We start from the raw sequence: 72,089 nt of genomic DNA on the forward strand, positions 1-72,089 counted from the left end.
GCAGTGATTTTTTTTTTTATGCTTTCTTCCAGTGTAAGAATTTTCTTTCTAAAGATGGTGTGTAAAATTGATAAATTATATTAGACTGTGTACAAGTAAAAATATACAGACACGGTACAAAATGATGCTTATTTCCCTACCCTGGCACATCTCGCTGGACCCAGCCATGGCAAATTATCTTCCTAAGACCCTATAAACACTGACTTCTGCAGCAGTATCCCCCTTTTACATACTTTGTAAAGGTGAGCATAGACAGAGATGGCACAGTGGAGTGCCATATTGATTTATTCCAGCTGGGTCAGCAATGCGGGCTTACAGGATAGGCACAAAAGCTTGCTACACAGGTTTCATTGCACAGCTGTAAGCCAGGCAGGTATCTTCATTAGCACCGCGCTGGGCAAGGCAGGTGCCAGCTTGTGGCATGGCTCACAGCCATGTCCTGCTGTTGTTCCCAACCTCTGGCTTAAGTTTTCCTCTTGTCCCTGAGGAAAACTTCAGGAAGAAGCAAGTTAGAGATTTCACAAGGAAGAGAAAACAGCCGGTAAGAATGAAAGCAATGATAGCAGCAGATAGTGCTTTCCAAAGAGTGTTGTGGTTCCTATTCAGTGCTGTCAGATCTCATTTTCATGAAAACTTGACTATAGGTATAGAAGAAAAGAAAACATGTCTGTGTCTTGGACCAATGTGGGACTGGGGATACAAATGGAACTTTTCAGAGCATGCTGTTCGTTCAACTGGGCTTGCACATTGGCTGGTTGTTACAGTCCTTCCTTCTGCTCAATGTCATTTAACATCTCCCTTTATCTTAATTTCCCTTTCCCCCCATGTCTTCTCACCCTCATATGACTAATTTAATTTTCTTTCCAGTAGCCTAATTTCCTCCTAACTCTGCTCACAAGTTCAAATGAATCATGTCATTTGTACAAACCCAGCTTTCACTCTGCTGTGGCTGCTGTTCCCCACAGTGTCAATCCTTTCTCTTTAGATTGCAAATACTTTAGGTACAAATTATCTATACAATCACAGTGGCTACTATTTCAGCAGCACCATAATCAACGTGTTGAATAATCATCCAATAAAATGGTTTAATCATGCCTCACAGCCATGCCAAATATATTTTGCTTATAAGTTATACCTATTTATTTGTTTTTTCTAATATAAATGACTCGGTGTGTGATTGTGGTCGTGTGTGCATTCACATTTCGGTGTTAAAATACGTCTCTGTAATGTACATACACACGTGTACAGATTGATAAAGGCAGCATATTCCCATTACATATTAGTTTGCTTTTGAAGGAAAAGTTGATCATACTGTGATTCACAATCAAAACACTGTACTCATAAGTCTCTTCTGAAAATATTTTCCTTGGTAGGTTCACAGTTTAAGTAATTAAAACAAGGGTGCTGAATTTTTGGTTTTGTCTGAAGCACACAGATTTGCCTTTCTGAAAAGCGGAGAAAAATAGAGAAGGAATTTATATGCAGTGCAGATATATATATATATATGGATATCAGCTTAAGAATACAGAGCTGTTTTAACCAGGTCCAGGAACCTAAATCTTTTTTTTCTGGGGAGAAAAAAGCATATACAAAAAACATGTGAGCCATAAGCTTTAGGTTCCTGCATGTGTCAAAATAAATTCCCCGTTCCCTGCCATTTTTGAAGCTGATATCCCACTATATCAGAAAGCTTTGTGTTTGGTTACTCTTTGTTTAAACTAATACACTGTAGGTATATAGCCTGAGACTGAAGAGCCATCCTGGATGGCACTGTAACCTCTTGAGGGAGAAATGTGTGCCTTTTACTGGTTTTGTTGAGAAGCTTTAACTCCTCTCATGACTTTTAATATTCAGTGTTGGTTTTTTGAAATACAGCAGTTTACTTAAAATCAAATCGTGTTTGTGATAAAAGAAAAAAAATACAAGCCTCGCTAAAATCCTGTTATTTCCATAATTACTTTCCTCTGATTTTACTATAATGATCTCACTCATTTTTACAAGATATGCAGAGCTCAGAGAACATATACCACTCTATATTTTTAATGCTGTCATCATGAAAAATTCTATTTACTGGGAGAAGTGACAATTTTTGCCTTTTGACAAATTCATGGAAATCTCTTTTTTACTTGCAAATATTTGCAAAGTAAGAATTGATACCTTTGCACAGATCTGCCTTGTGAGGTGCTATGACACTTTGAAGTTCTTTGATCATTTTATTTAGTTTGTCACACTCCAGGCTGTTTAAATATACTCAGGCATGTTGATAGACTTATAAAACTGGCTAGCAGGGCTGTCTGTGGAGTATAATTCATTATTCTGGGATTGCATGTAATGGTTAGAACAAAAGATTGGAAGTTAATAACAAGTACTTGCAAGTTTTACAACAAAATTTAAAACCAGGTGACACTCCAGTCAAACCTGAACGCATAGCTGTCTTTAATGTCCTTAAACAAACTGCAATGCAAATCAACTGTAAACTGAAGTTAGATGATGCCTTATACTGTCAGCGCTACATTATTCATTTCGTAATGCACATAAAATTCTTCGTGCTGATGAAAAGATTTCTGCAGCGATTTCTGTGGAGCTCTCAGAATAAACCGTAAGGTCAGGACAGAATAAAGAACCAGTTAACAGTATCATCATCACCAGTTGCTAGAGTAAAGCTAGAGTCTTTTTAGAAGATTTCTGTGTGGCAGGTGAGACTTGAAGAAAGACAGCCTTTGGGAAAAGGGACCCTGCTGGAATCCACTGTGGAATATGAATAAAACACCTCTGCATTACTGATAAATGTGACTGTTTTGTGTGGCAGACCGTATCAGTTAAACAGTGAAAATTGTGCATTGACCTTCACAAATCCAAAGTCCTCAGATGTGTGACTGTGTAATTTTTAAATGTTTTCAGATTGTAGGTATTATATTTTCTCCACAGAGGTGCTATAACTAATATAATATGGTGTTCTGTGGTAACTTGCAATTTCTGTCAGATTGGGTGTATAAATATATAAGTATGGAAAGTATTTGCTTAAAGAGGTGTCAGCAGTGCTTTCTTAAACTTGTACTTATCAGTGTTTAAAGGACGAATAATTAACCAGACAGATTACTTAGCTGTAGTTACATACTTCACTGAAGAGCTCCAGGTCTTCAGCTCAAAACTATAAAATTAACTACCAGGCAGTTAAAAATATGTACCTAGTGCAGTATTTCATATTTAATGGAAATTCATCAGAAATCCATCAGTCAAAACAGACTTGCACAGAAGGGGAAGTATTATTCTGTCACTTTCTAGTTCTTTCTCAGGCTCAGTGATACCAACTGCATATCTGAAATAGCTGCTGTGGCTCTTGTGTTTAATGTAACTAAGCTGGTTTATGCCCTCTGAGAATCTGGGCTGGACACATTAGTGGAATTTGTTTTGCTTTGCTTTACTTCTGGTTATACTATGTTATATAGAACTTGAACAGTTAGCTCAAAGTAAGTGTTAGGCTATGTGAAATGTCTCTTCACTTTAAGAAAATAATGTTTTTCTTGTTTCCACCATAAATTTGAAACACATTTCATTTTCCTCTTGGTGCGTACAAAAGGCACCTTTCTCTTTTCCATAACAGAAATTGCTTTCTATTGTTGTAAATGCCTGAGTTTTGATGCTTCCTGCAAAGCTGAAGGATTCCTTCTTCAGGGAAAATGTCTCATCTGAAAAGGATTGCTAGGTCTAATTTATAAAAATGTGTCAACATGACTAATTGTAAGATGAGTGGTGAAGCTTATTATATGCAGCATAATGCTGAATATCTTTGCTGAATACGGGAACATATTTCAACTGTGGCAGTAACATCTCAAACCCTTTCTCACAGCAGGTCAGGAAAATAAATGTGATGCTGCTTCAGAATAAATGGCATAAATGTTCTAAAACACATGACAACTGGCAAATTGATGTTTATTCTGTTTAAGAACAGAGTCAAATTTTAAAGATGTGTTTCACAGTGGTCATAGTTTTTGTTAGAAATCTTTTCCATTTGCTTGCAATTTTGCTAGCACCTTTCTATAACACTTCCTACTTGTTTTTCTATGTATTTTCTCAGCCTCTTAGGACAAAAGACAACACAATTCTTAAGGGAGAACTGAGTTGCAGCTGTTTCTACTGTGCTGGCATTGCAGTTAAACTACTAATGAATACGTATTCCCCAAGAGATATATTTCCCAGGGAAATTTTCCTAATTCAGCATGAGTTAAGAAGACAACAGGGAAAATGAGAAAAGAAAAATCCACCCCCACCCCCCCCAAAAAAGTTTTGGCTTCCTGTTACTTTAGAAATAAACCTAAACATAAATAATTACGTAGTGTAACAGTGGGAAGACTGTCAGCAGGTATCAAAGAGTTGATAGAACTTAATCCAATCTTGCTCCGCTCTTTGCCTTTAACGCTCTCAGTTTTATAAAGTGCCTCGGTACCTTCACCACTCATCAACTTCAGTAGAATTTGAAGTTTTGACGAAATGTCTAAGAATTACACTGTTCTTTTGGTTTTTGCATAGTTTTTCCATAGGTGGTGAGTTAAGAATCTGATGATAAAAGTATGACAAGTCATTTTTTCAAATCCTTTTTTTTTCTTTAGTTTCTATAATACTTTTTTCTTTTAATCATGTCTAAAATATTTTAAATCAAGTTAATGATTTAAGATGCTTTTCCTTATGCGCGATTTTTCCTAACTATTCCCTTTTGTTTATAGCTTTTCAAATGAGACCTGTCACTCATTTCTCCCTTGTTGCTGTATGAACGAGATGATCTTGCATGCATAGAGATTGATGCTCTTTGCATAGTCAATTTTATTGCACACTTAGGAGTCGCTAAACCTGTGTGACCTTACCAGTAGCTGTGAAGATAAAAGTGTATTGTAAAATTATGGAAAAAAGAAAGTCCAAGCAACTATTCTTGTGATCTGTATCTGCAGGCAGGTTATAGTCTGTCAGATATAAAGGCATGGGAGGGCAAATGCAAATAAGGGAAGTTGAGGTAGATCAGGGAAAGTGGTTAAGCATTGACAAATTATTGTATGTGGAAGTTCAGAGAGAGATTTTTTTGCAACAGCACCATTTTGAACAAATATTGTTCTCTCTAAAGATGACAGTTCTTAGAATCCAAAATATTTCACAGTAATACCTTCTCTTTTCAGATAAAAGGGTCCCCAACATCTTTATTTTCTATCCATCATCTAAGACACTCTAGGACCTTTATCAAAGCTATAGTCTTATAAATTATTTTCACTTCTGGAATGGAGCTAGCATGATATTTACACACCAGGACTATTAAAATATAGCTTAGATTAACTTTCTCAATGTGTCAAAACCGAGCCTTCTTTCTATGGATTTTTCAAAAGCTATCACCAAAGGTACTTTAAAAGAAATTCAGCTTCTCAAAAAATTCTTGTATTTTATTTCTTCTAACAAGCTTTTGATAAAGAGCAGTGTACAAATTAATTGCCTGCTGTAATATTTCATCTGCAGGGACAATAGGGGAACATAAAATCTCACAAATTTCTCAGTATCTTGCAGAATTAAGCTCTTAATACTTTGCTTTGCCACCTGGATGGCTTGATAAAGTCCCAGGTTGGCGTTTCTTTGCCTCATCAGCTTTCCATCTGCTTCTTTCTCTCATCTGAAAAACATCTCTTCATTCCATACCCATGTTTTCTCCTTGTATTAGTGGTCGCTTTTTGTTTTAACCTTTTAAATTCTATTTGACTAGAGGGACAAAATTTTAATACCTGTTTTTTGACTACAGAGTCCAGCGTGACTCATTCAGTAGTGGCTTTCTGTAATTCCTTCCAGGTGGAATAGTTTGTTACAGAATAGAAGTAATGTATAAAACTCAAAACATTTGCTGTGGCTAAGCTTTCAAAACTGACTGCTTAGCTGAACGGCATTAGGTTGGAAATCAGGCTGGTAATCTCTCAAGAATAGAGTTTCTCCTTAATTTTTATAGAATCTTAGAATGTTTTGGGTTGGAAGGGACCCCTGGAAGTCATCTAGTCCAACCCCCTGCAGTGAGCAGGGACACCTTTAACCAGATCAGGTTGCTCAGAGCCCTGTCCAATCTGGCCTTGAATGTTTCCAGGGATGGGGCCTCTACCACCTCTCTGGGCAACCTATTCCAGTGTTTCACCACCCTCATTGTAAAAAATTTCTTCTTTATATCCAGTCTAAATCTACCCTGTTTTAGTTTAAAACCATTATCCCTTGTCCTTGCTAAAAAGATTGTCCCCATCTTTCCTGTAGGCCTCCTTTAAGTACTGAAAGGCCGCAGTCAGGTCTCCCCGCAGCCTTCTCTTCTCCAGGCTGAACAACCCCAACTCCCTCAGCCTGACCTCATAGCAGAGGTGCTCCAGCCCTTGGATCATTTTTGTGGCCCTCCTCTGGACCCGCTCTAACAGTTCCATGCCCTTCTTGTGCTGAGGGCTCCAGAGCTGGATGCAGTACTCCAGGTGAGGCTTCACCAGAGCAGAGTAAAGGGGCAGAATCCCCTCCCTCACCCTGCTGGCCACGCTTCTCTTGATGCAGCCCAGGGTACGGTTGGCCTTCTGGGCTCCAAGCACATATTGTTGGCTCATGTCCAGCCAGTACCCCCAAGTCCTTCTCCACAGGGATGCTCTCAATCCCTTCATCCCCCAGCCTGCACTGATATTGGTGATTGCCCCAGTCCAGGTGCAGGACCTTGCACTTGGCCTTGTTAAACCTCATGAGGTTCATACAGGCCCACCTCTCCAGCTTGTCCAGGTCCCTCTGGATGGCATCCTGTCCTTCTGGCATGTCAAGTCAGCTTGGTGTCATCTGCAAGCTTGCTGTGGGTGTACTCGATCTCTCTGTGTCATTGATGAAAATAGTAAACAGCACTGGTCCCAGTACGGACCCCTGAGGGACACCAATTGTCACCAGTCCCATTTGGACATTGAGCCATTGAGCACTTCCCTCTGGATGTGACCATCTAACCAGTTCCTTATCCACCGAACAGTCCTCCCATCAAGTCCATATATCCCAAATTTAGAGAGAAGGATGTTGTAGGGGACTGTGTCGAAGGCTTTACAGAAGTCCGGATAGATGACATCCATTGCTTTCCCCTTCTCCACTGATGCAGTCACTCCATCATAGAAAGCCATTAAGTTGATCAGGGAGGACTTGCCCTTGGTGAAACCATGCTGGCACTTTTGTACAGGTTCCACTTGCACAGAATGCAGTCTTCTGTTTGATACATCTTTAGCTCCAATCTGTATTTCTTGAAACATCTCTGCTAGAAGATTGGACCGAAATCTCACTTAGGTGTGGGTTTATATCACAGGGTCAGTGTTGTACCTAGAAAAATTCCTGCAAAATCAGCTTTCATTCTGGGGAAGTAATAACTTGAATCTGTCTTTTTTACAGTGATCTGTGAATTTTTAGATAGGAAAATATGATCCAAATAGAGCTAATGTTATACTTCCTTAAAAATCAAAATTTAAAGTACAGAACCACTCATCTAGAATCCTGTGTGAATTGTTTCTTTTTTATTAAAAAAATGCATCTGCGTGTTAGGAATGCATAGCTACATCTAAGGAAATATTCCTCTGTGTCACTTAACAAACAATTATAGGTATATTCATGCTGGACATCATCTTATAATCACAGCAAGACTAAAAGGTTTAAATTAGTCCTGTCATCCCTGGTCCTTTAGGACCCAAAGACCATGGTGTAATATTAAAAGAAAGATGTTCTTTAGCAGGTGCATGATTTTCCTTAGTCAGTGGACCATTGACTTTCTCTCCATAAGTTCCATTTTTCTTCAGAGATCTCTAAGGCCCCAAACACATTAAAGGTCTCAGTAGAGAACACCCCAATGTCTATTAAATTTAACAATAACAAGTCCCCAGATGACAGCAATTAAGCTGCAAGGATTTGCAGACAGTTCACGTGGATGCCTTTTCCTTGTTTCAGAGAGAAAGCACTCAGGCAGCAAAGTAAAAATGAAAGGAAAATAAAAAGTGGAAGGTTTGCTCTAAACATACCACACCATATAAAGCTACTGAGACTATACCCAGCAGAAACATTATAAATCTGCATGGTGCAATCCAGTCCTCTTAACTCTTACCTGACAAAATATTTGCCAGCTGAGAGTTAGATGATGCATTTCTTGCTTATTCAGGTCTTTTGGAAGTTGTACTTGTGTGTGCATTGAGATATGTGTGGCACATGTAGAAATTTGTAGATCATCTACGCTTCATGTTTGCTAGAATCTGTACGCTCAGAAGAAAGCAAGAAAGCAGAGGTGCTGCCAAAAATGTGCTTTTAGTCTGCGATTTAAAAAAAAAAACACAACAGTTTTTCAAAGTTTTTGGTAACATAACTAGCTCACTGTGCAGAGTATTTTTACAGTTTGGTTCTGCTTGCTTGCTCAAGATCTCTTTTAAAAATAAAAATCCACTTCATGAAAAAATAATTTTCATAATTATTATTTTATATGAGCTAACATAGTTTTATCGTTATGCATATGTAATGGAAAGTGGTTATTCTTGACTCTTGTTAGAGAGCTAGAATTAATTTCCCACTCTCACAGTTACTATAGTAACTGCACTGGAAAGCGCCTATTTGGATATTTTTATTCTGAAATAACTAGAATTTTCAATGTAACTTCAGCTGCTTCCACAGTGATACGTGTTAGAAGATGGAATACGCATCAGAGAATAACATCTCGCCTGAGTTGTATATTGATACACCACAGCATTTTACATTCATATCCTGCCTTTGGCATAATTTACTGAGATAGTCAAAGTTCTGTAGGTACAGCCTACAGTGCAGCTGGAGAGAGGACATATGAGGGCAAGTCATTCAGATCTTTTCTTCACTTTGAAAAAAAAATCTCAGATTTGTATTTGAATGAGCCAACTGAATTTAGCTAATCATAGAATTTGGTTGGAAAAGAGCTTTAAGATCATCGAGTCCAACCGTACCTGTCCAACCGTACCTGTCCACTAAACCATGTCTTTAAGCACCACATCTACCTGTCTTTTAAATACCTCCAGGGATGGGGACTCGGCCACTTCCCTGGGCAGCCCATTCCAGTGCTTGACAACCCTTTCGGTGAAGAAATTTTTCCTAATATCCAATCTAACCCTCCCCTGGTGTTGTTTGAGGCCATTTCCTCTCATCCTATCACTTGTTACTTGGGAGATCAGACCAGCACCCACCTCACAACAGCCTCCTGTCAGGCAGTTGTAGGGAGCAATAAGGTCTCCCCTCAACCTCCTCTTCTCCAGGCTGAACAACCCCAGCTAACTTGAGGTGGCTAAGAAAGACAACAAAGTGTCGAGGAACCTTGTCTTTATCTCATCTTGCTGATTTATATGAATATGATGCATGATACACAATGTTTAGAATTTTCATTCAAGGTAGACAAAGCTGAGACAAAAACATGTCTCCAACCCACACCTGGTTTACTCAGAAAAAATTTATTATGTTGGAAATTATTTTGATTTTTTAATCTATCGGCATACAAACTGGATGGGATTTATCTCACCAGACCTGTTTAATAACCATCTAGTCTTCCTGGTAAAGAGAGGAGAAGGAATTTGTACAGCTATACATTTCACATGAAAGTAGATGTTTGAGAGAATATGAAGTGTGGAAACCAGCTTAACTTAAATGCCTAATTTACAAATGAGATAAAACTGCCCTTTGTATACATAAAAATAATCAGATTTGCTTATGAAATTAGTTATAGCTGTTGTGGAGAAGAGGCATCCCTTCCTACTTCTCAAGCACCGTGTTTTGCCTGCCTTTCACTTCAGAAGCTGAGAAGTGTCTATTACAGTGCTATCTACAATAAGTATTCACTATTTTCTGTAAAGAGTCTCAATACTAGGGAGGCAGATTCAGTCTCTTAATCCTTTGATGGCATCAATTCTCTATTGGAGTGTAATGTTAAATTTTGATTTGAAACACTTTTTCTAGTTAGGTGAAGAACTTTTTTTCACCCATTCCATTAATTTACCAATTTAATTATACACTCTGGTTTCAGGTTTGCAGCTATAGGTAATTCTCCCTACGATAATATCAAGTAACTTCCCAAAGTCAGGTTTTGGTAAGTCAGTGCTCAAAAATCTGGATTGTATTTTCCTCAGATCTTGGTGGAGGAATCTTTTCTGACTGTGTTCATTAGATTGTCTAGTTGAAATGCTATTCAAGCATCAAAATCCCATAGATAAACTGATGATGTTTTTAGTAATAAGGAGGATGGAAAGGAATTCAAAAAAGCAGCTGTGCTCATACATTACAAAGAATCAATATTTAAATCAAAGCACATTATATGAGTTTATTCAATTCACAACCAAACATTAGCGGGAGACATTTTGGGGATCAGTGCTGCAAAGTAAAAATGATTCTTGAAACTAAAAAAAGAAAAAAAATCCATATATGTGCTTCATGATTTTAATCTTTTTGAGACTTTCTGGTTGTGTGGTTCTAGAAGTTAAAGTTATTGTTTAAGAACCATGTCCTTTAAAACTTAACTTCTGTCTTTCTTACTCTTGAAACGAAGCTTAATTCTGTCACTTCCGATGCTTTTAAAAACATGCCCTGGATTTAAAACTGAGTAGTTAGGAGAAGAGAGTCTTTACTTTGCAGTACTTGGAGTCTGGTTTTGGCTTCATATATACATTAAAAAACTCGTTTTAGCTCCTCCCCACTTCTCTCTCTGTCTTCAAGACACACTTTGCCCTTGATCCCGCTCAATCAATACAAAACAGCAATTCACTATGGAACAGGGATTTAGAGATCAGTCACTTGCTGATAGTGTGTTCAGCTAGATTGAAACCCAAAAAGCAAAATGATCTTTTTCTGTTCTAAAAAAGAAGTTGTTAATATACTTCACAAGTCCTCCTGCATTGGTCACGTGTTTCTGGTTTGCTTTTTTTCTTTTTTGAGGTGAAAGTAGTCTTTGAGAAGAGACACATACAGCGTTTTTCGTTATCTAGAACTAGTTAATTATTTATTCTAATTTTTTGGTACATGAATACAGAAATTGATAGAAAAATTGGGTCAAACTGAAATTATTTTTCCAGTATGTTTTTGCTTCCTGAATTTTTTAATACCTTTTTTTTTTATTAACAAATGTTTCATTATCCATGTAATGGATTGTTATATTTTTGAGCTCTTGTAAGAAAATCAAAGGAGATAAAAGGCTATATTCAGAAAGCTGCCAGGCAGAAAGAGATATTTCTCTCATCAAATAGTTCAGTAGTTAGGGTACTCAGTTAGAAAATAAGAGAATTGGTTTTGGTTCTTACAATATAATAAGATTAGCCACTTGTGTTCCCCCTTTTCAGTGAGTTTTTTAATCAGTAAGGTTTATGTTATTCAGTGATAGGCATCTGGTGGATCTGGTTTGCTTTGTATAAAATAAAGAATGAGGCAATGAGAATCATGGGGGTTTGAGTATTCATGTGGGAAGGTTCTTTCGGTAGCCCACTTAACCTTTCTGTAACTTATTAATAGGAGACATTCTCACAACGCACAAGGCTCTTACATCACATAGTCTGGTGCCTGGGATGTGGAAAGGGTATGGGTGTTGGACTGAGTTCCCTCAAGCTATTTAAAATTCTCTAACTACAGCAAAACAAAGCAATGTTGTACACGAGTTTCTTCAGGACATTGTGCTCTAATAGATATTTTTAGTGTGGAGGGGTATTATTTGTTTATTTTTCCAGTGTAAAAATCTAAAGCATCACAAGAAGTGGAACTATAATTGGCACACTGCTGTTTTAATACCATTTAACAATTTTTATGATGTTTAATACTCTTAAAATCTCATCTTTCAACTAACACTTCATTTGGAAGAGGAAATATAGTAGACCTGATTGACAGTACTAACCAAATTACCCTTTAACCAAAACCGAAAACTTCATAGAAAGAAAATAAAAGGACAAAATGTTATGTCTTCATTTTTTAAATAGATAATATTAAGCTAATATTATAACACATTATTAAGTGTTCTTTTCACTTTCCCAAAAGTTGGGATGTCGAAATACTTTTTCTTTTTTTCCCCCACCCAGCTTTTTTCTTGCCACTGAAGTACAAGATTGCATAAAATGGCCAAATTGTTTAATTAATTCCTGGTCTATCAGGCTATTGACACTAGTAAATTAAACATGCTTGGCAAGATTCCCAGACACTGAGGCCAATTGACACAGATCAACCCCGTGCTAATAAAGTCTCTTACCTGCCAAAACAGGGTGGCTGCATGTGAATGGCCTTTTGGGAGCCATCACTGGGAAGCTCCGGCTCCCAGTTTAGGCCTGGGGTTTATTTGGGAGAGTGCAAATTGGCCTAGGCCAGAAACATTCCCTGGTTTATTTTAACAATATACAGGACCACATTTTATTGCATGGGAATGGTATAATTAACTAGTATAGATGTAGCCACAAATACTGTGTGGAAGAAATTTCACTGCCAAAGCATTACATAAACCTAATAGTCACTACTAATGAACAATTAGGTTTGTGTTTTTGACGGTCGATGACAGTAGACATTGGAAAGTGCTTTGAAATCTAATGATAATAAGCTATGTAGAAAAGCTGTGTGATGTTAATTGTGGAAGTAAAAATATATTAGAGATGTGCATTGCTGTGCCATCATTGCAAATGACACAAGTTCTTCTTTAGATGGTTTCTTTGTTAACTGCTTTTGCTCAGATCCCTCAGGATACTTTATCATTCAGCTTACAAACATTGTTCCAAATGTTCTTTTTTTCTAACAAATGGAATAGCTTCGAAATGAAAGCTTTGAACTGACAGTTGAATCTTCACATCACTGAGAACCTCATTATTGGTTTGCAGTAGCTTGTATGAAATTGCATCTTGATTGCACCAGTCGCACATGTACATTTCAAACCCTGTAAATATGAAGCTAATTCTCAATATCGACCTCAGATTTTAGAAGAACCATGGGACAAATAAGGTTTCCGAAGCAAGTTGTTCAGATATTGAGACTTCACACATGGTGATTCTAAAATAAAGTGGAAATAATTTAGCTGGAGTAAAGGGAAGGATTTATCAATGCTTGTTGAGCTGTTCTTCCCCAGCATCTGCATTATTATAGAAAGGATATATAAAGAAAGAAAGAAAAAAAAAAAAAAAAAAAAAAAAAAACCAAAACCTAATATTAACTACATTTTGCCTCCTTTAGCCCCATAGCCTTAATTAGAACAGATTTGCTCTTACATCAGAACTGTGTCTGTCCACCAAACTCATTGGTATGGCAATTATTTTAAAAGATCTCTGAACTCCACTGATTAAGGAAATGTTTCTGTGAGCAAACATCGAGCATTTCTGACTCGGACTTATGCATTAATGCATAACTGACTGATACATAATACATGTATTATCCCTGACCATTCAGATCCAAATGCCTTTGATCAGAACACAGATAACTCACTTGTTTGTTCAGTATGCAAATGGTCAGTCTTCTTGAAGCTGCTAATTAAACAGTTCCTTTTTGTACCCAGCATATTCTTTGACGTGTGTTTTGCCAGTTGAACCCATGTGTCATACTTGCGCTATGTATTCCTTTCCCTTTGTTACGAAGCTCTTTTGAGTCAGCTTTGAATAGCAATAAGCCAGCTGGCTGTTCATCTCTGGTTGTTCATCGTTAGGCATTATTTGTCATTTATAGAAGTTCGCATATTTCTAAAGGGAATGACCTTTGAAAAATTAAAAACACGAGAGTGTTATTTTTGTAACATCTTCAAAGATATGTTACAGTCATTCACAGTGCTCTGGCTAGAAATAAAGCAGTTCATCATGCTGAGCCATCTTTGATACGGGAGGAGAATATGCAGCTTAGTATCTTCTCTGTTTTCATGTATCCCTTCCACTTGCATATGGTCTGCACACATGCTTTGGTGTGCATAATCCCACAGGAATAAGAGACATGATTTATTTGTCTGAATAAAATGAACCAATACAAATGCATACTAAATAATAAGTTAATTTAGTCCCAATTTAGGTAAACAGAACTACTTCCAAATCCATTTGGTTTCTCATGTTAAACGAGACAAATACTGCAGTTCACATAAATAGGCTTTTTGGGCTTTAATCTTGCATTGAAAGAAAGATTGAGATCAAATAATAGAAGATTCACTTGGGCAAAACACAGTGACAGAGAAGATAATTGACAGGACTTCTACATATGTAAGGATCTGCTCCTTCTCAAGTCACTGGTAGGGGTTGAAGCCCATAATATTCATCCTGTGGTCATTTAAAGAGACTCCATTTAAGTGATAAGGGGCTTTCCGATGATCCTCTGGAAAATTAAAAATAACAGATCTAATATATTAAATTTTATTAGTGCTTTTCAATTACCTTTCATTTTCTTTTCATTAATCATGCATCTCCATGAACAAGATGATAAATTATAAGTGAATACTCAAATGTCATAATTTAAAAAGTGAATTTTAGTAAGAACTAATGGCTGACATGAACTACCCTTCAGGAAAATATAAAAAGCAGTTTTGATAATTCTTCAGGTTTGTTTTGTCTAAAGTCATCATTGTTTGATATCAGTAACACAAGAGTCTGATTTTTACTTATGATTATGTTCTTGACTTTTTGCAAGGGAATGCATATTACTTTTTCTTGAGGAATTGCATCTGATATATAGATAATGCTTATAGTTTCTGCATGACTATTTACTTACAGTTAAGCTTGGTGAGTGGATCAATATTTGAAATAAGAGATACTAGCTCCATATGTTCCCCTCCTACTTAAAGCATTCTGCAGGGAATTAATTACTCTTGTATATTGCTGGGCTTGATAGATAATGAATGATTTAGCCAATAGACTCTCCCTACCAATTCTGGAGTTATGGCAGTAGCATGAGTTAAAGTTAAGGGTATGTCAAGAAAAGAAGCAATATAAAGGAAAGGCCTGCCCGCATATGATTTTTCTAGTCCACTCTGATCAGAAAGGATGGAGCTTGATTACAGTTTTTTAGTGCTTTAGACCTGGAATCATAAAGGAGTCATTATAATTGTCTGGGTTTTTTTCTTTTCTAATGTTTTTTGTTGTGATACGTGGACATTCTTGGAATCATGTTGTGCAGATCGGTTACCCCTATTTTGTAGTGAGAATGCCTGGTTGGTTCATCGTAACCTGGTGGATAGGTTATCCTTATTGCAGACATACCTAGGCAGAGATTCTTTTATATTCCCTCAGACATACACATCACTTGCACTATGTTTTGTTCAGACGAGGGACTTTCATATTCTTTTACAGAGAAAATGTTAATAAATCTGTATTTTCCCTGTGTGATTTTAAGGCATTAACTTCAGAAAATTTCCAGTAATTAGTTTCCTTATCATAAGTGTATGTCCTGTGATCATTAAAATAGTTTTAGTGACTGAGAATCTACCAGACTTAACTGATTTTGGTAGTATGGTGTAAAAAGCAAATCTTGAGTAGAAAAACAAAGAAATAGAAGTTCAAACTGGGAGGTAAAATTGCAGCTTAGGAGATCTATGAAGAAAGTTCTTTTCTAAAACATACAAAGTATTTTATGAATTACAAAGATGTTAATTTGGCACTGAGGAATTTTTAAATGTGATTAACATCTCAAATCTGATCACATTTATTAGTCTTCAGAATGACATTTTCCTTTAAAAAGAAAAACCAAACCAAAAAAAACCCCAAACCACAGCTCAGACAATTCGGTCAATACATCATGCATACCTAATGTGAAGTAACATGCCAATTTTTCTAACTACATTAAAAATCAGATATGTCACATACTAGAAAAGAACATTATAATTAGGAAATAAAATATCAATTAGCCAGATGATACACAGGTAAATTGAACTCTAAATTTCAGAGAATAAGGGACAAGAGTAAGAAACTGTTGCTGATTAATATCATACTCAGAAATACATGTCAGACTTTATCCTTTTCATAGTTTCTGTGTGTTTTGATAACCATTTTACTGATATCGAAAGTAGTAGTTTCATTAAAGATAGAAACGTTGAGAAGTGAAAGGTAAATAAAATTCCATGTCAATTGTCTCAAAAACAAATAATAAAAAAAAAACTGGCTAAGTTGTTCTTCAGACATGCTATACTTGACAAAATTTTATCTTTTTCACGATAGCGAATAAAATAAATATTTTATTAGTAAGTATAATGTAGTTTAATTAGCATATTAATCTTCTCCCTTCCTTATAGATAGGAGCTATAACTCCCTTCAATGTAAAGCACAAAAACAACTGGCAAAGCTTTAAGATGATTCTAGGTAGGAGAGAACACAGCTGTTGTTGTCTGCAAAGGGAATTTTTTGAAGGATATATATTATGAGTTCGTCATTTGCATGAGTATGGGGAAACAGTCTGGAAAAAATTATTGTGATAAAAAGAAAGTATTAGGCTTCATATACTAAAAATTATTTCACATAGTTGATAAAATACACTTTACACACTGTATACATGTAATCCAGTTATAACAAAAGCTTTGGTTGGAGCTACTCTATTTTGTTGATTGCATTCGTTTATCTTTTTCTGTTAGTGTTGGCATTGCTCCTTCATGAACCTGACGCTTTGCTTGTATATTCATCTGTTTACATTTGCTAGGTGATTTGTCCTCGATAGATGCAAATGCTTATTTACCAAAATAAAAATCTAAGTTCAGCAGCCTTTTAAATAAGCCAAGATAAGCAGGAAGATAGAAAGGGAAAAAAAAGAATCCATTGAAAGCTGATCTGATGCCTTGGTTTTCAAAGTAGAATCAATTGGTAGTAGGTCCTTAAAGGGCTTGGAATGGTGATGCTAAAATTACAACACTGTAGAATTAAATGGCATACCTACTCAAAAGGAATTTTCAACCCCAAATCCTCTTACATGTGAGTGTTTGATTTGGAAAATGTTTTAGGAATAGCCTTACCTGGATAACATATCATTGGAAGTTGTGGTAATAGTTGTTGTGCAGTAACGAAAGAAGCGTGAAACAGACTTGGTTAGAAAAATATTTAATGAAGTCTGTTTCCCTGGTTTTGCCAAAATTGCATTTTGATAAAATGTTAGGGAAGGCATTTTGAGTGGTGAAAGGAAGTATTTCAGTGAGTGTTGCATTTAGTGCATAAGAATGGGTGTAAAGCCTTGAACCCCAAACCTGATCTTGAGAACAACTGAGAAACCAAAATTACCTTTTTTTTTTTTTTTTTTAATATGATTCAATGAATTGAAAACTGTCAGAATAATACAAAATTAAGTTAGGTTGCCTAGATCTGCGCCAAAACCTCCTTTGCATTTCAACATTTTTAAAAAGCAAGTCACTTAGGTAATGCCTAAATGTAGACCTCTGGACAACAAGGGTTTAATGCTCAGTCTTAACTTTTTTTTTGTATGCAGTAGAAAATTGAATGTAATTGGGGATATTATAAGACAAAACTAATGTTCTTAAAGCATTCTGAGAACTCTTAGTAAGTAGAAGTTACAGAATAGCAAAGTAATAGCTTTCATTTCATTTTTATCATATGAAGGTCATTCTTGCTGTGCTTTCCCAAAGCATATATATGTAGACACTGCATTCCACAGTTGCAGTAGAGGCACATCAGTGTATTCACACATTTTCTTTGTTGTTCTCTATGGTTTCTTAAGAACATGTTTCTTGTTCTTATGTATCCATGTATCATGGAAATATGAAGAAAATAGAATCTGCAGGGTGGCACCTGCCTGAAATTGCAGAGAACCTGAAGCAATGGTTCTGAGGGGAATTTTTACCATTTGATGGAAATTATTTCACACATTTATCCAGACATATTAATGAGTAGTGTTGCATTATTTAGCACTCTGAGATCTTGATACTTTTTTAGGCAGAGCGCATTGCACACATACAAGCACTTTATAGATTTACCTTTTTCATCTACGCTTAAATCAATATGCAAGGAATTCCTGTTTCTTGAGTCTGTGAAATACCCAGATAATTTACAATGGGAATCTATGGATGGACTGTTACTTCAAACTGGTTGATGTAACATCTCTAGGCTGTGTTTTACATATCTTAGTAGAACTCTGCCTAGTGACACCAAGAATCTGCAGGGAAATTATTAGCTGTGATGCCTTCCAATTCAATACAGGGTCTTGCTGAGCTTAAGCAGTGAGGGTTTTTTACAATATTTCTTCAAGAGAATATAGAGGAAGATTCTATGGAATACATTGGATTCATATACCCAGTATGCAGATGTCAACAGTCAAGGAAAATAGTGTAAATATTTGGAGTGGGCAAAAAGTGGTTCAACTTTTTTTTTTTTTTTTTTCTGAAAGATGTATCAATTTTGAATAATTGGCAAGCTCTGCTTTTTGGGAATGTCGGGAGAGGAGCAGGGGAAGCAATGTCCAGGAGCATTTAAACACACTGTATATCTTCATTAAGCGCACTATATAAATCTAACTGCCAGCTACCACAATGCCTTTTGCAGGTTGTATTAATCTCAGTGACAGTTAACACAATGCCCTCAGTATGAATCTAAATGCCAGTTGCATTTCTCCTGCTTAACTTTTGAGTAGAGCTGTACAAAGGACAAGAATTCTGTCTGGGGAAGGATTGAGTTATCAGTGTATGCCTTCATGCCAGGTAGGACAAACTCACTAATTCAGAAATTCTCTGACTGAAAAAAAAAAAAAGGGGGAACCAATTCCAGGTTAGTAAGTGGAAATCTTTGATTAAAAGATGGCAGCAATAGTAATTTAGATAATGCTTTTATCTTTTATTTCATTGTACTATATAATCTAAGTAAATCAACTAAAGCAAGAATATAATAAAGCAAAATAGGAATTTTTTTCATTCCAAAAACATCAAGGAGTTCCTTGACCTTTTCTACTACTTTTCCCTTAATTTTTCCCCTAATTAAAACTGATAACCGTATCATTAAATGTTTCAACCTTAGCAGTTACTAAGTCCTTCTATAAAGAAGATTCACATGAAGATCCACACTTTATCAAGGCGTGAAGGTTCAGAGCTTTGTAAGTTTTCTGAGACTCTTTAAGGGAAATGGGAATCACAAAATTAGTGCTTATTGAGCAATAGAAATTACAGGCAACTAAAACTAACTTCCCTATCTAAACAAGATCACTCTTTACCTTTTACTCCATTATCTTTTGTTTTGCGTGCATGGGTACTACTTTAGTAAATAGATGGCAATCTGATGCTACTTAAAAGAATATGGGACAAAGTCAATGACACACACCCCCCCCATCTGGCTGAACTACTCAGTGTCAAAAGACAGAACTTTTTTTCAGGGACTGGCCAACTTTGCACAAGTTTGAGAGCAGGCCAAGCAACGTATATTATGGGTATATGAAATTCATTTTAATCAATGATTGCTAAAGCTTTTCATACACACGTATGTGTGAATAGCTCAGAAGGAATGGCTATATAACTTAATGCTTCCACTTTTGTAATACTCATTTAAGAAAAAAACAAACATTCCTCTGAACAGTTTTTAAGCGCTGTTTCTCAGAGAACAATTAATTTGTGCATGGCTTTTAGAAAAGGCACATGGCTGTACACTCCCTGTGCTGGTGTTAAAAAGGTTTATACTAGCTACTCAATGTCTTTATTTAATCACTTTGAGTAGTTTGGGAAGATAAAAGTAGTGACGAGAAGTGTTTTAATTAATCTCTAAGAAGCCTTATAAAATAAGACATCCAACTGTTCTTGAGCCAAATAGGAAGCCCTTTAATATGAAGTGCACAAAACAGTTTGATATCCTGTGTTTTTAGACTACATTGTTCTATTCATTTCCTTAAAGGACTAAACAAATGTAACTAAATATATTGAAGTAGTTTAAGTAAACAGGCATTCGTTTTGGCTTCAGTTTGATCAAGATTTCTACTGAGAAAACTTGTACTTTTCTTTAGATAAGATCCACAGTGTAAATGCAGAACGTTATATTCTGAAGGTCAGCTTTGAATCTCATGAACTTTAGTTTAAAAATGCAATCCTAGTTCTAACACAGTAATTAGTATTAAATTCTCCATTTTAGAATGTATGAATCCCATGAGTTAGAAGCAGAAGATCAAACAAGGGAATGCTTTTGTTTTCCATAGCTGTTTCTTTCAATTTTTATGGTGTCTAGACCAATAGGTCAATCTCCTTGGAAGCAAGTATGAGAGGGAAAGGACAAAATGTCATCTCTTGGAGTGTTTACTTAATTCTCTCCTTTTATTTCTGTTTCACAGTATGGAATGTTGTTCTTGTCTGAAAGTGTCTCTATATCTATCTCTATATATGGGGTGTGTGTATATAGATAGGTTTGTATTTATATAGGTATACATATAGGGGTATATATATGGGTGTATGTATAAAAATACATATATATTTAATATTTTTTGAAGGCATTGCGGTGCATTGTGCTTTGGTCAGTGGATAGGAGTTTTCTGCCCGGTTATTCACAGTGTCTTTTGAATATTCCTGGCCTCATTGTGTTCTTGCTGTATAGCATGGGGGGAAAATGCTGCCATAAGTGAATGTGCTTTTTTTTCTCTTGTCTACAGTTTTCATTATAACTCACTCAACATGAAAGCATTTAATTTGGAGAGTATCCCCTGTGCAATAGTTGTATAGTAAAGGTATGCTTATAAAATAGGAGTGCTGTTTGGTCACTGATTGATGTTATGTTTGAAGAATAGAAGAACGGTGGGTGCCATGTTGACTCTTTCATCCTCAGAAGCACTCTGGACTATGGCCAGAGCTGCTCTGAACTATAAACCATGAAAGCATTTCCACAAATACTTAAGAACTGCTGTTTCTCTTTTATATCTCTTAGATTTTACATCATGCTCCATGCCTTTATTATCTAAGCATCTTCCAGCATTCAATGCAAGATATTAATTCTGACTTTTCTTCAAAAATTAGCCATTTGAAATGTTTCTTGATGATGGATGGAAATTTTTTTCTTGAAATATGTGTTTATTTCAATTATCTTTCCTCACATAAATGTCTGTAATTCCTGGTATAAGCCTCTTCTGTAGCATACTAAGGGTTGATGGATCTTGTTTTACATTAGGTCCTGAAAGTGATGAACTTTGTCAGCTCAGAGATGTGGTGGTAATCCGGTTTGTGGTTGCTGGGCAGCTGTCAAGGAAGCTGGGAGAAAGCAGGCAGCTCTCTTCTCCTCAGGGAGCAGACCAGTCCAGGACAGATAAGACACTTGGTACCAGCTGCAGCTTCTTTTAAGGCTGATGGATAAAAACCCATATATGTTGTTTTTTGACTGAAGAAATCTAAGGATAATTAAGTTCTAAGTGATGAAGAAGTTATAAATTACATTTAATAAAAATATCAGGAGTTGGGACAATCTGTATTGTGTAACAAGACAGATAGTTAAAACATATTTGAACACACACACACGGCGTCTCTGTGTTCATACGTGTATATATATACATAGTAGTCCAAGCTACATGGCTACTGTCAGCATCAACAAGAAATTCTGAATTTTTTCGTGGTAGTTTGGTGGTTTGCAAACAGATGTTCTCCACTGAAGGAAGCACGCGGTGCTGTCAAGTGTTTCTTTCTGACTACTAACATTACCCATGTCTTGCTTAGATTTACCAGCAAGATACTGGACTAGCTGGTGGTACTTCATATGGTGTGAAAGATAAATAGAACTGACTGCTACCTCCATATGGTTGGGATTTGACTTCAAGAAATCTCTCAAGTGCAAATAGAATTTCTGTAGGACAGAGAAGCAACATAAACTTGAGTGAAAAAGTAAATTTATAAAATTAAATACTTTTTCCTCTGAAATATTTTCTGTGAATAAATCACTTATTTTTTAGACAGGTGGTAGCATTCAGATGACTTCCGTGAAAGCCTGATAGCGTATGTAAGTTGTATGACCTCCAGCTGAAGTTGATTCATTAGTACCATTATCTGTTCATATCCAGGCCTAATCTGTGACTGGAAGAGGTGTAGAAGGTTGGCAGGAGAGTATATTCTTCCATGTGATTCTTACCATGGTCATGGAAAGGAGATTTAATTCTGTTTAATAACTGGCAAGTCCAAGTCCAGTTGCATCAGAAAACAGTTTATTAAAAACTATGTTCTGGTGTATTTCCCCTAATATTTGCTGTTCCATAGTGTTTTGTATAATACTAGCATTGCATAAAATGCCACGTACACGACTGCCCAGCTGCAGGAAAACTGGAGTTAACTAAGCACTATAAAAGTGAAATATGAACAAAAATCTTACTGATATTCCAGTGTATGCTTTAATTGTACGGAATCATTTACCAAATCAAAGACTGCTGAGTATTAATCATTTGACTAGAAGTTCAATATTAAAGGAAAATGCCACTTAAAAGAAAAATGGAACAGTTCAAACATAAAGATACCTTTGGCGTCAGTAAACTAGGACTGATCAGATCACCAACAAAGAGAATTTAAAATCCTCTTACAATTTGTGAATGTACTACTTTGTTTTGTTAATGATTCCAAAGCTATAGAGGATTGGGGAAATAAAAATTTCACTTTCGTTGCAAGAAGTCTTTTCAAAAACAGGATTCTTCAGCTATCATGATGATTTCTTTTCTATGGACTTATTTATTTATTATTATAATGTAGCTTTGGAAATGTTTATGTCAGCTGTAGAATGGAAAAATTTTGCATAAGAAATTTTCACCAACTTTTATATATGTTAATTTTATTCTCTGATGTTTTACTGTGTTAAATGAAGCAAATGTTTTTCTCACCTTTATTCATTTTATTTTCTTCTAGAGGGGAATAGTTGTAGATTATTAATGAAGCTAAAGGGAAACAGACCCTTTAAACCTTTGTTTAGTATTTGATCTTCTAACATATATAGCAACACTTTTCAATCACCCACTGATTGTAATTCTTCTGAAAGTTTCAGTGTAACCCAAAAATCAATATTAACAGATGTTGTTTGCTTAAGTCTGAAAGTGTTCCAGAAAAATGCTCGTCAAATGCATCCCATCTATGGTTTCATAAAGTTTCAGATTCGCAGAATCAATATCAGCAGATGTTCACTACTTTTATTTTATTTTTTCCCAAGGCATTGCAGAAGTGCTTCTTCCAGCATAATTTTGAAAGAAAATTGAAACCACCAAGTGTATGACAGCTTTCACTGTTGCCAAAGAATATGCACTTGTCAACTCCTTGAGAAATACATTGTCTTCATCTAGTATCATGAGAGACAAATCATTAAACAGAAAAAGATGGTTTTAATTAGTGCATGATGAATGATTGTCTAAATCAATCCATTGTGTAGTCCATACATGTTAAATCCTGTATTAGGGCTAGATTGGCATTTCTTTATCTAGTGAGAATGTTAATGCAGAAAGGAAGTATTACAGAGATAGTTAGGGGTGAGAAAGAACTCACATTAGCGTGCATTGGTTTGTAACAGTGGGTTTCAGACATTTTACAGTTTAGCATTTGTTTTAAAGGGCTGACATGAAATCTATAGTTTCTGCATAGACTATTATAAGGCCTCTGTTTTAAGGAGTGTGTCAGAAGATTCCTGCCTGTATAAAACAAAATAATAATAAAAAACCAAAATAACACCCCAAACCTTTTTATTGGGCAGTCTGGAGGAAAGAGTTCTTAGCTGTTTCATCCCTCTTTTCATACATTAAAAAATGTAGTGGTTGAAACTTTGAAGCTTCACTATGTAGTGAAGAAAGTGTAATCTAGTGAGGTTTGGGATTTGCTGAGTGGGGTTGTTTTTCTGGTTAAAACAAAGTACGTATACCTCAAATCAGTTCTATAAATGTGTATGTGCTTGTCTATGTATATGTATACTAATTTCTAATAATTTCTGATTGCAATTAGGCAAATTCCTAGAAACAATAACATGCATTTACTGCAAGTTCTGATAAAGTGATCTAATGCACTAATTGTAAAATATGTTTAATATTAATAAATATTTTTGTTGCCTATTGTAATCCTTACATGTGTATTAAATATGCCTCATTCTCAGTACTAAATTAAAATGACAATGACTTTTCATAAGTAGGAATATAATAACACACTGATAAATTGCAGCAAGATAAAGCCTGCAGACAGATCTGCTTTAATATGATTATGTATCTCATGTCAGTAAGTTTTCTACAAACAGCATCATTTCAGTAGGAATAGCAGTTGGTTGGTGGAATTATACATGTAACATCTCCAAGCTGATTACAGGTTCTAGTATATCATGGTTATAAAAACGCGGAGATTTTTTTTTTCATGAATTTAAACCATTGGTATGTTTATACCGTACATCTGGGATTATTCTGTGTGAGCTCTGAGCTAAAAGAAAACTGTGCAACTGTATTAGCACAGCAGCAAGTCTACACAAATAAAACTGCCTCTCAGCAGGGTTTATTAATGTAGGCATCACATCATGCTACTGCAGTTATATAGCTTTTTTTTTTTTTCAGGCTCAGAGGGTAGGCAGAGTTTGCTTACATCTGCCTGCAATACGTAGCATAAACATATGCCAGGAGACTTGGCCCTGAGTTGAATTTATTTTAGCAGAATTGTGGCAGTTATGATGCCTGTTTATTATATTCAGATTTAGCACTTATCAAGAAGGAGGCAACATTCATAAATTAACCAGGGGTTTTTTTTGGTTGGGTGGAGTGTAATAACAATTGAATAGTTTTACAGTAGCAAGTTTTTCTTTAGACCTTTTTATATATTTGTATCTGTGGCAGCTCCAGTGTGCTTGTGGGTTCTAGTACATAATGCGTTTTATTTTCATTGTTTCTTGCAGGATAGAATAAAAAGAGAAAAAACATAAAAACCTTTTACATTTCCTTGGTATACCTCAACTTGAGTAGTGGAATATCAATTATAAAGTTCCAGTATTTCTGGGACATTAATCAATGATTAATTTTTTCCCCTCATAGTTATAGTTCATTTCCATAATGAAAAGTGTAATTTTTAGTATGTACACACTTGTAAATAGTAAGAACAGGAGAGTAGGATGTGGAGGAGCGTAAGAGTCTTGCTACCCTTTGGACACATTTTGTTTTTCTAATTTAAAACAAATCAAAAGATAATTTCCCCTCATTTCATTTCTTACCATCAGAGGTAGAAGTGAGGGGTTTTTTGCTAAAAAAGAAAAATGTGCGAAGAAAAAGAAATACCTGATCATAGAATCATAGAATCACTTTGGTTGGAAAAGACCTTTGAGATCATCGAGTCCAACCTTTAACCTAACCCTGCCATCCCACCACTAAACCATGGCCCTAAGCACCTCATCTATCCTTCTTCAGCCCATTCCAGAGCCTGACAACCCCTTCGGTGAAGAAGTTTTTCCTAATGTCTAGCCTAAACCTGCCCTGGCGCAGCTTCAAACCATTCCCCCTCGTCCTATCATCTGTTACCAGGGAGAAGAGGCCGACCCCCCACCTGATCTAGGCTGTAACCACAAATCAGTGCCCTTCATCAGACAGCTTAGCATCTCCACACCGTGACTTTTCTGACTGTGCTTAGCCCCACGCCAGCGTAACCTTAGTAAAACCATATGGGCATTTCCTTCCAGTAAAATAGGATTTTCTGAAACAAAAGGGAGCCACAAAACCTTGTGCTGTTGTTCTTAGTCTAATTGTCACTGGTTTGGAGAATAATAATGTATAAATGAAGAACTTCTCTCCATCCTTTCACCTAATATGAGGAAAGCTCTCTCTCCATCCATACAAGGAAAGCTTCATGCCCTTTTTCCATCATAACTGTCTGTCATGTTAGTAAAAGAAATTAATTTGGAATCTTTAATACTTCAGTGGACTTTCGCAGGTGCATCTGTGGCCAAGTGGAGGAATTTTCATTATATCCTTACTCAAATATTAAAATAGGGATTTTTTTAAACATTAAAATATGTAAAAGCAAATGATTTCACAAGACAGCACCTTTGAGCAGCCAGTCCATATTAAACATTTAGGAAACAAGAAATGTTCCGTATCTATTATTAAAATAAGTGTCAGCACACGAAAAAATTTTAACAGACTGTAATCTATGACAGCGACAATGCCATCCTGTTTTCAGCCATGAACCTAAAAAATAATGTTCATTAGTTTCAGCTGGCGGGTGACTGCACTGCATGTGATTATAAGAAATAGGGTAGAAGGTTATTGAGAAGAGTATATAAAGTATATACCTAGCTGTTAAAAAGTAGGCACATTAGGATTAGCTATGTAGAGAATTTTTGAACTGAATTTTATTTTTCCAAGCTTAGAAAAATGTGTTTATTAAGATTCTACTGACTAACAGTAACATAAATTGATTCATTGTCTAGAAACTCAAGCACTTATTACAGCTCTTCTCACAGTCACCTCTGTCATCTCCGTCTGTTTTTCAACCAGTCTTAAATTTTGCAGTGCTGGCCCATTTCTAGGATAAATAGGTGTAATTCATATTGCCAGCTGCTGGGGACTACTGTATTTGCCAATAAATGGGTATCAGGAATAGCTGAATGAAGAGATGTTTGAATTGAGAAGAGAAAGTTTAAAATTAGCAAACAAGATGAATGCTATCAGATCTAAACTAATTTCTATCCAGATTCATCAAGGACACAGCTGCTGGAGTGTGTGACATGAGAGAGAAAGTCAAGGAGTGTTTACTTGATAGAATGAAATATAGCAGGAATTTGCAGATTACATTAACTGAAATAATGTTGCATGAATACTTTTTTTTAGGGATTGTGAAATAATCAGAAAGAAACAGAATAAATATTTCACAAATAAACCCTCTCTGTGACACATAGTGTAAAGATAATGTTCTGTGCTTTAAAAACATGCTACAGAGGATGTGACTAGTTTAAGGCCAGTTTTCTTTAGAGAATGGATGTCTTAGGACTTTAAATCCAGGTAAGTTATAGAATATAAAAAGCAAATTTATTCTTTCAAATAATTTCTTTAAAGATTATTTTCCTATCTTTACAGTCAGCTGAAATAATCAGCTAGGATTGCAGATAACAGAAAGTTTTAAGTCCATGACACTTTAGATTTGCCTTCAAAATGTTGAACCTGTCAGATTTTGAACTTCACAGATTTTGAATAGTTTCTTCTAGACTAAGAAATTACAGTGGTGGGGGGGAATATTTTATAATGACAAGTCCATCTTTAGTTTAAAGAAATAGTATGTTATAGAGGACAAAGAAGAAAGTCCCATGAGACCTTGTAATATAATACAGTTATGGAGCCTCTCAAATTGATGGGTATCAGCCTGGTAGTGTTGTTGGCAACACTTTTTAGGAGAATAATTTTCAGCCACAGAAGAGAGATTGTACGGAGTTTTGTGTCTGACAGGCTTGGCCTCCAGTCAGTGGTGAGATACAAAGTCACAGACTCTAATAGAAGAATTGTACTTTTCATGTGAATCTGAAAATACATTGAAATTAATTAACGTTGAAACTGAGTATGAATGATGAGTTTGATCGTTCTAAGGAGCCTGCCTTTGAAATGGAAAAGATTGAAAGAAAAGAGATTGAAAGAAAAATACGTCTAAAATGGATTATGCAAAAAGCATGATGACTTCTTAGATTAAATTATTAGTTCTAGAACTTGAACAGTGTAGAAATGAAGTACCCAGTGGTGGTATGGGTATCTAGGGCTGTGTTGACTTCAGAACTTGTATAACTTTTGCAGAATTCTGTATTATGACTGATTTCTAGTGACTGTCATTTGGAAGATTATGAAAATTATTTGTTTTGAATAATGGACCTTTTGATGGTGATACATCAGGAAGTCCTGCAGAATTCCTACTCAGCAGGGTTTAGTCATGAGAACAGGCAAGGAAAAGTGATGTTGGCCATGAAATTATATAGGTATAGCATATATATGGTATCTCACAAGAGGCAGATCCTGCATTATGAAGCAGGATAATCTTGTCAAGATGGGCTGATGGGCCTCACATTTAAGGAGTTGAGGAAGAAAAAAAATGTTCTTTTGGCTTTTGGAAATGAGCATAGGCATATTTCTAAAGGGCAGGGGAGAATAATGAAATAAGTAGAAGTCTGAGGAATGTGGGCTGCTGCTTTTGTTATATGTCAATTAACTATATGGCATATTTGAGAAAAGAGTATATTTGTGAAAAGTTATGAAACAAGTAAAAATAAGCTGCTATCTCATTTTATTTTGTTACTGCTGAATAGCTCAAATCACAGGCCTGCTGCTGGCCGAAACAAAAAGTCCTTTTTTCAAAGAGCTTATCCAATAGGCAAATGATAGAAAATTATTGATCCATAAAGTCCTGTTGCTCTTCCAGGTACTCATTTGAAACTGTAAGACTCTTCCTCATGTACTTTTAGTATTTTATTATTTGATTTATTCAGGCAGAAGTGTTGGGTTTGTTCAAATTGTGCCCTGAGAAAGGGGAAATGGAAGTTCAAAACAGCTTTGTGAAAACAGCAACTGCTCTGTGTTTGACTCTTTTCATTATATTTTTTCTTTTCTAGAGGAGAATTCGTAATCTTCTATACTGAAGAGACTTTTCAGATACACTTTTAAGTGCCTAACAGAATTTAGTGTTCTTTTCCTGTCCTTTCCCCTCCAGGACACAATTCATTCATTCTTGAGGTTTGTACATATGTTCGGGTGATATTTTCAGCATGATGCCACAGCTGTGATGCTTACAGTCGCTCTGAACCACAGTTTGCTGAGGTTGTCAGCTTCAAATCATTCATTTAAACTATCTATTCATCTCTGCCACAGGTCTCAAAATGAGATGTATAGAGATTTTTACATTTTTGGGATGTCTAATAAGAATGATAAAAATACACACGTGGTGGAGAATGACCACATATTTTAAGTGTGATTCATTACAGACTCTTGTCCAAAAAGACTTCTCACTTGAACTAGCATCTTCTTTACTCTCAGCTGCTGCAGCTGAAACTGTATGGATGGGGTATGTAAATTCAAGGCAAGCTTCTTATTTAGCATTTCTGCCTTGCCAAATGAATCATAGATAGGAAATCACTCAGCTTGCCAAAATTTATCATACTGTGTCTCCAAAAGTGAAAACAGGTTTTTCATATAGCAAAGCAAATGCTGTGTTTTGCCACAGATAATATTTTGAAAGTTGGTACAATGTATCTTTGTAGCACAGATTTATTTTTTTCCAAACTGATTGCATACTTCAAAGTACCAAGCTTTTTGAGATCCTCTTAAAATTAATTAATCAACTTTGCAAACTGCATATCTTCCTTTCAAGTAGAATCCACAATCCCTCTACCTTGGGGAATAATTTTCTTGTTTTCCTAGCATTTTCCCACTCTAATTATTGTACCTCTAAATAGGAGATTTGTTATTACACAACATGATTAATTAGATATGTTATTTCTTTATCAGGTGAGAAATCACCAAAGGATTGATGATAAGCTTATGAAATCAACAAAAACTGTGTAAGGCAAAATGCAATTACTTCTCAATTAAAAATCCATTTGACATATTTGAGAGATTAATAAACAAATTGGATTTGTTTCTAACAAAAATGATTGGATTTTTACAAAAGATGAATCACATTTGGTATACCTCATCTGAATCTAAAGCATAAACCAAAGCAAAAGTATAAACTTAGTCAACTAGAGGTAGCAGAGATGTAATTTTTCAAACATCAAGTCTCAAATGGCTGAGTCATAAGTCAATATGTAACCTGGACTGTGCTACATTAATTAGCTTGCCATTTAATCACATTTGAACTCTTTGTTTGAATTAGGGCATTGCATTCTTCCCCTATTAACCTCATAAAATGCCTGAAATGCCTAGTCTTTACTACTTCTTCTGCTTCTGTGACATATATATATATATATATATATATATACACACACATATATGTACACACACACACACACACTGGACAGAGGTCTGTGAAGCTAAAGACAGTACATTCGGTTTAAAAATATAGGCATGAAAGTTTTATCTAGTAGATAAAGTATTACGTTCAATCTGGAAATTAGGAGTTCTTAGGATGTAGGGAATCAGCTGTTTGCCCTCCTAAGCAGCTGCAAAACAGTCTTAGCAATGCCCAGTGTTACAAAAAAGTACTTAAGCAGTTGACAGCATGAACATTTTGTGTTATCTCTTAAAAGTATATATACAGATTTGATCTTACCACCAATATAAACAGCGATGTCAAAGATCCTCTCGGCTTCATCAAACATTCTCCGCCTTTCACCCCGAGTTCCTACACATAGGCTGATTGCCAGTGATTCTCTGTGCTTGCAACTTCCACTGAGTTCTGTTGTGCTATTGTGTCACTGAAGTGTCAACGTAGGGTCAGACTATGCCTGTTTTCACTTACATAATCGAACAATACATTTGATACGTATTAGATCCTTTTAAAATAAATGGCTATTTGCCCATTTTGCAAAACACTGTAGGAAATAGAAAACCTGTCCTATAGATCTGGTACTTAAATCTGGTGGAACATACATCCATCATGTTTTAGCAGAGTTGAACCTTTCTTGACTCCACACCATGGCTTTTTCAAGGAGAGTTGATTCTTATAGCAAGACTTAATTTCTTGACTTGTGAAGAGCCTGGAAAACATGGATGAATGTTATGATAATTGACCATCTTCTGGCCAAATGAGAAAGTGTTTTGCACAGAAAACTTGTTCCGAATTGAGCCTTATTAATGCAAGTTTCAGGGTATGTGGAAAGCGTCTGAAACTGTAGGCTTTTCAATCAAAGAAAACTTTCATCATATTCAAACATTATCTGGAGAGCCATATGGATGACTCCCTGGCAATCTGCCATTTATCAAGCATCTGATCTATCAGTTTCTATGTCTTCTCTTGAAAGCCTTATAGCAAAGGCCCACTGATTTTTCTTTTCAATCCTTAGCGATCAAGTAGGCTTTAAAACAAGAAAAGACATGATTTCATTATTTTGGATTCATAAACTCAGAGTTAGTGAATAGCTTCTCCCAGACTTCAGCTTTGAAGAATGGCAAAAGACTTTAATCAGAATATAGAAATCATGACACGTGAGGGAAAAAAAAAAAAAAATCTGGTAGAATTTCATCCTACATTTTAGTCCTAATTAATCTAACAAATGCCGTATAACAGAAATGCAGTAATATTTGTTTCCAACGTTGTCTCTAGGGTGTATAGTATGTGGAATTATTGACATTCTTTTATTAAGTATTTTATTAGAGTAACAATGAAGATTTGAGCAGATCAAAACTATTTCAAAGTTTTTGTCAACTCTCTTAAACTATTCTAGATGAAAAGGATTTTTGCTGTTGTGAGAATCCAAATATTCCGATGATTTTAAGTAAATGTGGTAATTTAAAAAGTGTTAAAATAATAAAAAAAAAGGAAAGGAAAATCTTTGTCTTAAGGCAGGTATTTAGTATTTTATTACATGCTTCCTAATAACAGTAAGTAGAACTTCAGTGATTTGACTTCTATACAGACTGACTGATGTGGGTATCTGTATAGCTTTTTATGTGCCAGTTAGCAGGCTGTAACATTAATAATCTCCCTTTTAATTTCTGTCTTTGTGCTGTATGAAATATTTTATCTAATGAGTTTCAAATACAGGTGAGCAGTGGAACCATTCCTAATTAAAAACTGAAATATTCAAGAAGATTAAATTATTTCTAAATTGTGAATACCCTATTTAAAAGACAAGTAAATAACTCTAGTAGCAAGCTGTCTCATCAAAATATGCAAGTCCCAGTAGAAAAAGCTTCAACTTTCCAGATTTAAAACATATTACATAGCATTCACACCTAAGCCATTGATAGAATGCTTTAGAGAGACAGCCACGCAGTCAGCAGAATAGATAACCTTGGGGAGAAAACTTGTATGAAATTTCCATCCCTCCACACTGGTCACACTTTCTGAAGATACATACCCAGCTACAAACGCCCACATATTCTCTGGATTTAATCTCTCCAGTTGCAGTCACAGTGATCCAGGGCAGTCCAGGACAACACCCTGGGACATTCATTGCATAACCAAATGGCCTTAATGGAGGAAAAAACGTTAATGCAGGGCACCACACTTTTTTCATATGTTGTTTTGTAAAGGGGCCCCTGGATACTTAGCAAAAGGAGTCTTGTGCTCTTTGGGCTAAGTAGAGTTATCTATTGGGAGGAATGGTGGTGGGAGCCCAGGCATGATTTTTTGAACTAGCAAGTGTATGACTAGCAGCTCCTAACAAGCAAGAATAGGAATCCTGTCTGAGTGGCATGTGTTCTTTATTCCTAATTCCTAAATCCTTCTTCAAATGGAGAAAATTTGCACGTCTCTGCATATTTCTTTCTCCCGGAGTTCAGGCTTTTCCACTGGGACCTGATTGTGGTTTGTGTATGTTCTTACATTCTTCCATTACTTCCATCAGAGGTGGGTGACAAGTAGCCTATAGAAGTAAAATGGAAATTATATGGGCACTCAGCATGAAAGAAAAATATCTCCAACTAGTAGAATAAGGAGATTTAACTTTTTTGGCAAAAGGGAATTTTGTCTAAATTTCTTTTAACAGGTATTGGCTAAGCTTGAGATTAAAAAAATCATAGTTCAGTCTTACAGCTGCCAGCATCTGACATCAGAAAGTATTTTGGATCATTCAAGGGTTTTATACAGGATAAGGGCTACATATTTTCCATGTATGGCCATAGTTAATATTCCTATTGCTCATAGTATGCCTAGTGCTATGGCATATTTCTTTCCTCTGTTGTAGAGTGAGTGTTTGAATTTGATCCTGCATTCCACTAGGACCATATTTCACTGGAGATGATAGAAAGCCTGTGACTCTGAATGCTGTTGCAGTTTTAGTTGGCTGTTTGATAAATGGCAACATGCGTAAGTGTTCTGGGATTTTGTTTCATTTCAGTTTACTAAAGGCCTAATACAAAACCTATGGAGGCAATGGAAAAGCTTTTGTCTTAGGATTGGGCCCTAAAGAATTGCCAATATCTATTGAAAAAATGTGTTGTACTTTTCAAACGAAAAGATCAGTTATGATTTCTAACTGACTGCAGTAACACCTCGATTGAAATAAGATACCTTGGTATTTTCTATTATTAAAAAAATGAGATTTTTCCCTTTGAAGTTTCATAAGGAGATACAGGCTAAAGCTAAATTTTCTGCATATGAGCTAATCGCGTTTTCTTTGTAGTCTTAATGGTCTAAAGCTCTGGATCTTTGCTCCTTCAGTTTCAGCAAATGAATAATACCTGGAGGGATAGAAATTTCATATATATTTCCCCCAAGGTTATCTATTCTGCTGACTGCATGGCTGTCTCTCTAAACCATTCTATCAATTGCTCAAGTGTGAATGCTGTGTAATATGTTTTATATCTGGAAGGTTGAAGCTTTCTTCTCCTACTGGGAGTTTCATATTTTGATTAGACAGCCTTAGTTTCTTTCTTTTTCTACCTCCTAGGAATTCCTAAAAAATGATCTTCTTGTACAAGTAGTTCGACAACTACAACTTTATAGTTGCTTACGTAGAATTTACTTTCCTCAGTGAAACAGTAGAACTACCCACCAATTTGAATAATCTTCCACATCAGTAATGGCAGGCTACAACTTACTTGCCGTTGTAGCAAATATTATACTCAAATACATATTTTTAAATATTATCTCCTCTAAAGGTTTTGGGCTTATAAATACATTAACTTGTTTATTTCTATTACATGTGCATTGTTATACTGTTTAAACCTCCTCTTGGTCAGCAGCAATCTAAGACTAAAGAAAATTGTCCATAATTTAGAGGTCTGGCATTGCAATTACACAAAAGCGGATCTGGGAAATCCAGTTATTCTGATTTATACATACCAGAATAGAGGAGTCTTGGTCTACATGAGGGCACAGTTATTTAGGTGCAAGGCAAAGAGTAATGACTATGTGAATAAATGTAGCATTGGACTTAGCACTTATCCAACCAGCAGGAACTGTTATTAACTCTGATCACTTACATAGTGAGTAGATTTCAGTAATGATTTAGTCATACTTAAATCCTTTATATCCGTGTAATCTCAGAAGCTAAAAAAACTATCATTTCTGTTTTCTGGCTATGTTTGTAAGGCTCAGAAGAGGCCAGACAAGTTCATGGCAAGGAAGTCCTGGGAGGGTTATTAAGAGATGATATGGAGCCAAGCAGGTTGCTGAGCTGAAAATGGTTGGAGGCTGAGAGTGCACGAAGGGAAAGGACTGTGTATGCTTGGCCTGGCCTTACACTCAGCACAAGACACTCCTTTGTGGCTGTTTGTGGAGAAAGGAGAATGAGCTCAGTGAACCTTTGCTCTGACTCAGTAATCTTGTCCATTTGTTTATCTGCGTGAAAATGGGAAGTAGAAGGAAGATAGGAATGCTTATAATGTTTAATTAAATTCAGTTGTTGGGACTCGTTTGGCTCTTGGCTTTTTAGTGATTTCAGGGGGCTTATCTGTGGGCATTAATTAAGGAAGAATTTGCCAAAAGTGTCTGTTTCCCCAGAGTGCTCACTACCTGCTCAGACAGACTAGCGTAAGAGCAAGGAGGTCCCTGATCCTGGAGTCAAGCCCACCTTGCCCGGAGTCCTGGGTTGCCGACTGGGAGATATCCTAGTAGAGGAGAGGCTATGTCACAGCATGGAGAGTGCTTTTGTGCCACCAGCAATGCACACGGTCACTATTGCAAAGGGAATGTTTTGGGTCTGGACTGCTGACTTTGGAGTAAGCAGCCTGATCTGACATGGTTAGTTAATGAAACTGGACAAACCCCTCTCTTAAACTCCCTCTTTTGATGATTATAACTGTCAAAAATATATCAGACTCAAATGTTATTTTTTTAAGATGGAAAAGACTGTTTTTCAGTTATTGGCCAAAGGAAAATTGTGAGTTTCCATAGCGGCTGAAAAACAAGGGCGTTTTGGCTCTCAGTGTCTCTCCTTCCCCCCACATCCCACCCCCAACATAGTCTAGGTTACATTAATTATCTACTAGCAGCACATCTATTTCAGTGCTTTGTCTGGCAGCGGCCAGTACTTTGTGTTTCAAAATAAATATACTGTATAGCATGAAAATAGCACTTACAGAAATCTTTTGTAGTCAGTGAATGAACAACCATTATGATAGTTTTCTACCCAGTTGAATACACATTTGCTTTTTTCTAGCTGGTCTTACACAGCTAGAGTCTTTTTCTAGCTGGTCTTACACAGGCTCATATGGCAATTAGTTCCACAGGTAAATTGATGTAAGATGGAATGAAAAAAATTCTTTTGTTTGATACTTAAATTGGTTCTATTTACTGTCTTCTTGGCCTTGGAATGAGAGAAAAGAAACAGAAGTGCCTGAATTGCCTTTTTGATACTTTTTTTTTCCCATGACACTGTGATTTTTTCCATGCTATATATGTTCTCCTGGGTATAACATCCTTTCTGTTTTCCATGGGTTTGGGTGGGGTTTTTTGGTATTACCTGTAATTTTTAAACGTGACACATAAGAAAGATGCTTTCCATGAAAAAAACAGCCAAATGTCTCCTTTGACTGATTGAGAGCAGAAAGACATAATTCCTTAAACACAAATAAGCTTTTTTGTTTGCTTTTTTGAAGAAAACAGATGTTAATTTTAGTAAAGAGAACTATTACTTTCATATTTCGTATTGGAAATAATAATGTGTGTTTTAAGGACTGTACTATTTGTAATGAATGAAGATTTGAACTCTGAAGAGATTAAATACACTCATTTATAACTTCTGCCACGTTAAAGGAACTGAATGTAAATTGATTGGATTAAACAAATATAATGTTGCATTCTTTTCAAGTGTCTGTTACGGAAATACTCTATCATTGTACAGCAGTTTTTTTATGTTTACAGTGTTTGAAAAAGATAAATTTGGTTTAAATATCTTTTGTATTCAAAATGTTATAAAGAACATCTTGTGGGGGAAAAAATCTGGCTCCTTAGACTGGGTCAATATATATTTTAACATAAAGTGAGCAGCACATTGGGTCCTAAGTGTGATTTGAGTTTGCAGACAAGGAGAGCTATTCAGCCCAGGAATATTAATCCCAACCATACCTCACTCAAGATTATCTGACCTCATCGGTTCTTGAAACTAGTTCTTGAAAGTATTTCTTTGCCTCTTCCAAATGTCAATAAATCCAGAAAAGGTCTTATCCGGGCTCCAGCTGCCACAATCATGCAGTTCTCAAGTCACAGTTTACCAGGAGAACTTTTGCTGATATGCCTACACAAATGAAATCCATATTTTGAATGGTATCAAAAGACTCTCAAGAGTGTACAGGGATTTGAGAGCAGACTGTTCGGCCATGAAATAAGTGGGATGGAGATGCTTAGCTATGGCTTTTTAAGAAGCTAGCAGGTTAACTTCATTTATTTCTTTGGGGAGAGTTGGAGAACTTAGTAGCTGATGCAATCCTGTACTTTTCTGTGGCACGTGAAGGGGATACTGGCATTCAGCAAGTACGCATTGGTATGGAGATGCTTATTTTTCTGATGCACAGAGAACGTAGGATTTTTAATGAGTGTTTGGTGGTTAGGAATAGAAAGCCAGGGAAATGCATCAGAAAGCCCTCAAATAAACAAAATTATGTTGTTGTTGTTTACACAATGTCTGACAGTGGTAATGCATTTTAGTTTTGGGGTTTTGTTGTTGGGTTTTTTTGTGTTTTTTTTCCCCCAGGGCCCTTCTGTTTTACCATGCTGCTGAGGACTTCTCTAGTAGTAAACCATCTGCAAGGTTGCTTCCAGATCAACCCCTTGTGAAGCCCAGGTAGTGCAGTAGGAAAATTATCATGTTGCTCTAGGGTTCTCAGAAGTCTCAATCCCTCAGCTTCTTTAGGGCAAAGCTCCTTAATGAAATCACAATATTTGGATGGCACAGTCCCCAGGATATGTAAACATGCTGCCTAAACAGCTGTTAAATAATTGTCAATGTTTATTCAGGCTCTCAATCAGGGAGAGGTAGATTTTAATGCACTTAATGGTGGGATCTCCATAGAGAACAAAGTTAATCCTTCCTGTTATGGATGTATTTCAGAGCTGCAGTGCTCTTTTCTGATGTCACTGATTTACTGTGTGCCGAGACAGTGGTTTCTATCCATCTGCACCCTACTTTGTTCAGAACTTTTGTACTAATGTCGGATTTAGATGATTATTAGGTATATTCTGAGAACTCCATGAAACTGTGTGCTTTTAACAGACGGTGCAATCAGACCTGAAGTCTCAGCACAGTGATCTCTACACAAGGCATGTTTGAACCAGTTTGTGTCCAAAATTGCATGCAAGAGTTTGCACTTGTTCAAATGCCATGACACAGCGTGTAATACGGATATTTGCTGTAATACATCTGTACAGTTCTATGCTGCTAGATGCCTAAGGTTAGGCTTGATGCTTCATACAGAGCATAATTTATTTTCAGACAGAAAGGTGTTCCAAGTGATAGAGAAAGAAGTTAGGAACAAGGTATGAATCCACTAAAAGAAAAACAGGGTTTAGATATGTATTGTGTGTTTATACCTTTGCAGCTTTGCGCTTTATATTCAGGGTTTGTAAAGTGAAAACAGAGAGGGGAAAAAACCCAAACAATTCCCTGGATCTTGTGCAAAATTCCTTTATAAGTGGAAGATCTAGTTTCCACATTAATACCAATTATCTGATCGCTACTTATGGCAAGGTGTTTTGCACTGGTACAAAAATTAAAGGTTTAGTATATGCTTTGATGCATTTGTCAAGTTTTCATTAAGGGTTAAATGAATATAGTAAGGTAAGGCATGCTTTCATATCTCAGAAGTCAAGATGCAAAAGGGTAAATATAATATGAAAACTGTTACTGGGTATATGATCTAAATATATGCAGTGCAATTGCTCTTTTCTAAATATTAGCTGTCTGACTTAGTACTTTGCACTGTAGCATCGTGACAGCATGAGACCTGATGTGATATAAATGATGCCAATCTATGCACTGTTGGCATGAGCATCTGTCTCCTTGGCAGACTCCAAAGGCAGCTCCTGGCAGCTTTGGAGTTGCCTCTAGGTCTATCATATGGTTAAGCTTCTGACTTTTCCTCTTTAGCTAAAGTCCACTCCATCTGGAACCTATTTAATTCTCTTTCACCTTTGATTCTGGAGAAACATGTATGGTAACACTGTACATTCTGAACTGAGGACACTGGGTTTATTTAAATGCTTATGCGTGTAACACCTCTGCTGAGATCTGAAACAAACTCTGGATGTTACACACTAGAACTGAAATCCGAAGAAGGATGAAACCAAAATCACAGTTTTGTATAAAACTAAAACGGAAATTACAGTACCATTTCTCTTTTTGTTTTGCTTGGGTTTTTGTTGGGGTTTTTACAGTCAGTTCAGTATTACTCTAGCAGTGTTTTACCTCTCAGAGCTGGCTAGGCTGCCAGACAAAATCTGAAATGTATCGGGAGGAAGGTAAAAACAGGCACAGCAGGTCTGATAGAGTTCTGAATTGACCTAGAAGGTTGTTACAGATCAAGGCATACCACAGCCCCAAGATTTATCCAACTTACACAACAGTTTGATTCTACTATGGGCATTCAAGCTTAGAAGTTCTAGCATAGATCAGGGTTGTATTGTACTACATACCACAGAATTAAATTATTCTTTTCCTTCTTGCTTCTTGGACCAGTTTCTTTGGTCTACGGACCAAGTTTGAAGTTTCCAGTCACAGCTGTAGTGGGATCTGGCCTTCTTAGAGAGAAAGATAAACCAAAGAAAGTTTTCTAAAGAGATTAAGAAACTGTCAAAATAAAATGGTGGTTCATTTTTATTAACTCCTTCTCTTTCTTTCATGCTCCTATATTGCCATTTAAACAATCTTGTTCCCTCATGTTCTCATAGTAACATTAATGCCTAGCACATGAAAAGGGGAAAGGCACATCAAAAATGGAATGTTTCATACTCATAGTTACTGAAATACATTACGTTTGGTCAGAGGTACAAAAGCACCACCAACAACAAAGTCCTATGCATTGGGAAAAGCAAAGAAAATGGAGGAATGGAAGAAACAGAGTTTCTCTGTGGTAAAAGCAGACAGCTTGTTCACTCTTCCTCTGGATCCCAGCACACTTCTTAGGGTCTCTGTGACATCTGGCTCACTTGCTTTGGTTTCTCTTCACTCTTTCTCTCACACCAGGAGAGGGCTGTACATGCTGCTCCATCCTGCCATGCCAATTACAGCAAGGGGATAATGACACTGACTCCATTCCAATGCTGTCTAGGCTTATAGCCGATTAGACAGATGGACAAAACCATGGGAAAGACTTGACTGTAACTTTGAGGACAGTGATCTGAAAAGCCAGAAACTTATTTTTCCTTCTTGCTTAGGTATAGCATAGACTTTCACATGCTTTTCTATGGTAGAGTCAGATCTTAATCAAAATCCCAGTTACGGACTCTTTTTCTGGCTTGTCTAGTATATTCTTCACTATGGGGGTGTTGAGGCACTGGAACACATTGCCCAGAGAAGCTGTGGATACTCCATCCCTGGAATTGCTCAAGGCCAGGTTGGATGGGGCTCTGAGAAACCTGGTCTAGTGGAAGGTGTCCCTGACCATGGCAGGGGGGTTGGAACTAGATGATCTTTAGGTCCCTTTCAACCCAAACCATTGCATGATTCTATGATCCCATTTCCTCTGTCTGTGAAGATTACTTAAGTTACCATGTTGATAAGCCTTACCTAAAGTTCTTCATTATGTCCTGCCAGGCACAAACAGTGCATCTGAACTCTTGGACATTAATTTTCTCATTGCAACTTGAACCTCATTCGATTCTGTTAGCCTCTGAGGATCATTCAAATCAGTCCAAGCAATCCGTGAACCCTGACATCAATTTGTCTGCCAAAGTCACCAGTTTAATAAATAATGGTATTAACCAGGTAAAGGTTATCTCCCTTTAATATTCATACAATACTTCACTCTGTGGTTTTGCATCTTGTTTGAGCAGTCACCTGGAAAGACAGCAAGCTTGAAAAGCTTTTTTTGAAGAGAGCCGTGCTAGATGTCAGGTTGTCACGCAGTGTGTTGTTTCCCCTCCTCTGCTGCATATCTAGGAGGTGAGGTTCTGTGATGGAGGTGACTGAAGAGACACTAGTTTGGGGTTTGCCATTTGACAGACAAAAATAGATGCAAAATGAAGAAAGTTGCTACAAGTATAAAAATAAACAAGAAATCAAAATGATCAGAAACAGAGAGAAGCAGGTGACTCATTGTAAAACAAAAGAAACCATTAAGGGTAGCTTACTTTTGAGTCTTCTCTTGATTTATTTTGGGGCTTTCAAACCACTGCTGATTCTTCCTCTAACTCAGTTCTGATGATCTTGATGCTTGGTAGTGAAAACCTTTTTCTTATTCCACACTGGGTTTAGCATCTTATTTACTTAAATGTAGCTGCCAGATTATATAACTGCCAGATCATGCAACTCCTACACAAATTCCCAGCAGAAACAAGATTAACTAAGGAGGTAAATACTTCACCAGTCAATGTCTTTGCAGACCACAATTGGCAAAGGTACAACAGAAAATTCAGTCCACAGTCTTTAGTCTCTGTGTTGCTGTCTTGTTGCTGCATTGTAAGAAAGGGTTAGAAAATTAGAATATCTGTAATGTTATCATATAAATTAACTGCCACTTGTAGATAATTTTAAGACCTGAAGACATATGGTTAACAAAGCAATGTACGCATACTCTTTGAAATCCAAAGTTGGCCTGTTTTATGAAAAACAGATATTTAAGAAGGGACAAATATTTCAAGAAACCTAACAAATATTATTAGAATACCAATGACTCTCTTGTACACTCAACCTGGGAATCCTTTGGTGTAGATCTGCCACTTTTTTCTTGACGGATTTATGTTGTTTAAGGCATGTTCTGGTAATGGATGCTAAGTGCAGCCTGCTGCACAACACCAAGGGCCATCTCAGAATAATAGAAAGTTTAGAGCGTGAATCCATCCATCACAAGGAAAGACTACCTAAGTTGTGTGAATCAAATAAATGTCTGTATACAACTCAAAAACTGATAGCAACTTCATTTCTTTTGTGCTTTAAAGAAGATTAGGGTAACTTTCACCCCAACTTCACCAAAATAGCCCTAGCCTTTGAACTTCATATCACTAAAGTCAGAAATGAAAGAAAAGGGGACATTTTTTGCCCTTCATGGGTTGATTTATGATTGATTTAAGATGAGATGCTCCCTTTAAAAAAAAAAATAGCAGCATGAAATACGCTAGCAGGTTTTTATTCTGCAAACAATAGTCCTTTTATGTGCCAAGGGGAAAAGTCAATTTGTGCTAAATGGGAAAGAGGGGGAAAGGTGCCTAAAGATGTAAGGGTTTATTATTCTACAATATGTGCCCCTGGTCATTTCTATCAAACAACTAAGAAATGTTAATGGAGCATGTTCTCCAGTTTATATTTATTTGTCAATATTCATCTTTTGCCATTTTGCTGGTGTTCTGAACTAGCTAATTTAGAATGTTCAAACCCCTGCAGTTATTATGGCCCAGGTCAGGTATGTTGTGGGGTAGTCCATCTAAGATTTGACTCCATGAAACTGCTATCCCATTAGAAGGAATAGCACATTCTAGCTCTGAATTATGATTATTTTCCCAAAACAGATGAGGGGAGCGCTGCATTTCTTCTTTTCAGTTCCTAAGGTGTTCCGATAGAAGAAATAGGACATATTTCGAAACACTTAGAATTTATTAAGTATCATTACACATAGAATAGAGCAGATCTAATTAGCACAGAAAGACATTTCTATAGAGATGGCAATAGAAAACCTTATGTAAAATGCATTTAAGCTACATGGACCTGTGCAGTACAAGAATAAGAAGGTACAACAATCTATATACTTTTTCATACAGTGTTCTGTCCTGTTCCTTAGAATGAAAACCTCATCATGAATGACTTTGAAGCTCTATGAATTGCCAATTTAAAATCTAATTATTATTAAAATTTAATATTTCTGTTTTAAAAGTCTTGAAGAAGCCAAAAACTACCTAGTCCTTGCCCCACAGATCTCACACTGCAGACGAAAACTGAATGAAATAAGCAAAAAGGGCTCAGTCAGAGTAGGGATACAAGGAAAACACAGCACAAAGACAACTTCTTTGATGCATATGTTCTGGCTTGTTGATTTTCTTGTCGTTTGAAAACAGGAGAATCTTGGAATAATTACACTCAGCAATCTCTTTCTCTTTTTTGTCATGGAAAACTTGTTTCAGTCTGAAAAGGAAAATTGCCACAACACACACTATTAACAATTCCTTAAATATTCCTGATAATTTGAATTGCCTTAACTATTTCTGATAGTTTCAAGTACTTTACTTTTATGGTTTAAAGGAATATGAAGAGAGGGGGGAAATATAAAAAAAACACCAAAACAAAATTATTATATCCTACCTACTATGTGCTGTTTCAATTAATAATTTAATTGAATTTATGTAAACACCCGGGTTAATAGCTCTCTTGTCATCACTAAACATGTCCATAAATATCAAAGGGGCAGAGTGAGTTACGACCTTTACATGAAAAGCCTTATTAGAGGTGTTTGGGATTGAGGATTATTACAAAAATCATGACTCTGCCAGGTATACAGCATTTAGTAAGATGGATGTTAAAATGGTGTTGAGTCCATGGCTCAGGTCTTCTACATAAGAGGGGTGCTCTATTCTACCAACCTTAAAAAAAAAAAAAAAATAATTATTATTTCTTTATGCTAGAAGTCAGTGGAGGTTGTCTCTAGTCTGAGTTCAGGATATGAACAAGTGTGTTCTGTGATCTTGCCTGTGCTAGCCTTTTTGAGGGGAAGAAAAAGTCTCCTATACTGGTTGAAAATGAGAGAGTAAAATGTGTTTTCTTGGGGAATAAAATCTTGAATCTTAACACAGGTTCTCCTTTGGCAAACTTGCTAATGATCTATTTTGAACACATTTAGAAAAAGTAGCTTCCCAGTAGGAGACATTTATAGTAGAAGATAGAGAGTTCCAATTTTGTGAAGTGTTTGATGGGAGAGAACAGCATATATGAGGAAAGGAATAAAATCTGAGTGTCGCCTCTCTCTTCTAAATGCTTAGATAAACAGCAAAGATCCTACTAAGCCAATGTTTCTTTTCAGGTTTAGATAATATACAGTCTTGCTTTCATGTTTCAAAGAGGTTATGCTGCGTGTACAGGACCATGCAGACAGTCAATGCTAGAGACAGAAACAGAATTCCTCATTTTCTATCCCACAGTATGCTCAAATCACTGTAGAACTGGGTCGTACAACAGGGCCAGTAATGAGCTCTACACTCAAAATACAATAAATCACTCTAGGTACGTCTTTATTCTGAAATTATTTTGATTTCCCTTGAATTAGCAATCCTTTTTCATAGTAATTTCTCTAATCATTGCTCTAAGGTTTTTTTAGAAGCTATATCAAAGACGGAAGAACCATAGGAACCATATGTATCTTTGGAACTTCCATGTGTATCTTTGGAACTTTTATTTCTTTAGATTTAAGATAAGTGAATACCCATGTGCCTAACCAGGTCTGTGCTCTAAAAATTAGAGTAGAAATTAGAGTGATAAAGAAATAATTGAAAGAAAGTGGGGAATTTGAAGTGAGATGAAGAGCATATATTAGCATATGGGAAGAATTGTATGCAGAATATACGACAATGAACTTTCTGACAAGAATGAGAGGAAAACATGACAAGTTCGCCAAGGGGAATGTTAGAGTTTACTGAATAAATTTTGTCCATGGAAAACCTATCTAACATCTCAAAACCCAAATCCTTAATCAGCTAGATAGCCTGCACAGCACACTGTGACTAAATGCCCTGCAAATTCCCTGGCCACCAAGGACACCGGTTTACAGAGGCTTTGACTGAGACCCAGTCACTGTTCTTTCGCTAGCTCACATGCCAGTTTGTGTCACCTTAAGCAATGGGTTCAGTACTAAGCTTGCAGGGAGGAGAAAGGAGGGTGGGTTAGGAAAGGGCCATGGGAGGTGGTGAGCTCTCTCTGGCCCTTTTATCTCCATACTTTTCAAAGTACAATGGTGCTCCAAAATTATCAGCCTTGCCTTAAGAATAACATTCTACAGCACCAGTTCATTTCTCTACTATTAAACTGATTTCCTCCATAAATCACAAAAAGATTATTTTGTGGCTAGTTGATGCTGTGTCCTATTAGTAGCTTAGTGGCCAACTTGATGCTTTTTTTAGTAACTCAATATATTTGGAAATTAGGAAAAATATGTACAGACAGGTAGGATTTTCCTGCAACTCTAGGATTACTTGGATAACAGACTTCCGGGGTTATAAACAAAGAAACAGTGATGTTATCACAGGAAATAGGAAAACACCATGGAAAATCACCCACTTATTTCCAGCATACCAGGAACATTAAAGGGCAATGGTCAGGTAAGACAGGGGTATAGATATGGTCTGTCCATTTTGTGCTGTGAAGAGGATGAACTAGATGGGGAAAGTAAAAAGAAGGACTCCCAAACGTCACATCGTAGTCTGTGATCTCTTATCAGATTTTGACTGAGTAGAAATTTTTTGTTGCTGCATATTTATAACTTCATTTCTTTGGTTCTAAGAATTCAGTGCTTGTTGCTTGCATGGCAGTCTTTCAGCCAGTTAGAAATTAGGACTTCAGAAATGAAGCTTATTGGAAAAATGAGCAAATCTCTAGCTGTTTCTGAACTGACTATTTTTATGTTACTGGAATGCTGCTTGTTCACACTAGCTAAAGTATTTGGGCTGGAACTAGCAACCAAGAAGCTATAACTAATGTGACTTATTTTTTCTTGACTCTGGGAAGCCAAATTGTCTTCATGGCTATTTTTTGAAATATATACATGTCTGGGAATTAAGTTATGCTGTTCAGCCTTACCTTGGCTGTTCCCAAGAACTCTGAGTCCTGAATGCTTTGGGCCCATGCCTGACACACGTCACATACTCCATCAGTTTTTAGTTATTGAAGGACAGCCATCTAACCATCTTACATAATTCTGGGGCCAAACCAATCAACCCTTGCTCATAATGAGGGCTCACAAATATTCTCATTTCACAAAAAAAGATGGTAAGGCAGTCTCTTTTTGATTCATAAGTTCAAATCCTATTAGCATTTGTATATCCTGGCATTGCGTAGCATAGAAAGTAGAGATGAGATGACCTGAGAAAGGATATTGAGAAAACAAGACACGAGATGACAAGATAATGTATAGAGTCAAGGTCACGGAGACATTATGGTGTGAATCAGAGATGTTCTGAAGCATGAAAAGAATACATGGAGGAAGAGTGGGAGGAGGAGGTAGAAATAGCTGACAGATGATGTCATTTTTTCTTTCAGGAATTAGTGGGCTCTTGAGATGAGTAGTTAAAAAGAAGGTGGCTACACAGAAATAGCTGAAAGCCATTATACTTTTCTGAACAAAGAGTTAATTGCTTTGCGAGAAATGCAGTCTGTAAGTGTATACACTTTATAGTTGGGGCATATATTTTACTTGAGTAGTCATTTGCAAACAAAAGGCAGTTTCAAGGGTATCAAAAGAATCTGTGAGTTCAAACTGAATTCGAGACATGGTTTCAAGCAAAAATGGAAGGAAGAAGGAAATTTAAAACATGGTGAAATATTTGTGGACTTAGTTTGACACTGCTAACCTGTTTCATTTCAAAGTGTTCTGCAATTAACTTTTTAATCTGCAAGATAGAGTTTTTTCTTTAAAACTTAACAAAAAGAACAAAGCATGTGCTGTATTTTTTGTTGTAGATGAAAAGAAAAATTTGGGTTAGCCCTAAAATTCCATTGTATGAGATTTTGGTTTGTTTCTCCTAACTAAAGTGGGGGGGAAATACTGTACTTTCGTGCCTGAATTGTTTTTTGGACGCAGCTCGCATATTAAACTTCAGCATGTAGTTGCTTATATCTACCATATGTACCCATGGCTGTCAAAGTAGGAAATTCAGGGAAAATGCCTTTTTTTGGGAAATACTCTGAAAAGAAAAGGAGGACCAGAGTGCTGAACTGTACAAAGAATGCTAAATGCTCTTATATAATATTCTGAGTACAGTAATAGTTATCTAGTATTGTTCTCAACCTTTCGCAGTAGAATAACATACTTAAAGTTGTGAAAAAGAGAAGGAAGATAGGTCATGTTTCTGAGAGTTAGGAAGTACAAGGAAATACTTTGTACTGAACTTTTAAACCTCATAAAAAATGAATCTTCTTTAAAGGAGTGCAGACTATTCATACATCACTGCAAATTCTTCCTGGTTTCTGTTTTCTCAATTATTCTAGCTCAAGATGTCAATTGTATGCATGTTGGGAATAAAGATAGTGATTCCTATTACGATTTGCAGTTTATTCTCCATAAGCTCACATAATTAATTGTACAAGTCATGTATGATGCATCATTGTCATTAAATTAAAATGGGGGATTTTTTTTTTTTTTTTTTTTTGCTGAAAATACACATAATTGTAAGGAAGTCACAGACTCAAAGAAATTATTTGATTTTATAAATATTTTACAAGTATTTATATTGAGTTTCTCCCCAGGGTCTGAATGCCTGACATACAGCTAAGAGCAGAGTAGGTATCATTTGCTACAATTCTGAAAGACATTTTGATTCTATCTTCTGGTGGTGAAGGGTCTGTTTCACCTAGCCAGATCTGATCAACTGCCAGAGCAGTCGTCTTCTCATCATCAGTGCTTTGGAGGCGTCCTTCTGGGCAGGATGGGCAGGATTTACCTGAGAACTCATGTCAATTGAAAAGAGCTTGATCTGTCTCCTATGTTTAAATTAGTCACTTAGCGGCTTTAAATGAGGATGTCATTGTCCAGTAAGTTTTGAACTAATGCCTTGGAAAATTCTTTCATTTTTATGTTGGCTTCTTAATTAGTAGCAAGAAGTAGTACGGAGAAAATAAAAATCTTTATTTCTTCCAATTGTTTTTTGGATCTTCTATAGCTTCAGATTTTCCTTAACAGTAAAAATAAGAAAACAGATAAATACACCATTGGAGTTATATGTGCTCTCTTGTAAACTGAGCATGTACACTCACAATGTTAGAACAAATAAAACAATTTGTGATAAATCTGATTCTAATAGAATAGACAAAAATAGATATTCTGATATTACATTAAGCAATTAAACAAGTATTTTAACCAGTATAGTTTCGTGGCAAAAAATCGCATTTAAAATATTTTACTATTTTATTAAAGATACATAAAACCAAAACTGCTAAAACAGTAGGACTATTGTATTAAAATTTGCACTTCAGTAGCATCTCTCTTTCTTCAACTCAGGCAAGCTTTTGTATGGACTAAATACAAAACACTCCTTGTTTCTTTTCCTTTGTCCCATTTTGACAGTAGTGATGGCAGTAGAATTTGCTCTTCCAGTGGAAAAATAAGAAAATAGGAGTGGAGTCTCTTTGTTTAATTTGAAGCCTTTTACTACCAAGCTAAACATACATGAAGCAAGAGGTAAAAGAGCAAAGCATCTGATGAAAGTCGTTTCTGTTTCAGGTATTGAATCCACTTCCTATATCCTCTGCTGTGGTTAGTAGATCGGTGGAACACACTGTCTTTTCAGGCTCACAGAGACCTGGAAAATTTGTTGCAGAACAAACTTGTTTGAAGTAATAATCTGCATTACTTTCTGGTAAGGAATTCACAGAGGTCTTATGAGAGCTGGGTTGCTAAGTCATTAAAATTAGACTGAGAAGAGGGAGGAGTAGAAAACCATAGAAAAAAATATGGTGTAAAGAGAAAAGACTTGAGGAACAAGGTGTAAAAAGTAGCATAAGGCTTATTTCACTTACTGTTTAGAAGGACCGAGGCATAGTAGTTAGCAATATTGCTTGTATGGGATCTCTTTACTTCTGTGAAAATATCTCTAAAAATCATGTGATAACTGCAGCAGTAAATTCCAGAGTCACAAAATGATCGTATACCTTGCTACATAGCCCCTATGTAGTATGTATCTGTGACTCACACATTTTGGGTCACTGAAATCCAGCTCCTCGTTCCTTTTACAAGTTGCAATTTTAAGTCATCTGATGCACGTAGCAGATGGATTTGGGTATGTTAAGTTATCTAGGACAAAATATCTAGGACAATTTAAAATATAGAATTGCACTAAAAAAAGCACACTATTTAACTGGAAACAGATGTCATTAGCCTTTTTCCCAGTCAAAATTTTCCCTAAAATGATTACTGTATATCAATAAATCTGATCCATGGAAATCTTGGAGATTTCTGATCATACTTCTGTGTTCCGAATGTTATTATACAGGCATGGGTGTCTATTAAAATTTGTAACATTAAAAGTATATTAAGTAAAGGTTAGCAAAATTTCATCTATGTGTGTATATACACATCTTTGTAGCAAAGCTGAAGTGTGTTATGGAGATGTATTGGCTGGATGAAACGGCTGTTTTTACAGACTCCATTATACAAATACGGTAGAAAAATTCGAAAGCAGAAGGAAAACAAAACTGAATGTCCAAATGTTAAATGCTGTCATGAAACAAAATTGTAAGAGCTATCGGGGAGGATGGCATTAATCTCCCTATCAGTTTTCTGTAAACAGATTAGAAATTTTCACTTGGAACTTCATTGCAAAATAAAGTAAGGATGATTCCCAAAGTGCAAATTTAAACTCCTATTGTTATCAGTGGAGAATGTGCTGTAAGAACTTTACCTCAATCACAGACTGGAACGTGAAGCTCTGCTGTTTGCAAAATGGGTTAGATGAAATCCTGCAGAATCTCTGCAGCATGCTACGGAAACAGCGGTGGAGCATGGGTCAGAATGTATATGATAAAAATTACTTTGTTTAAAATTCTGTGATCATGAAGATTGAATGGATTTTGGACAGGAAAAGCAAACAGTCAAATAATTTGTATCATCTTTGCAATATGTATGGTACAGCTTCTAACATTTCTAATGTGTCACAGATGGTCTGGTTGGGCAGAAGGACTGCCAAAAGTGAATGTATGAAATTAATCTCTTTTTCACCATATCACACCATCTGTTGCCAGTTCATTGCGTCTGTGACTAATAACAAATAATTAATAATAATTGCAATAATTCAATTAATAAGTTCCTGCTTCATTTGAAATTATTTTTATTGGGGTTTACTGTTTTACTCTCCTTTTTGCATATGTGTAGGTTAAGTAAAAAAGACTTAACCCTTTTTCTAGGTGACCAAACATGTAAGTTGATTGCATGTCTACTCTTAATGCTTACATACAAGCTCTAACACAGTATCTTTGTCTAGAAAGTCACTGTTGCCACTGAGGCTGAAGAAAGGATTTTAGAGTTTTCCTGGCTTTTGATTATGATGAGGGTACTCTTAATGTTAATATTAGGTGAAGCCTAGCTGCATGAAGGCGATGATCTCTAGCTAGCAATGTCATTGTTCTAATATGTTCTATCAAAGAAAGAATTACATTCAACTTGGAAAAGGTAAAATTGTCTTTCACTTTATTCTCTTTCCACAATATATTTCCCCAATATTCCTTTTAATTTTCTCATTTTTTTTGTTTCTTCCCACAAATATAGATTTCTCATTCATTTTTATTGCACACATTATGCCCTTTTCAGTGTTTTCTGATTGTTACCATATTAACTCTTCTCCTTGTCTTACAAATCATTGCTCAAAAATTTCTGATACTATAAATTTGTATCGGTGCTACAGGTTTTCAGGCATCTAAAACAATTTATTATGGGTAATAACTACAGCTTTTACATATTTTTCTTGTAGGCATGTTTTCAAACTCAATAAGACATAACTGTATTTATAATAAGATGAAAGGTTCCAATAATAACCACAAACTTTGTTCTTCATTATTTGACTTCTTCATATATGTATGTTAATTCAATAATTTGCCCCAGGCACACTTATTTATTTATTTTGTTTCCTTTTACATTAGATTTTTATTTTCCCTATGTGATGCTTTACGTCCATTTGCTCCTTCTAATACCAAAGCATTGACACAGTTGTGTCAAGCTGTCAAGCAGGCTCACCCACTGCCTGGGACAGAGAGACAAAGGCACACAACTTCACCTACCTGCTCTTCTTCCCCTTACTCTGCTGCACATCCCACTCTCTCCCACTCTGGGCAGAAGTTGAGAAAAAAGAGGAGTCCCTCTGCTTCCTACCTGCGCACCAGCCACCACTCGACTCAGACAATGGAGTACATCGATTACTCCTGCTTTTTTATTCTTTTCTGAGGGTGTTTGGGAAAGGCCAGGATTGAACCTTCCCATCATACTTTACCATCTTTTACGCATTCGCAATATATTACTGTGGTATCAGTTTTTAATGTAGGAGCATTGTTTACTTTTGGCATATATTAAAAAGTGGTCTGATTGATGTCATGTGAAACTAGGAAATGATTCGTCTTTGATAGCAGCATCTGCTCCCTTTTTTGATAAATATTTACATCCAGGAATCATAATCCCATAAAACCCCCTGTCTTTTTAGAAAAGAGAAATTATTAATTCTGTAGCACATTCTGTGCAGTTTACTTTATCATAATCAAACTCATCTGTTTCAGGTTAAGATGAAGGAAATGCTGAAGTTATTTATCAGGTAGTATGTCTGCAGAGAAAGTTTCCTTTCCTCTCTCCTCCCCCACACCTGAATTTAGCTCATAGCTTGGGAAGTGACATGCAGGTTTATATGCTGCCTGAGACATCTGGGTGGAAGTTCTTGCATCAGAATGATCAGTAGGAGTTCTAGTTTTGAATTTAAAAGTCCCCAAAGAAAGTTTTCCTGGGATTGTTCTTTTTAACCTTCAGCATTACATCTGCCCTCAGTGCAAATGCTCACTTTTAAAACTCCACTTAACATATGGCCTAGATACACTGCAGCAACGGCTCCCACGTGTTAATTATGTTTAAACCAACACAGAAAAAAGTTGGTAAGTGCTCTAGGTGTTTTTTGCATTGTTTTTTCGCTGCTTTTTTACAGTAGTATATAAAGTTTCGATGCAGTTTTCCTAAGAATGATACTGCAGAAAAATAAGATGGGAAAAGGGCATTGGCCAGCAGGCTCAACAGCTCTTGGCTTTTGATTTGTAGCAATGTATTTTTATGAAAATTTATTCCTATGTTTATGAGGATAGTCAGCCTTAACCACTTTCTTTTCAAAATGTTTTTTCGATGAATGTAAGATTGTGTTTTGCAATATATTGGCAGTGAGTATCCTCAAACCGTAGTCAATTTTGTGGTGTTCAATATGCTTCAAGTTATCGTGACAAATCAAGTTATTAATGTCTTTTTCTTTGAAAGTATTTGTCTTTGAGAAAAAGTTTTGTGTTTCCATAATACAGTTCTCAGTTTAATTAGTATCGTGTGTTTGTGTATGTGTGCGTTTGTGTATAGAGCAATTTCTAAAGCCTGAGCCTTCCTACTTTATAAGATACATCATGGCAACAAATGATTCACTGATCCCATAGTGTATGAACTAAATGCATGTATCAAAGATATTCTTCAGATAATTACTAGAAAATAAAATATTGTAGAGCTGTCATGAAACTCGCTTTACCTAAATGAAATCTCACTCTTACATGATACCGCAAGAGACTTTTTTTTAAAATCAATTATTTATCTATCTCTTCTATTCTATAATGTCAAGTTTGATCATGACTGCCTATCATGTATTATTTCTGAAAAATGAAGCATGAATTTTATTTCACCAACAAAACAACAGTGAATAACATAGACAGGTTTTGTAGTAATAGTACTACAGAAAGGTTGTGAAGACTCAACAGTATGATTTTGGGGGGAAAAAAAGTGGTGGAAGAATGATTTGCATATACCCGTAGGGATCTTCCTACTTATTTCAATCAGCTCTGGATTGTTCCTATCTGTTTACCATGCTGAGGACTCTAGGACATTCATGATGTCTCACTACAAGGGAATACAAAGAAGAAATTATTTATTTTTACTCAGTAAGTGCTTCTACATCCCCAAAAAAGGCTTTTCGTGGTTTTTTACTTTTGGAAGGCTTACATTTGGATACACTGCAGTAATCTGATTGAGAATAATGTATATGTTATTTTAAAAATGAGATCTCATCTTAAAGAAACATACTGAAGTCTTGTAAAATAGGTTTCTTGTCTCAGCCTTTGCTTAGGTTTTAGTAATACTGGTCACACATAATCCTTGTTTTTCTCTTCCAAGGCAACTGAATTTTTATCTCTGCATACTCACAAGAACTGTGTGGAGGGGCATATCAGAGTTGAGGAGCAACGTGAATTGGATGTCATTTTCTGTGCTACTTGCGTAATCTGTAATAACAGAGGCATCTAATAATCTGCTTTTCTTACTGACAGCTCACTGAACGGGGAACGCAAGTTCTTGCTGCTAGCCAGGAGCTGTTTTGTTGATAGAACTCTGGAGAAGTTGGCTTAGATTTAAGGGTATGCTGAATTATAGCCAGTTGTGCTGGTGGAGAGGATCTAAGTCAAAGTCCTCAAAATCTGTCTTAATTATGGGTTTCACCAATACATTAATGCAGTGAGAAAATCCCACTCCTTTCTTTTGGTCTCACAAAGGAAATATAACCAGGATTAAAGCATGGCTGATTCTTACAGTTCCGGGTTTTTTCTCAGGAGGCAGGAAGGTAATAGTTCCACAGCCTGTGTATTGCATTTCTTTTCTGAAGTAGTGTGTTTCTCTGCCAGCGTGGGAAAATGTGCCTTATTTACTCTGTCATGCTGGTTTAGCATTGTCAATGTCAGCTTTATTTTCTCCCATAGACCTCAGGAGGAAAGTTGAAATTTGATTCCAAATCTTGATGGCAAGACCAGACAGTCCAATCATGGACAGAAGTCCTATCTTCTTACACAGGACTGTATATTTGTTTGGTAGACAGGTATAGCATCCAGTCAAGGGAAGTGAATGGCAATATTATTTAATAAGATTTTTTGAAACTTTGAGACTGGAACAGAACATAATTCATAGCAATATTTACTTGACTTAACATTTCCAAGCCAGGAAAAAATATCAAGCAACAGACTGTGACCTGTAAATGTAAATATAACTTAATGAAGCCACCAAAATGTCTGCAACATAGCAGTCCTCTGGCAATTTGAGCTTTTGTAGAGACATCTGAAAACCTGATTATTTTCCCTGTAATTTTGTGCAGTTTTTTGCACTTGTGATTTGATTCAGGCCAGAGGTGCCTTTGAAACTTGATGGTTTTGTTTGTTCCATTGACCTGGATGAATAGTTTGCTGCATTCTGAGGGCTATGCTTATTTTCTAAGCAAGTCAGACTGTTGCCTGTCCTTCGCTCTGCCTCCTTACTTCACTGCGGACCAGATCTTCAACAACTCTGCATTTGCCTGACTGAAATTTCATATATCTGGCATCCTCAGGGTTCAAGTGATGAGGAAGTCAGAATTATGACTGTACCAGAATCACTTCACCTGCACTCAATTTTTTTTTCCCCCACAGTCTTATTTGCTTGTTTTAATAGCTGAGTTCTTTTATTCCTATTTGTTTGTCCTCTCCAGAAACATGAATAGCTGATTATCAGTGCACTTCTCATTTTTAACTCTGCTATGTTTTAATCTGTTTCATACTTGCTACAAATATGAATACAACCTTTGGCTTCATAAAGCATGATATGTAATTTGTCATTCTCAGCTCCTACTGAGACCATGCCCTGCACAGAAGTATTCTGCCAATGTTACAACTTGCAGGACTACAGCAGAGTTTAACCAGTACTAATAACATGTTCTAAGATTTGTTACTTGATGTGAAGTAGACTTGGCAGCAAACACTAAAATAACTGATTTTTCATTGTATAATAACAAAGTTGCTGAGTATTAAACTGAAGTTTAATCCAAAAGTACATGTTAATCTTGGAGTTTAATGCAAAGATCCATGTTAATCTTGGAATGTTATTTGGGGTAGCACCTTTGCTTTCCATTTCAGCTGGATGTCCTTTACCTTTCAAGGTTAGGTGTCTACCTGAGTTAGTCATCTGGGTTTCCTCATGATACAATGTGAGATATACCTACCTCCTGTAGGGCATCCATTTTACCTTAGACATTTATTTTCAGAAGGTACTTTTCTCTCTTCACAGATACCAATATCATGACTCACTCAGAATAGATATTTAACTTCTAGATAGCTGCAGTTAGATAACAGGATTCATAGCCACTCTTCCCAGTGTTAATTTATATTTATATATGCATTTTCTACTTGTATATGTATGCATGTATGTATACACAGCTTTGTTAAATGTGGACTCCTTGCCATCTTGCCCACCAGGGTACTCAAGTTATTCAGTTAATGTTCAATCACTCTGCTGCTGTTTGAAGGATTCTTGCTAGAGGCACTGCCCTTCAGCTGCAAAGCATGGCAACTCAGCATATAAGTTTGGTCAGTTGTCAAGGGAGAAGAGCTCCATTTCTGGTGTGTGAAAAAGCAAACAAAAAGAAATAATCAATATTTCAAAAAGTTTTCAATAGGAATAGATTTGCTAATGAATTTGAATGGCTATTGCTGTTCAGTTTTTCCTAGGAGTTTTAGCATTGCTCATGGCTATTTTTGTGTTCAGTCCTGTATATGTACATACGTTCATTACCATTGAAATGCTCTTGCAATGTTTGAAGAAAGGGAGTATTGACTCAGGCAGAATATAAAAAAGGTTTAGTGCTTTTCCAGCTTCTTATACCTGTTCTATGTGGAAGTAACAATTCAGTTATTAATCCATAACTTGGTTCTTTGTAGACCCCACCAAATTAATAGATAAATATTAGTCATAAATCAAATAGCTTTGTCTCATATAGTTTTTGTCCTACAGTTTAATTATTCTTATGTTAGATGTTGTTGCCTTTGCATCATTTTATCCTGTTAAAATTTGCTCTCCTAAAATACATTTTTAAAAGCATTTGGCAGCAAAACAAAGACTAGACCCACTCTGTTCAAATCTATGGTGAGGACAAGTATTGCTCTCATGCCGGTGCAGGATTTCATTTGATAGGCTTCACTTTATGCTGAGTAAGAGCAAATCACTATCTTGTTCCATGCTAATCTATGCCGTGCTTTTTATTGCTAAGGTACCCAAATCCCTCATTCTAAGGCAAATACAGCACCTATGGATGGCTATGAAGAAGATTACCTCCATCCCAGCACACAATGCCATAACTCACTCACAGTGGGGCAGTATTTATTTGAAGTCTTTACTTCGGTATGCGGCATACAAAACTGACAAGTTTCATAGGTGCATTTTCAATAGCGGGGAAAAAAAACCCAAACAAACAAGGAAATAAAATAAGGTTGAATGTGCAGAGTAAGTTTGTTTTGACGTGCAATATTGAAGTTCTTCATTATACTCTGGATGAGAATGGTAATTTGATCCTTTACCGATGAAATTATAATTTTCAGATTTTGCAGCAAATATCTCACATATTGTACAAAACCCATTCTATTGTTTTTTGAGCATTTGTTTTGTCTCCTTGAAATTACACTTTTGAAATGAGTTATTGTCTTGTTTTGATGGAAGTAGAACATTTGGTTTCCTTGTTCTCGAGGCATTCTTTGAATGTTCTGCCAGTTTTCATAGTTGCATTGAAATATTGTTCATATATTTAATGTTTGTTTCTGACATTTCAAAAAACACTCTGAATATTCTCATTGTGAAAGGTTTTGCATGCTTATTTGAGCATTTGCACCAACACCGAATTAAAATATCTATGAGTTTTTACAGATCATCTTATTCCCTCTTCTACATGAGAAAGCATTGCCTTGTAGAATGTCTCTACTTCCTGGAGATATCTGGGTGGATAATTTACATATACAACTTCAAACTAATTCATATTTAGACAGAGAATATGGTTTGTAACTTCTTTTTTGGGAGAAGAAACAGTTTTTTTAGTACTTCTTGGTACAATACAGTTTCTACTGTCAGCTAAAATTACCTCAGGCTGTTGCACATAGAGGCCAAGGCTGATTTTTGTGTGCGTGATGCCGAGTGTAGCTTTATCCCTTCGCTTTAGGCTCCTTGGGTCGAAGTGATCTACGTGGCTGAGGCAAATGTTTGCAGATGCAAAATTTCAACAACAGTAATTTCCATCACACAAAACTGAAGCAGGAGTAAATCATAGCTAAAAATTTGGCCCTAAAGATGCATTTTAAATAACCACTAGGAAACGAAAGCTTTTATTTCTCTGATATTTGTTACATAGCCATTCCTATGTTTTATTTTAAGACACACTTTAGTGGCATGAACAATGTGTGATGGATGGAAGGTGATGGAAGACCATGCAGAATTATGAATAATACCATGATTTTCACCTACTCTTATAGCTACTGAGAGCTTTCAGTTGTATGTCCATACTGAATTGATGATAATTTTGTGCTCTTTCCCCCTTTAACTTCTGCTTGCCTCTAGCTCTTTCCTTTTCCACATACCCTCCATTCGCTATAGACATAAGAACTGTTCCTGTAATGCGAGGCAACTGAATAATCTTCAAGCTGACACTCATACATTTGCTGACTCTTCCTCTTTCATTTTAGTAACTTATGTGGGTTTTGATTTTAATTCTTTTCAACTTCATGAAACTTTTATTGTGTAAAGGCGGCAATAGATAAGAACACTGAGAGAAAAATGGGGTATGTTATAGCTTTTTGTAAATCAGGTGTTTTAATCATCTAAGTCTACAATGTGTAGAAATAGGAATTTTAACTTCCCCTTTGAGAAAAGCATAAGGAATTGTTTAGGAGTTATGTTTTATTGATTATTCCCAGCATTTATCTGTGTTCTACATGACTGTTGCTGTATCTGGATTTAACTATATTATTTATTACAAATAGAAATAAGCAAAGTATTTTCAACCTAAATAGGTCAGTACTTGAAAACTGGCAGCAACTGGCTTAAAACATATCAACAGCACTGCTTTCTTGGGATATCTCCTCACCTGCATGGGTATTTGTGACTAAATTTACTATCTGAGAGAAACAAATAAAATGATATTCCATATCTTGTGCTTGCATAAATACATTTTTCAAAAAAGCATTCTTTCACGCCTAGCAGGGGTCCTGGGCCCAGAATCATCAATGTAAAGTGGTAGTTTTGAAAGGTATTTTAGTAAGTTGAACCAAATTCAGGGATGATTGTAAGGGTAAATTGGTGGAATTTGATCAGAAAAAAATATACATATATCTCTCTCAATGCATGTAAATAAAAGTAATCTCCCCCATGCTGGTGTGCAACAGTACAATTGCACAATTTACATGATGAAGACAGAATTGAGGCTGCTACTGAGAGGTGCTATTGAGATGCTGTAATAAAGGTATAGAAATAGAAGAATGCTGAAAAAGTTTAAATAACAATAAAACTCCTTATTGCGTTCCATAAGGGAAAATATACCATTTAAAGGGGAGCAATTATTTTATTATTACTCTTAACTTTCAAACATAGGAGTTGCATACAGGACTGGACCTGTGGTCTGTTTAGTCATTTTTTGGTAATGTCCAAGTTAAAACAAAAGCATTATTAGTGAAAGTAGCTTTATATCCCTTCAGTTTTCTGTACCTTCTAAGACTTAATTTCCTTTGGTTTCATTGGGGTTTTGCTTTGTTTTACAGACCCTTGTTCTATCTAGTTCACATTTTCTATCAAAAATTTAAATTCTGTTACTATACATGAATTTGTCCCAAATGTAAATTGGATCCAAGCTTATGTTCTAAAGACAACTGTTCTTCAGCAATATATTGATTAAAAAGTAAATGAGGGTGAAAAGAAAGTGATGCATGCATTGACAGTCTTAGTTCATAGCAAAAATATACCATGATTGCCCTGTTATTTATTGAACAGTAACTGCTATGAAGTACAATAAAAAAAATGCACCTTCCAACACCTTCTTCTGTTATGATCATTTAGTTGAGATGCTCTAGAGTAATGATTGTAATAATACTCATTTTAATGCAGCCTAGGATTATTGCATTGCTTCTCTTGTGTGGTAAATGACTGGTAGCTTACCCTGAACAGGCAGGAGTTGTTCCTGTTTTACCCTTACTTGTATGTATTCCCTAACCACACCAGCTATTCAGTGCTCCCGTGGTTCAAAGGAGAATCTATTCTGCTTTATGACCGTATCTTCTTAGGGCCTTACTTTACCAATCTTCCCATCCAACATCTTCACTGTGACAAACTCTAAAGGAGAATCGGGCATCTTTCTGCTCTTACAAACAAAGTGAGTGGATGCTGAATGCTATAAATATCGCCCTTTTTAAAAATGAATTCTTTACTATTGGATTTTTGGAAGTTGAAGTGTAAATCATAGTAATTGTTGATTTTAGGGGTGACTGAGCATCTTAAACCAGTTGAGAACATTATGTTCAAAGACCTCACTTAAATTATAGGCTTGTATTTAATGTTTAAGCATTTTAGCATTTTAGTGCTGAGAGTTGCGGTAGTCATTTGTTCAGTATACGTTGTGGAAGTTCCTGTCTAAGCAAATGTGAGCAGGAGTCAGCCCCTGGTAGGTCCAGCATTACAAGATCAATGAAATTCACGTTGGCTCTTACTTTTGCTTTTTGTGATGGTGGAACTCCCTCATTTTAGTTATGTGCTAGTTTTATTTGGAGATACTGTAAATATTCTCTACTGAAATATAAAAATCCATTTTAGTCCTGAAGAGGTTTATAGTGTCTTTTTAGTGGAAATATTTCTGTTCGCTAATGCTAATACTGAGTCAGCTAACGAGTACTCACAAAGGATGAAACTACCGCTTCTATATAGAAGGGAATTACTAGTATTAGGATTAAGAGAACCTGATGCAAGCAAATACATATAAGAAAGCCTGTTCTTTTGTTAATTCAACAAAGCAATCTCTTGGTGAATAGAGTATGAAGATTTAGAGCTGAAGAGTTCAATCTTACCTTACTTCAAGCACTTATAAATATGCACTATGCTACAAAAACTGGAACTGTAGAGAGAAGGTGATAAAATGTTTTGTACTGTTTTGTCCTCGTGTTATTGCACCTTGCTCAGCAGATTATTTATTATGTTAGTTCTTAATAAATAATTGACGGAGAACTGATAATACAGAATTTACTGAATATGTAGAGTGTTTTATTATAACATTAATATGCTACAGGTGTGTTTTATTGGTCAATTAACATATGCCTCAAGGTGTGGTATGATATATGAGGCTCCTGGTTGCGTGCTGTGTGAGGTTTGGATTAGCAGGCTGGTAAAACACATCCTGGAGGGTCTTAATGGTGTTGTGCAGTGAGGAAAGATGCCCTATATAGAAATTGCACTGTGGTTTAGATATGCAAGCTAACTTTAAATGAGGAAGCATGAGTCCTGTAAGTAGGCTAACAATAGCAATGTGGATCTTTTATGTAAGTTAATTTACCCTGCTATTTGGGAGAAAGTATCTTAGGGCTAAGGTGGTTTCCATTAATTCCCAGCTTTCCTGGAAAAGTTGTAAAAGTTAGTTTATCTCCCTCATACTTTATTTACAAGGCCATGTACAACACAAGCCTACTTGTCATCTCTGAGTGCTACTCTTAGTCAAGTAATGGTGTGAATATAGCCCAGAAAACTTAAATTGCATTTAAACTTCTTTTAAAATTCTTCCTCTGGCACTAGTTTTCATTATACAAAATAGATAAGTGTTTTGGGGGTGGGTTGTTTTGTGGGGTCATTTTTTTTTTTGAGGGTTTTGGGTCTTTATTTTTGTATTTATGTGATACTTGTTGCTTATTCTATACCTGTTGGAAAGGCTGACTTACACCGTATCCCTTGACTATCATTAGTCTCTTCCTTCCTTCTCTCTTGTCTTATTTTCATTCCATGCACAATGGAAGATAAGTAGCTTTAGGCTCACTTTTTAAGTAGAGTGGTTGTGAGGGAAAATTGAAAACTGCAGCATTCGATGTCTGTGTATTTCTAGGTGAAACTTAGGTGAAACTGTCTTCACTGCGTGCAAAGGGCAGAGAGCTCCAAGAGCAAAAGGATGTCTGCGATAGATCAGACCGAGAGTCCAGCTGACCCTGGAGAAATCAACTAAGACAACAGGCAATAGCAAATGCTTGAAGAAAAAGTGTAAAAGCAGAGCAAGCATATAGATGTTTCTGTAGGTATGGCTTTTCCTATTTTCATTTGCAGCATAAGAACTTCTTAACCAGAATATTATATTCAGACCATTTTGCTTAATAGCTCTTGAGAGAGTTCTCTTCCATTTGTCTAAGAGGTTTTTAATCTTTTTATGTATTAACATCAAACCTGTCCTTTTAGAATCTATTCCATCATTTTAATTCTGAATTGTGTGGGAAAAGTTTGATTTACATCTGTGCTCTTTATTTTAAAACTGCTGCCACATGCTTTCATCGCACACCCTATGGGTCTTGTGCTACAAGGTGTGGTGAATTATCAATCTATATTCAGTCATCCTATGCTCCCTCAACTGTGTTCTTATCCATGTTGAAGAAGCCTCAGCTGTTTTCTGCTTTAAGCAAATTTCGTCACCTTATTCTTCATTCTTTTCAAGTAGCTTATGAATATATTAAATAGCAGGGGCTCCGGCATGAACTCCTGTGGAATGTTACTGAGCTGCTCCCTCAATTTTTAATCCCCGTTCATTCATAGCTTGTTTGTCCTTTCTTCTACAAGTTTATTAGCATACAAGGGAAACTTCCCTTTTACCCCACACTAAACCTGTCTTTATTCTCTAGCAGAAAGTAGGTTGCTTGGGAATCCAGATATTATCATGAGCATTAACTTTATTTAAGGTGTAACTGACTTCTTTGAAGAATGCTCTTAGGTTTTAAAAGCATGATTTCTGTCTGCAAAAACCAGGCTGACTCTTTGTTGGTTATGTTCAGTCACATCAGTAACTTATTCAACCACTTTGGCCAGTATGGAGTCATGTTTACTCATTAGTATTTATCCATATTTTGCCTAGAAACTTTTCAAACAACTGATACTATCTTTGTCATGTTCAAGTGATATCCTATGGCCATGTTCAACTGCAGATGACAATGTGCTGGACACAGTCACCAGATGTTCTTACAGTCTGCACTGGACATCACTGCATGCTGGAGCAAAAGAATGGAAACGCGGTTTCTACAGTCTTTTTCTCTGGAGGTAGTCCCCAAAAATTTCCTGTCTGCTCTATAACAGAATAGGTAGCATCACTGGGGGTGGGAGAAGGGGAGTTATTTTCAAGTAAATCTCTTCACTCAACCCGCATTCAAACAAGCTGATCATCAAAGTAGAAGCACTGCATTTGCACTTCAGCCTACCTGCTCAAAGCTGTTTCCTTCTGTGCTGCAGAGGCAAACGGACTACTTAGAAACATTATTTTTACTTCAGCAGGTAATTACCTGATTAAATGCTATACCTGATTAAATGCTATACCTGATTAAATGCTGTAAAAAGTATTTAAGATCATTAGTGGCAACAAGACTAGCAAAAGAGCGGTAGCACGTAGAATAAAAAGAACCTCCTGCCTTCCCCCGCAACTCTGCTGTGAAGAGGCAGATTGAAAATGTAGATTGTGAAATGAGAAACTGGGCCAGTATCAAAAGCAGTATCACTTGCAGAATTTCAAACCAATAGCATTAGCCAACAAGCAAAATAATGCCTGTTAATGGAAGCTGATTTTCCCTTTGCGTGAGAGGTCTAGAACATAAATGCTATTGCTATGACTGAAGTGCTCAGATGGATAGAACTGGACTTTCTACATGGTGATTTTTTCCAGTTTATCTTACTTTGCGCTGGTCTTGCTGAAATAAATGGAATTATTTAGCAAAAAGAGTTTCTGAGTAGAAACTGGGGCACCAAGTCCTGGACTTTGGACGGGAATACTACCTAGCAGTTTCAGTGTGTGTAAGGCTGAGTCCTTAAAGTTAAGGTAGTTGGTGAGAAAACAAGTGCCTCGAGGTTCCATTGAATGTGGTCGGTCATGGGCTGCAAGCTTGTGATCACCTACTGAGCACTGAATTCTTGCTGCCATGTGGACAGCAGCTGCCACACTTCTCCAGTCAGTTCCTACCAGTCTCAGTTCTGTCTCCAGTCATTAAGACAGTTTCTCTTATTTATTCGTCCATGCATTTATTTGTTTTTGTCTATTGTTTGGTCTTTTGTGGGAGACAGTTTTGCTTGCACCACTTCTGGTAACGATCCAAGTTGTGTACATGTTACCACCGATAGGGGGGAGCTGACCTCTCAAAACTATGTGTAATTTGCCCTCACTGTCACAGGTTTTGTTATTATTGCGTGGCTGAAATTAGCAGGTTATCTAGAATGCAAAAGTCTCTTATGAGTCCTCTGAGTTACTGAAGTTCTTCAAAATCAAAGCTCTACTTAAATCAAAAAAGTTGTGTCCAGATGATTATTTGAGACTTTTGATATTTTAATGGGGGGTGAAGGTGTCTATGTGCCAAAACAATGTGCTATATAAGGAAGTACTTCTAGCAGAAAAAGAACTTGCTGCTGAATGTTCATACAAATCATGCTGTGACTGACTAACTTTTAAATGGAAAATACTGTTGATAATTTATTGGGCAGGCAAGAATCTTTTCTAGCCCAAGACTGTCTGAAAGATGAAAGGGCATGATGGAAAGGTGGTTTTGCAAGGGAATGTGAAATCTAGACAAGATATACCAGTACTGCTCTTGACTACAGATGAGCCAAAGTTGTTTATAGCAGGTACCTCTGAGCAAAAAATTTTTGAGGAAGGCTGGTATTTTGCCTGTCAGATCTGCTTCAGGTCTAGTGATTATCAACATCTTAGCTGCTTCAATTCCCTGATGAACTGCCTTGAAAACATGAGTTTATAAATCACCTCACGACACTGTACTACAAAGCCCTGATGATCAGCAATGCAGTGACCACTTTATGGGAAGAAAAGACATCGTTTCTGGGAATAATATGAGAACGTATCAACTCCACACATCTTGATTGCAGACTCTGCAGGTAGCCAAGGTTTCTGTGGCTTACTCCTTGACCTTCACCTTCCCTTTCACAGACTGCAAGCTTCTCAGACACATCCATAGTGTGAACTGCATCTTAATAGCTAGACTGCCTGATGGAGAGATTTCCTTCCATTCTTAATTGGACGATACCTGTAGCTCTGTCATCCAGGTTCATAAAGATTTGCTGCTTCCTATTTGCAGTTGCATAGTACCTCTGGGGAAAGTATCACAATTTATAACAATGAAAAGTGACTTTAGGGTGCATATTTACGGTATAATATTCTATAAATATTCTGCCACTTTTGACAAATGTTAAGTTGTACTACTTTTGCTTCACTTCCTATTTTATCTCCTATCTCTGTACTCTCTTGAACCTGCAATAATTTTTGCTACCTATTAACGAATTATAAATAGTAAATTCAATCCAGGTTGTTCTCATAGTGTGCTTTCCTAAGGAGAGGACATGGACTAGGTGGCAGATCAGATTCCTTCATTAGACACATATCTTCACCATGACAGGAAGGACCAAGTATCAGATTCCAAATTGGTCTGTTCCCCACCCCCTCCTCTTCAGCACTCTTCCCACACCATAATGCATTCTGTAGTGGTAATCGGTTTGGTACTGTGTGCATTGCTGGTTATTGGGTATAATGTCACTGTTGCTTGGTCTACCCTCTGCACTCTATTTATATTTGTATATTCTTGCTACTCTTTTATATTAGATTAGTTATTGTACTTAGTTACTTAATTGAATATACAGTTAATTACTTTTTTATTTATCTTCACATGGATGTGCTGTTCTGCATTTGTTTTGACTGGTTGTGACTCTACAGCTGTAAATTCTGGTAATTTGAGAACTGAGATGCTGCTGTAATTCACATCTGACAAGGCCAATCTCAGAACCTCACAAGGAGAAAAAAAAAATACAGAATTTGGAGAAGAAAAAGATGAACTAGACCTCTATAGATAGATCATCTTTCAGCAGTCCTGGATGACTGGGGAAGTTCCACTTGAATGGAGGTTGGCAAATATGATGCCCATTTACAAGAAGGGCCAGAGGGAGGATCTGGGGAACTACAGGCCTGTCAGTCTGACCTCAGTGCTGGAGAAGGTCATGGAGCAGATCATCTTGAGTGCCATCACGTGGCACGTACAGGACAAAAAGAAGATCAGGCAGATCCTGCTTGACTAACCTGATCTCCTATTAAAAGGTGACTTTCTTAGTGGACGAAGGAAAGGCTCTGGGTGTAGTGTAACTTAGACTTCAGTAAAGCCTTTGATGCTGTTTCCCACAGCATTCTGCTTGAGAAACTGGCTGTCCATGGCCTGGACAGGTGTACTCTTTGCTGGGTAAAAAACTGGCTGGATGGCCAGGCCCAAAGAGTGGTGGTGAATGGAGTTAAATCCAGTTGGCAGCCGGTCACAAGTGGTGTTTCCCGGAGCTCAGTGTTGGGGTCAGTTCTGTTTAACATCTTTGTCACCGACCTGGACAAGGAGATTAAGTGTACCCTCAGCAAGTTTGCAGATGACACTAAGCTGGGTGGAAGTGTTGATCTGCTTGAGGGTAGGAAGGGCCTACAGAGGGACCTGGACAGGCTGGATCAATGGGCTGAGGCCAACCGTATGAGGTTCAACAAGGCCAAGTGCCGGGTTGTGCACCTGGGTCACAACAACCCCATGCAATGCTACAGGCTTGGGGAAGAGTGGCTGGAAAGCTGCCTGGCAGAGAGGGATCTGGGGGTGTTGGTCAACAGCCAGCTGAATGTGAGCCAGCAGTGTGCCCAGGTGGCCAAGAAGGCCAACAGCATCCTGGCTTGTAACAGGAATAGTGTGGCCAGCAGGACCAGGGAAGTGATCGTGCCTCTGTACTCGGCACTGGTGAGACCATACCTCGAATCCTGTGTTCAGTTTTGGGCCCCTCACTACCAGAACATTGAGGTGCTGGAGTGTGTCCAGGGAAGGGCAATGAAGCTGTTGAGGGGTCTGGAGCCCAAGGCTAATGGGGAGCGGCTGAGGGACCTGGGGGTGTTCAACCTGGAGAAGAGCAGGCTGAGGGGAGCCTTTATCGCTGGACAAGAGGAAACGGCCTCAAGTTGCAACAGGGGAGGTTTAGACTAGATATTAGGAAAAAAATTCTTCACTGAAGGGGTTGTCAGGCACTGGAACGGGCTGCCCAGGGGAGCAGTTGAGTCCCCATTCCTGGAGGTATTTAAAAGACATCTAGGTGTGGTGCTTAAGGACATGGTTTAGTGGTGGTCTTGGCAGTACTAGGTTAATGGTTGGACTTAATGATCTTAAAGATCTTTTCGAACCAAATGATTCTATGATTCTAAGTCATGTTTGTGCTGAAGAAAAATTAGGCTGCTTTGTTTTGGTAGTTTGGCTCTGGTGACTTGAAATACCCCAAGAAACAATGAGCCATTTCCACTATTTTCACTTTCATACAACATTTCCCACTGAAATTACTGGAGAATTTGGACAAGTTGCTTTGCCTTTTGTGCTGGTTTTGGCTGGGATAGAGTTAAATTTCTTCATAGTAGCTTAAATAGGGCTATGTTTTGGATCTGTGACAAAAACAGTGTTGACAACACACTGATGTTTTTGTTATTGCTAAGCGGGGCTTACACAGTGTCAAGGCCTTCTCTGTTCCTCACACTGCCCCAGTAGGCTGGGGGTGCACAAGAAGTTGGGTGGGGACACAGCTGGGACAGCTTACCCCAGCTGACCAATGTGATATTACAGATCATGCTCAGCAATAAGAGCTCATAGAAAGAAAGGAGGAAGGGGGGATGCTCAGAATTACGGTGTTTGTCTTCCCAAGTAACAGTTACATGTGATGAAGTCCTACTTCCCTGGAGCTGGCTGAACACCTGCCTGATGATGGGAAGAAGTGAATTAATTTCTTATTTTGCTTTGCTTACATGCGCAGCTTTTGCTTTACCTATTAAGCTGTCTTTATCGCAGTCTGCAAGTTTTCTCACTTTTACCCTTCCGATTCCCTTCCCCATCCCACTGAGGTGGAGTGAGTGAGCGTCTGGGTGGTGCTTAGCTGCCTTCTGGGGTTAAACCATGACGCCTTTATAAATCTCTGTTCCCTGGTCACAAGCTGGAAAGAATAGTAGCTGCCTCCTTTGTAAGATGCTATGAAATCTGTTGATGAAAACTGTGTATTAATGGTGATATTATTGTTCATGAATGTGTGCATCAGAGGCCATGAGGCTGTAAGATAACCTAAATAATCTTGTTTCCACTGTTACACAATTTGTTTTCTACTGTTTTTCTTCTTATTTCTACAAGTAACCTAAAAGAATACACATTTTCGGAGGTGCCTTGATTAGCTCTGCTTAGTATCAGTATGGCAGATTCCATTCTAGAGATGAAAATGCTGCTGGGCTTCCTGTCTAAATTTAAAGAACAATTTTCAGTTTTACGTTCTTGTGCAATGTGTTACTGAACCGTGGTATCATCACGTATGCCAGATTTCAACATGCTGTTGAAAATGCCTGTTGTCAAGACATTGGATATCAAGGGACATTATGTGTATTACAGTAGCTGTCGGTTCAGTAAACTCAAAGATTAAAAAAAGGCAAAGCAATTAAAAGCTATATGGATTAATCTGTGTCCTCTTAATTTTAATTTTTAATTTTTTATATCTATTAACAGTTGTCATTATTTTTAAGTGACACTTGCTACTGGATCAATTTTACTTTGAAAGCAATGATCAAATTGTGTAGATCAATATAAGAAGATTTGTCAAATCTAGATTATTGGCAGGGAACTCTATATTTAGAAGTAACCTATCATCTTGTAAGCTATCATCTTACAGGTGGTTTGTCACATTTACTTGCTATGATTTTCTGTGTAAGAGACCTAGGGAAACAAATGTAGGCTATCAATCAGCAATTACTGTAAAAGTTCTTTGGCATCAGCATTGAGCTTTAAATTATCTCCTCTTAAAAAGATACTGAATCCCATTTCATTTTCATAGATCAAAACTTTAAAATTCTTTGGGTGGGGCAGAATATCTTCCTGTTTTTTATCAGTTCTAGCTGTTCTAATGTCTGTCTCTACAGCTTTTCTTCAAGACTCAGTGATGTTTTATTAATGAAAACATTTAATGAAAATTGTTTCTGTAAAATTCTTTTAGTACAAATATATGGTTCACCCCTATTCCTTACTAAAAATATATTTTGTAAAAATGCATGTAGAATCATAGAATCATTTAGGTTGGAAAAGACCTTTAAGATCACCAAGTCCAACCATTAACCTAACACTGCCATTCCAAACAGACACATTATAGTGTATTTTTACAAATCATTTTGATACATGTGAGTCTACCTGTAAATATGTCTTATATCAGCTGTATGTAACTGTGAAGGCTGATGGGTTATTGTCCTCTTCAGTTATCTGCTGTTACTCCCATTACTCCTTCATGGGTGGAAAGAGAAAAGGCCTAATTAGACTGAGCAGAATCATCTGCAAATGAACCAGGTAATGTGACAAGAGATAAACGAGGCTATGTTATCTCATTCTAAAAATAGAAACCTGCAAAAGGGAGGGAGACAAGAAAAGGAGAGGGTTGATGCAAATGTGGTTCGACAGTGTGAGCTGTTCAACTTCAGCCTGGTAGAGCTATTGAGCAGACATGAGTTGAGCTGTACTGTCTGTTCATCCTAAAACTCATGGGATACAGCAAAAGTTAAGAAAATGCTTTAGTCAGCAAATGTTAAGAAACCCTTATTATGTATCTGGACAACTGTATATTAATTTTTTCCAACAGCTTTATTCTCTTCTAAGTTGGTTGTTTAGAACAGAGCTAAATATCATCTCAGCACTAAAGTATAAATAAAAAATATTTTTTTAAGGCTGAAAAGAAAGGCAGGGCTAAGGATATCTGTAAAGAAGCCATAAACCATTAGAAATGAGTGGTAAAAGCAGTAATAACACAATAAAGTGACTATGGTTATGTTGTACTGCAGTATAAGGCCGGTGCATAGTTTTAAAGAAGGTATGTTAGTTGTTGGTGTTCTGCACAGCTGCTTTTGCTCCTGAAAGCTAAGAGACTAAGACTGAGCAACCAGGCTTCCAACGCTGCAGTACTGCAGTGAATATATTAAACAAAGATTTATTTTCAAAAGAAACTGTTATGTCTCACATCTTTCAGATTTTTTTTTTATTATTATTATTACCAGAATCTGTAACTTTCTTAATAGTTCATGTCAGGTTACAGTTTCTTGTATGGTTTATTTGTACACAATGAGCAGTTAATCAGGTCTTTTGGCTTAATGTTTCTAGCCTCTTTTACGGCTAATCCTACCTCAAAGGTACAGTTCCATATGTTAACTAGACATCAGGTTAACGGACTTTGGCAATCTGCAAATTACATCTCTAAATCGACTTTCAACTTAACTAAAATGCATGATACCTACTTTCTGTTTAAAAAGCTCTGTTACAAGCCAAGTAACATACTAAAATGACAGTAGTGTATTTCAAATGTTCGTTATGTTTGCGATATTTTCCGCACGGTTTTCTATTTAGATAAGCTACAGGCAACTCATTCATACCAAAAAGAGTCAATCATCATTAGATGTCAGAACAGCAGTTTCTCCCATATTCCCACGGAACTTGTTCCCATGATGAAAACTAAAGACAAAATTAAACAAGCTCCTGAACTAATCCTAAGTTAATAGAATCTTCAGTACTTAATATTTTGTAATTTCTTTTTTTTTTCAGTTTGAAATACAATTTTCACTTTTATAGTTTTTACATTTTAGTAATAATAAGGTATATTCATGTTTTGTTATAGTATACCATTGGATTTGCTTCACAGACTATTTAAAAAATGAAATTAGCAGACCTGCCACACAACAAATCACCTCAGCTAGAATAGAATTTCTCATGTCCTTCTAGCCAGTGTTTCTTTCCAGCTTGACCAGTAAAACCATATTTGTACCTAATTGGAGGAGCGCTGGCAGCTCTGAGGGGAGTCTCTGAGCCCAACTTCTGTTTCCTCCATCCATGTGGAAATGTGATCACCAGCAATACGCTTTCAGTCCAGGTGGCCTTGCCTGGTGCCTCTGCAGGTTGCTGGTTGGAAATTTCTGATATATGATCAGAAATTAATGATGTAGTATTCTTTGCCATTTGTGAGGGGAATGGTATAGGACAAAAAGAGTCATTGGCAGCAAACTGTGATGGAGCCATGGTAAATGATTTAAGATATGAGGAAACTTCTGTAAAGGTATTTGTAGCTTGATCAAAAACACTTGTGGTTTTTGGGACTGACCTTTGAATCTCAGAAATGTGTTGCTCCAAACCAGAGGGCACTATGAAGAGCATCAAACAGAGCACTTCCCATTCCACTCAGACTTCCATCGGGTATTATTTGAGTCCACCTTCTACAGCCACATTTTTTCTGTTTAAAATGTTGTGTGCCTCTACTGGCACCTGCTGTGATCAGAGAAAATGGGATTACGTGTAATCCTAACTCCTGTGGTACGGACAATGACATTACACATCTCCTGGAGCTATACTTACTTGCACTACCGCAAATTATAGAAGAGCCCAGGGGCTAATCAGTCAAAAAACTCATGTGAAAACTAGGGAGAGGGGAAAAAGAAAATAACAAAAAGATTTGTGCTGTTGTCTTAGTGATAAGCATTAGTAGAATAACAGCTAAACTCTTCTCCTAATAAAACACACAGAGGGTAGAATAGCTTTCTCTGAATTTTTCCTGCTAACAGTGACTGCAGTATTCCCACTAAAGAAACAACCCAGAGTATTTTCAGAGCAAAATTTCAGGTGCCCTTCTTTTCTTGAGGAAATTTTGTTTCCTCCTTGTTTACTCCTGGTGTTTAATTTGGAGTTCCAGAAAATATCTATCAACCTGTATATCAGATAATCAGCTAGCTTAGTTTAATTATATGAATCATTCACATATTGTTGTATGACATGTAGCAGCACTGTAAAAGAACACGTATGCACATTGAACTAAAAAGAAATTCAGAAATTTAATAGGTAGATTGGAATAAACGATGCTGAAGACTGCAGTAAAGATGAGGCTGATGAGAAGTCTGTCCCTTTGAGATGCTGAGTGCTCTTACAATGTGTTTAATAGGAGCTGAATGTACAGAATTGGGCACTGAATGATTTATTCACTGTGTTGTTTTCTAATGAGACAGAAGAAAAGATCACAGATGAGAAAAGTAAAATATTCAATAGTTTTGTGATTGCTCTCTAGAAGATAATCCTCACAGTTAATAAAACATGGTGATTGCTCCCAATTTAGGTTAGGGATTTTTTTCTAGGCTCTTTCAGCCATTTAGTATGAAAAAGCAAAAATTAAACATTAAATAACTTTTTTTTTTTTACAAAAAAAGTGAGATTAAAATTCAAGTTCATTAGGTTTTCTTATAGAGAAGAGAGGCTGTGAAAATTCTTTTAGTCATCAGTTTCTTATCTCTATTCCACTAAACTCAGGTGTTGAGAAGAAAAAAAAAATCTTTTAGGAGGCAAATCTTGAAGTAATCTTAATTTTTACTTTTCCTCCCTAATAATGTCATGCTTTACAGTTCTGAGATATATAGATAGATATCCTGCTAGGACTATCTACGGAAGGGAATTGATAAGAATGTTGCCAGATGCCTTCATAAAGTTCTCAGTAAACGGTAGTTGGCACTTTTTAAGTGTTCCTTAATTCAAACATACTGTGGTAGCCAGCCATCATCACCCCTGCCCTAGGTAGTCAGCAAAGAAGCCTCTGGGCTGACAGTACCTCCCTTCTGGTGTTTTGGTTTTGGTTTTTTCTCTCAGGAGGTAAAGACCTTCCTAGTGGAAAATCTGGCACTAGAAAAAACAGATGGAAAAAATATAGAGGGTTTTGTGATAATCAGGTTAGTGTACACAGCGCCGTATAGTTTTGCCCTCTGCATTTATTGAAAGATGGGTATAGATATTGAAATCTTTATCAGACATTACATTGCAACTCTCATCCAAATCTTTTTTTATAAGTCCAATGTAATACTAATAAAGCTGTGTTGTATTATATAAGCAAAACAGGCTGCTTCTGACTCCTGCAATAGGCAGTGGAGATTTTATCACAACCCTACTTAGCAAAATGATAAAAATGAAATCGGCTTTTTCTAAAAGGTTCTTTTTTCCCCTAAATTCTATGTGCTATTTGCAGCTGTTAATGTTGATGAAATGCATATACAGATGAAGAATTGAGGAAGAGCAGCTGCACTGTTGCCCTAGATAATTCACTGACCATGTACTTCCAGATAAGTTTTCTATGATAGGAGTAAAGGCAGCAGCACCTCAGGAACTGAGGCAAAACTATAAAATGGTGCTTTCTCAGGCAGTCACACAGCAGCACCGGAAATTCAAATTAATTAACTGCATATGTCAAATAATGAGTTCTATGATAATAAATCAGGTAACATCATAAACACTGTTCTGTCTACCTTGCTGCTAAAAAAGTTCAGCTCCACTAGAGAAGTGCAATATTAAACATGCAAGAGCTGAAGTATGAGATATTCAGCAAATGTTGGGCCAAAATACCTGACTAGCATGTTTACATTTCATTCATCAGCCTGTTCTGTCATTCTGAATGCCTTTTTTATATGAATAAGGTAAAGAACAAACTTATCAGTATTTTTGTGGGGATTTACAAGCTTTCTCGGAATCCCCTCAATTTTTTGAAATGCCAACCTGGTATTTGCACTGTGCACAGCTAATCATCCATCTGCATTCTATCACAGAGGCCACTTCCCAGCAAAGGTGTGTGATTACTGGGGGAGAACAAAAGGAGGAAAATGTCTTTTATGTCAATCTTGTAGCTGCAAGTATGATAGCTTGTTCAGTCTTGCACAGTTCAGTCAGGTCATGCTCACTAATCTTAGCTGGAAACTCAGACAAACCAGAAACCAATCCACTAGGATGCATTTCCTGAAGGCTTTTTTAATGTCTCTCTTCTGGATCCTTCCCATCAGAAGAGCATATAATAAATACTTCATTGGTACAAGGCGATTATGTTCTGTGTTAGATGCACTTGTGAACATGCTAGAGACATTAGGTTTATCCAGAATTTGGTAATACATGGGCTATAACTAGAGGTGACATCTTTCTGTCTGCTGG

Source organism: Egretta garzetta, unplaced genomic scaffold (assembly GCF_000687185.1).
Source record: "Egretta garzetta isolate BGI_Z169 unplaced genomic scaffold, ASM68718v1 scaffold220, whole genome shotgun sequence".
Lineage (NCBI taxonomy): Eukaryota > Metazoa > Chordata > Aves > Pelecaniformes > Ardeidae > Egretta > Egretta garzetta.